At 38.9% G+C, this 71,719-nt stretch overlaps 2 protein-coding genes across 2 annotated transcripts; both read left to right on the top strand.

Annotated features, from left to right (window-relative positions):
* Positions 1 to 541: 541 nt before the first annotated feature.
* Positions 542 to 21,089, top strand: RAB21 (RAB21, member RAS oncogene family). Its single transcript, XM_050915038.1, has 7 exons — positions 542 to 901; positions 8,159 to 8,218; positions 8,402 to 8,509; positions 10,056 to 10,119; positions 10,944 to 10,998; positions 11,434 to 11,522; positions 12,376 to 21,089. The coding sequence occupies exons 1-7, from the start codon at positions 755 to 757 to the stop codon at positions 12,513 to 12,515; spliced, it is 663 nt and encodes a 220-aa protein (XP_050770995.1). The 5' UTR covers positions 542 to 754; the 3' UTR covers positions 12,516 to 21,089.
* An 8,574-nt stretch (positions 21,090 to 29,663) lies between these two features.
* On the top strand, positions 29,664 to 68,400 carry TBC1D15 (TBC1 domain family member 15). Its single transcript, XM_050894417.1, has 17 exons — positions 29,664 to 29,723; positions 40,760 to 40,858; positions 41,103 to 41,177; positions 41,923 to 42,061; positions 44,425 to 44,635; positions 49,892 to 49,994; positions 50,978 to 51,175; positions 52,713 to 52,841; positions 54,584 to 54,687; positions 54,994 to 55,088; positions 56,510 to 56,626; positions 59,459 to 59,559; positions 60,272 to 60,371; positions 60,731 to 60,828; positions 65,605 to 65,721; positions 66,296 to 66,382; positions 67,041 to 68,400. The coding sequence occupies exons 1-17, from the start codon at positions 29,700 to 29,702 to the stop codon at positions 67,245 to 67,247; spliced, it is 2,004 nt and encodes a 667-aa protein (XP_050750374.1). The 5' UTR covers positions 29,664 to 29,699; the 3' UTR covers positions 67,248 to 68,400.
* Positions 68,401 to 71,719: the final 3,319 nt, after the last annotated feature.

The following is a 71,719-nucleotide window of genomic DNA, read 5'->3' as shown; positions in this document are numbered from 1 at the left end:
CACCCCACGGCGGACCTCTGCAAGCAGCTGCCATCGCCCCAGCCGCCGCTCCGGCTGCCCTTTACGGGCAATGGAAAAATCCAGCCGCTGTCGGGAGGCGATTCACCCGCCCTCCCCCGGCCGCGCAGGCCAGCCTGCCCCTGAGTGAAGAGGCCACCGCCCGCAGGGCCGGGCCCGGGCCGCCGGCGCTCGCAGAGCCGCCGGCTGGCACGTCGTCAGGCACGTCCGCTTACACCGCTGCTCCCGCGCCCGTGCAGGCACTCACGCAGGAGCGAACCGGACCCAGCCCGCCGCTCCCCCCCACCCCGGCGGAGCGGCCTGACGAAGAGCTCGGGGAGCCGCCGCCGCCACCCGCCCCAACGCCGGCAGACTCCGCCCCCCTCCCCTCCACGGCTCTTGGGCGGAGCCTCTCGCCGCCGTCGCGTCCACCCCTCCCATTGGCGGCGGGGGGGTGCGCGTGACCGAGCGGCGCGTGACGTAGGAGGAAGAAGACGCCATTAGGGGGAGTGGGGCCGTCGACCGCGGGGGAAGGGTTGTGGCTCTCGGCGTCCCTCCCCCGTCTCCATCCCTCGGGGCCTCGGCGGCACCTTCCCGTCTCCTCCTCGCTCCCGCCCCGCGAGTCCCCCTTCCGCTCCCCTGCGGGTCCCCGTCCCGGTGGGCGGCGGCGAGGGTGGCGGCGGCGGCGGCCGTCCGCGGCCGCGGCGTGGACTGTTGATGTGAGGCGGCAGCGGCCCGGCTCGGCGGCGGGGCGCGGATGGCGGCGGGGGCCGGCGCGGCGGCCGGGGGCCGCAGCTTCTCGTTCAAGGTGGTGCTGCTCGGGGAGGGCTGCGTGGGGAAAACCTCCCTGGTGCTGCGCTACTGCGAGAACAAGTTCAACGACAAGCACATCACCACCCTGCAGGTGCGGGCCGGGCCGGGGGCGGGCGGGGAGCCCCTGCCCGGAGCCACCGGGCCAGGGCGAGGGGGGGGGGTGGTGGGGGGGGGTGTCCGCTGCTCTTCTCCCCTTGCGCATCTTCTAGGATTGCTGGTCGGTGCCAGCCCGCCCCTCCGTCGCCCTGTGGCGCTTACCGGCCTGCCCCTTCCGCCCTGGTGCTCGTGGAATGTTGCTGCGTAAACCCGTAGTAGGGTTTTGGTGCTTGCCGTCTTGTTTACCGCTTGACGGTGGCCGGAGTGACCGCTGCCGCTCTCTAAATGGTGGCTGTCCCCTGCTGAGTTTGCTGGAAGCTAATTCTCTGGTTCTTTTTACGCCTCAGACTTAAGCTTTCAGTACTTAAAGGCCTCGTTTCTATTCTGAATACTAACTGCTCGGTTTTTTCCAGTTACGTATATGAATGTCTTCATTTGAATCTTGGGAAGTATGATTTGAAAGAAATGTTGTTGTTCTAATCATTGGTAGTGGACTGATGACTAAGTGTTTCATATGTGATGCGTTTCTGTTAATTATAGTCTTCCTCATGTTCTCAAATCCTAACACTTGAACTACCTAAATACTACTGTTTAAAGAGAACAGCTTTCACAAAATGGTCTATGAAATCAAGGCTTATGATTTAATAACAGAAAAGATTCTTAATGGTTACTTGCTTGTCACGTTATCTCCCTGAATTTTGGCCTGATTCTCGGTAGTACTGTCCGCTAATTTATAAAGAACTAAAAAGTGATGTTCCACTTATGAAATGTGACAGGGTGTCTGCTTGAAAGTAATATTTTTTTCAATATCTACTAGTGCTGAATAGTATATATGCCATGGTACAAAATAAAACGCTTATATTGTACATGATCTCAGAAAACATGTTTTAAACTCTGTGTTGTGGGTTGTATGTTAAGTCTTTCGGGATGTCTCTGCTTGCTTAACCTTTTTATTTGCAGTTACACCAGTTGTACAGCATCTTTCTTAGTAGTTGTGAGCATGTGTATTAAAGTGTGGTTTTAGCACTGTAATGTATACTGCTCTTAATATGCTATTTTTTTTGTAAATAAAGAAACAAACCCTGCCACCATGTGGGCCCCTAGTGGGTTTTGAATTACTTTTGAAGTTCTGTGAAGTACAGAATAAATAGTAGGTGATGCCAAAAAAGAGCCTTAGGGTAGTTGTGTATTAATGCACTATTCCTGCGTATTTAGGGGAAAGTTATTGTGGGCTGGGTGTCTTGGAAGTATTTAATAGTGAAACTTTCCCTTAAAACTAAAGAAACATTAGAGATGCACTAGAAACAGTACAGTGAATGTTTCATAAACAGATACGGTTGCTTCATTTTTGCTATAAAGACCTGAAAAGAACATGTTTTAAACTTCATTACCCTATGTTCATACTCTGCTGTTGGCTGGATCTATTGGTAGGTTTACTAGGCATGGTGTGGTATTTGTGGCAAGCTGATTGTAGCTCTGATTGCCATAGACATAATAAATATTTGCTATGCTACAGAAATAACTAGTAGCTTGTAGGTGTCAGAGCTGCAGTTGTAATTTTCACCTGAAGTGTAGCATTGAGCAAACAATCATTTAAAGTGCATCAAAATGATTGTGTATAGCTGAATTCTGATATCCCATGTAGAAAGAGTAGAGCTGAGTAGTTTGACATGTGATACAGCTCAGTGGTTTTTTTGTTAATCATGTTCTTTAAATCTGTAGTGGAAAACCTAAAATTAGAAGCAAAAAGTGAATTAGAATACAGACTCGGGTAACAAATGTCGTAAAATCCACCTTTAAGTGGCTCCAAAATGTTGACAGGAAAATGACTCTAGATACTATGGCTTGAGAGCTTTTGGTTTTGACTGTCTGGAGGGGTGTGTGTGCTTGTAGAGGAGTGGAAGCACATACTCACACTTGGTACTGAGATTTCATTGCTCAACTATGATTAGGTTTCTGGTTGCTACCTGTATCTCTTAACTGACTGCACTGTGTTTCTCAACTCGTTTGCTTTTCTGCTCTGAGCTTCCTTAGCCACATATGCAGCTTATTGATTGTAAAATACAATGTCAGTTGCTGTTGAATCTTACTGTACGTCATGTGCACTTGTGAAGTATTATCATTATTATTCTTGTTTTCGTACATCTTACGGTTCTAGAAGAAAGTTTTAGTAAGTTCTTCCACTAGCAAATTAAAATATCCCTTAAAAAATAAGGAGAAACTAGGATATCTGATTAAGCAATGAAGTGACACTTTTGCAAAAAACTTCCTTTTTTTTTGAAGATTAAAGGCTTAATCTGATAAGGTGGCTTTGTTTCATGGCATCAGTTCAGTATTGCACCAAATTACTTTTGTTCCAATCAAACCAAAATTAGATAAATACTTAGCTCCTGATTCACCAAAGGAGCCACAGTGATGAATCATACCAAAAGATCACTGGATACTGAGACAAGAGGCTCTCCATCAACAGTGATCTCTGACTTAGAAAAAAGAAAGTACTGCGTGGTGCTTTATTCTGATATGATTGCAACAAAAAGGGTGCTGAGACTGTAGCCTTCTGGAAACTTTATTTAATGATGATGGCTGGTGCTTCCTGCAGTGTGAGCCCAGTGACGGGGGAGAGCACAGGAAGTCTTTAAATTGGTCAGTGTGAATCTTGTATCTAATGTATATCTGTATTTTCCTATCTGAATTCTAACACTTAAGTATTATTCTGTTGTGAAGTTTACTTGTGTATGCCCAAATAGGAGAGTTTCTTTTGTGCTAGTAACAGAAGGCTTTTAGCGAAAGGGAGCGGTTTCTCTTCTCTTTTTTGTTCTCTCCACGCCCCCCTTCCATAAATGCTAGCTAGAGGGAAATGGTGAACTGGAACTTCCTTTGAGGTTAGGAAGTTGCTGGGATGTGTTGCTGTGGTTATGTTAGCTTCAAGTCACATACTTAAGATACTGATGACCTGCAAATTGAAATTAAGGTAGCTACTGATTCACAGAAGAAAACACTTATCTAGAATAATGTGAAAAAAGCTGACACAGGAAAGGTAGGGTTTTTTTGCAAGCAATGGTTAGAATTGGTTCCCATTGATTGAAATATTGAGGTCAGTGCTCCTGTCTTGATAAAATAGTTCTAAGCTATAAACTGATATCAAGTGAACTGTGCTGGAATTACTCCAATAATAAACCTATTGTCAGAATATTTTTTAAAAAAATCTGGGTAGACGCTTTTAGTTAACTATTCAAGATAAATACAACTTTTGTGTAGTAATCTCTCAAATGTTTGGAGGACTGCAAAATATCCAACCCAGGAGAGCCACTGATGTCATGCTAATCATACTCTACAGATCCTGATTGCTTTGCTGGACTTGCATAACCTGGAAAAGCTGTCTTGGCTGTCTTGGCTGTCTAAGATAGCTGGGGGGGTGGGAAAGACAATATAAGGAGGTTCGGTGCTGTATGCAGTGTTCGTATGCCTGGCTTGCCTCTGTTGAAGATGAAGCAGTCAAGGGGCAGGTGACATACATCTGCTTTTATTCAGTGACTTTCAAGAGAATCTTTTCCAGCTGTGTCTTCCTTGTGTTCTACTCAGGCCCGTTTATCAGCTCCTAACAGGGCCTGATGGACATGTGAAACTGAGCTCTTAGAAGAAAGAATTAACAGAAAGAAAAGATTTTCTACAGGCCAATAAAGAGAATGGAATTTTAGCTCTTAATTGCATTATCCTTTTAAGTGTATAAGTATTCTTCAGACTAGTCATAAGACAGAGTCAAAATACCGAAATTAGTAGCTTACTTCAAAGAGCTGTTTGAGATTACTTATCTTTGAATTAACTGTGGTCCTATATATTTGTGGGTTTTTGAAAGTCCTAGCAAAAATGAATTGTCATAGTAATGAAAATAATATGGAAAGGAGTTACTGATTGTAAGTCGAGTCACAACTTAGACTGAAATCTGTAGTACTTAATTTGGTAAATTCTTGGGAGATTAGAAAAAATGTTGAATGCTCTTCTATGTGTAATTACCTAATGCTGTCTAGACTGTACTGATTTCAAAGGCTTTGACAGTCTTGGCAGCTGACTTTTTTCCTAAACGAGGCTCCTGAACTATCTCAAAACAGTAGTTAAGGCTCTTTCTTCCATGTTGGGTTCCCCTCGATTTCTAAAAACTGCATAGTCTTGCTGTTCACCTGATTATTTTTTTGGTCTCTAACCTCAGAATGAGTGAAGAGTAGAACCTTGCTCTTCCACAAGACAAATGAAACTTCAAGGGGGGTGGGAGTGTCTGTGCGTGTTAAAAGGTAGATACTAGGTGGCTTGTCTTTGGCATGTTTGCCACCGTGGCTGTAAAATGCACTTTACTGATGGTAAATGTGCCAAACTTAACAATACCTATTAATTCAGTTAATTATGGAGCCTGCTAACAGTATTCAAGTATATGAACACAATGAAGAAGAATGAAGCATTTAATCTGTAATATAGTATTGACTGTTTCTTGCAGCATGTTCACAAAGCCTTCTGCTCATTACTAACTGTGACTACTTCAAATGTCAGGTTCCAATCTTGTTATTGGGCAAGCTTTTTAGACAGACTTGCTTGTAATCAGGATATAAGGTATAGGATATTGTCCCCCCTTTTTTGATTAGGGGTCTAAGACTTTAGGTAGACTAAAACTTAATTAGTACAAATTCATCAAGTTTTGATACAGAGAGCGAGTACAATAGCCCAATGCTAAATACCCTTGCCACAGTCTCCTGTGAGATTTTTTTGCAGGAGATACTAAAAAGCCTTACTTGAATGTATGGGTCTTCTAATAATTGGGTATATAGGAAAGGAAGTACTGTACTCTTAGTGCTAAAAGACAGTATTGCTATCAAAAGCTGTAGTGACCTGAAGGACTGGTGATACTTAAGCAAAACTTATCTATGGGGATAAGCCTACTTTAATATTTGCTCTGTCAGATAGTAAAGATATCTGTACTATTAATTGGGCCAATGTCTAAAGCCATGATGATATAACTTTATGGATACCGAGTTCTGTGTTTTTTAAATACAAATCCTGTTTCTGTGAAGGATTTTTCTCCCTTTTGGTCCAGAAATGTGATTCTCAAACATTTATGTGAAATTCATATCAAGTGAGCAGATCTGATTGTCAGTGTTGTGACAAAAGCAAACAGTGCTCAGAATAGCTTTTCCTTTGAGATTTACAATAGAATATCAAGTACTGTAGTACAGCAGATCAATAAAATTTTGTCAGGTAAGCTTGATTCATTGTGCCTAGCCATACCTTCTTTTAATATGGCCCAAGTGTTGGTGAATTAAAACTTCTGAAGTCACCTCTAAGCTCTTGGCTTTTAAACTCTGGTGTAGTAGAACAAATTATCATATGAAGAGTAGACGCTGATCAGATGATCCTTAGGGACAGCTAGCTGAAAGCCATAAACTACTTTTTGCAGAGTTTTTGATTAAAGAATTAAGGCTTTCCTGATGTTTAAGATTTGCTACTCTGCTGTTAAGCTGTTTGTTACAAGTTGGCTAGAGTGTTAAATAATTTTAACATGCTGTCTGGAACTTTTTTTGAAGTTGACTTATGCCACCTCACTGTAGACTGAAGGGGTAGCATGAATGCTTTAGTTATGTTGAATACAATGGTCATAATGATTAGTTCTTTGCTATCTGCTCTTGGAAAGTTTCTGAGTGTTTTTCTTTCAGAGGAAAGAAAAGGTGGTCTGTCTTCTCTGTTTTGTTTATCAGACTTCGTGGAAAGCTTTGGGGGAAGGTACAATTTACTTCAAAAAAAGAATAAAAGTTTCTTGAGTCATCTCACCTTAGGTCATACAGATGCCAGAGCTGATATTAGGGAAGTAGCTGAAGAACAGGAGCTGCTCTAGCAGCTGAGTGTTGGATACATTTAACTGTAATACAGGCAGCACTCCAGAGAAGCACTTTCACAGCAGTTTAGGCTGGTGTAAACTAAACTACTATGGTCTTCTGTGCGTGTACTGGTTGCTTGTGTAGTTAAGCAGCAAGCTGGTTGAAGCAGCTGATCTGGCCCATGACACCTTCCATATACACATGACTTTAGTTCAGTGCTTGGTTAGTGCTCATACAGGGAGCTCATGTTGAGCTGCTACAGTCCAGCCTAAAAATAATCTGGGATGAATGTATCATAAAATACCACTGAGTACTTGTTTGTATCCAAATGCAAGTTGAGGTGAAGCTGAAAGGAAAACTGAGTATAATTTAAGACAAAAGACAAAAGTTAACCCTTGTCAACTGAATTGTCTGATGTTAACTGGTTACTGCTAGTCTTCAGAACGGTGGGAGCAGGTTCCTAATGTATCAAATCTTTCAGACCATGTTCTAGCCTATTAAATTATACCCCTTTTTAGCCACCGAATTATACACTTGGTAACAGAGGTGGTGTTTGAAAATGTGGATCGTGCAGGCTTGGAGAAGAACAGACACACTCTTGAGTTACTGAGATTAGTCTAACCTTGCAATACGTTCTGGTCCTGTAAAACATTTTTGGAAGATAATGTAGTGGAATTCTTAGAGCAGCTTGTATGCTTATTCTGAGGCTTTTCTTAGCCTGCCACTTGCTTCCCTTTTGTGTGTTAGCTGAGAAGCATATCACTGAGCTTTCAGGAACAGTGTCTGGGGAAAAAAAACCCCAAACAAACCACACCACTGCCCCCCCAAAAAGCCCCCCCCCCCCCCCCAACAGATGGGGAGAGTTGTGGGCTCACTTCAGCAAAAAAAAGGTAAAAGATACAGACAAGGAAACTTGCAGAATACTAGTGTTCGGAGACTTTTAGTGATAAACTCAAACTATTTTATTTTGTTCTAGTAGCTCACTAATAGTGAACTACTTGGCCTAATTCCTGCAAATTAGAAATCCTGTTAGGCTGGTTCCTACCCAAACTTCATGTACTCTTGTGAAATGGTTTGAGTTCAGCTCAGACTTAATCAGTGTTGTGAATTCAGACTCTTTCCACACAACTCTCTTATCCTTCCCAGATCATTCAAAACAACAGCAAAAAGATGTAGTAAATGATTGGCTTAAGCCAAATTTATTTAGAATAGACTCCTGGCAAACTGTAGTGAAATGACTAACTGGCTTAGTATTGACTCAGCCTTCTGGCTTAAAGAGTATTTTGATGCAGAAATCTGTCTTTTATTGATTCAGATGTTTTTATTAGTAAATTAATCTGAAGTGAGACATTTGTGTGTAAAACTTAACTCTAATCTGTTTTGCTTTCCAGGCATCTTTTCTTACAAAGAAGCTAAATATTGGTGGGAAAAGAGTAAACCTTGCAATATGGGTATGTTTACTTTCCTATTTTCCTTCCCCTAGCTAAATAGAATATTTTCCTGAAAAATTACTTAGGTTTACTAGAACTTAGATGTTAGGCACTTCTTAATAAAGTAAAACTTCAAAGTATTGGGAGTTTCTTGAAGTATTGTTTGCTTTGTCTTAAATGCTAACAAGTGTATTTTAAATGCAGGATACAGCTGGTCAAGAAAGATTTCATGCATTGGGGCCAATCTACTACAGGGATTCTAATGGCGCTATTCTAGTGTATGATATAACAGATGAAGACTCTTTTCAAAAGGTACTGGACAGATTTTTACCTCTATGCAAGATGTAAACTGATTGAAAGGTACTCTGATATGAGTGTGTAAATGAGAATCTTCTGTTTTCAGCAATAGCAAAATATATTACATCTGCAAATTTAAATCATATAATGGAAGTATACACCTTATTAGTATTCTTTTGAAGGCTGACTTTTTCAGTCTACTAAAGTTCTAGCAGGGTTATTCAAAGAACACCAGAGAACTAGATGTGTGAGTTACCTGTGACAGGCTATAAACATAAACCAGTACTGTTATGATAGTATGCGATACTGATCTCTACTGTATAAACCAAATTACTAAAAGATATTAAGTGACATGACCTTTTACAGATCTGAGAACTCTGAAATTGCAATACATGATAGTGGAAACAGTACTTTCTCGGTGATATTAGATATTTGGACTTCAAATCCTCATCAAAACCTGAAATTTGATAATTAATTATTTTATAGCAGTATTAGTTGATCAGTCTGAGCAGGTGAGTTTTCCAACCCTGTGTCAAATCAGTGGTATCACTCTATAGGATGTTCCAGCTGAAAACTGGTGCCACTCTTTCCTAAGTCAGTTTGTCTCTGATTAGCTTGTGGCAAAACCAGTAGGACTTCTGTGTAGAGGAGTAAGAAATTGTGGTTGTATGGGCAAGGCTTGGATTAGCAGTGATAGAAGTAGTATAAGGGTATAATTCCACAACAGCTTAAGTAATTAAAGTAGTCTGATGTAGGGCAAATAAAGCACTTGTGCTAGCAGTTAAACTCTTGCCCCCCATCTGCAGAACTGTGATGACTTGTGAGTACTACTTCAACTTGTGCCTTTTCATGCTGAGCCCTACTTAGTAAAATTCTGTGATATCAAAGCACTTAAATTCTCAGAAAAAAGATGGAAAGTTAATTTGCAGAAGTTATTGCATAACTACCTCTGTATCATGTATCCTAACTATTTTTAGGTTCTTGAAGTGATTGCCTCTCTTTACGACTTAAATTCCCTTAAAATAGCAGTCCCTAAGTCAATGCAGTGATCATACAACTTCAAAGCATGACAACAGAATTGATAACAGATACCTTACCATCAGCTGACTTGACACTCTTGTCCCATCTGTTCTCTCAGGAAACAAACATCTGTTATAATCTAACCTGAACAACTCAGTTCAGGTACCTCTACCTTTAAAGTACCATTTGTGATCTGTCAGTAAGTGACTGTTGATAAAAGATCTCATGCCTGACCTAAAGTGGCCAATGCAGTGAACTTGTTCTTTGGAGTGGGGCTAACACGAGTGTGGTGAGTTATATTTCTGGAGTAATTGAACAATTTTATCCAAGTCGTTTGCTCTTAATTTCAACTGTGAACTAAAACCTGCCGAACAAGAGCCATGCGTAGCTATCTAAAGAATATTTTGTCCATCTATGTTGCTCTAAATGTGTTTGTTTCAAGTTTAGAGTAAACAGTTAATGAAGGAAATGGGTCAGTTCTGCAATGCCTAAGCTAGTAGTATATCAAGTGAAAATAAACTTACCTCTGTTCTTTTTGCAGGTAAAAAACTGGGTTAAGGAATTAAGAAAAATGTTGGGAAATGAAATCTGTTTATGTATAGTAGGTAAGTCTTTTTAACATGTGATTCTAATGACTGAATCAGAAATGTTTCTTTGGTGAATAGCATCTTCCAAACACTGCTTTGACAGCTTGTACATGTGAAGGAGTAAAGCTTATGTTAATCTGATATTTAAAGTTCAGTTGGAGCTAGAAGTTTCAGTAGATCACATTGAGGAAAACAAGAGTTAGTTTTGAAAAACAAGCTGTTTAATGACACACCATGTGAGAAGTGCATGGTACAGACACCTGCAGACTGTAGTTTAACAAAGAGAAACATAAACCTCAAATGTGTATTATTCTTCCTGCAAGTACTCAGACATCATGTTTTTTACTGTTCTCAGTGGCATAGACTGGATGCTTGTCTGTTTTCATGATCAAGTGCTTGGAGGGTGGAATGAGTCTTAAAGCTTGGATATTTCAATGCAAACAGAATGCAACAGAAATACTGGGTTTAGATTTAAAATCGGATCTAGTGATTAAAACACTTTCAAGAGGATAGATGTATGGATATTCTACAAAAACTACCTCTGCAGCACAGATAAGCTGCTAATAGATTACAAAAGAAAAGCAGAAGGCTGGATCAGTGGCTTATATGGAGGTATTTAGCTATCCTGATCTCTCTACAGAAGTAGAACTTTATTGCCTGTAAATGCTTGAGTGAAAGAGGATTCTTAAATCATATTGTTGTGCTCCAGATTAAGACCTGTGTAAGAGTTGGTCTTTACTGGGACAGCTTGTAAGAAAATGATGGGGTACAATGATTACATGAGTGCTTTCTTTTGGGTAATTTTGGAGTACAAAGACTAAAGAGTAACTTGTTTCCAACAGGTAACAAAATAGACTTGGAAAAAGAGAGACATGTTTCAGTGCAAGAAGCAGAAACGTAAGTCACACCAATTATTAATAGAAACAGTCACTGTAGAATTATGCTGGAGTAATAAACTTGTGATGCTGTTAACAACTGGCAGGCATAAACCAGTAGTGCCTAGCTGGCTGCTGTGTTAAGTGTTTTGTTAGTATCTGAGTCCTGGAATGTCCTTACTGACCAAAGTGTAACTTGAGAGTTGTACATGATTAAAGTCAACATTTGCAGTTTAAATGCATTTCTAGACATGAAATTTTCTTTATTTCATCTAGTGTTTTTCATCAATCATGGCAGTTTTAACCATATAATTCCCTTTTTACATTACATCAGCATGTGTAGATTAACTCTGAACTTGGAATAAAACCTCTTGTGATCATCTTTTTGCTTCATGTAAAGTGGCTTAGAAAGATTGAGTCCTTAGTACAATGTAGTTCTGTATCTGCGTTCCTACAGGTATGCTGAATCTGTTGGAGCAAAACATTATCATACTTCAGCTAAACAGAACAAAGGAATTGAAGAACTGTTTCTTGACCTTTGTAAAAGTAGGTATTATCTAGTTTGTTGGTAAAGAGCTCATTCACGAAAAGTTCCAGGCTTCAGAATGCTTAAAACCATATAGAAAAGCCTTAATGTAAACTATTACTAAGAACTGACTTCATCTGAGTCTACTTCAAGTCGCCTGTGTACTGAAACAGCTATGAAAGCTTGATGTATGGATGCTTACAATATTGCAAATTCATGCTGTACTCCAAAAATGTCTTTTTGTCATTTGTCGGAGCACCAACTGCTGTTTTACTCGGCATGTGTAAATAGTAACCTCAAAAATCTTCTCAAATGATGTCAATTGCAATTCATAAGCTTGAAGTTGTAATGATGCAAATTTTACACAGCAGTCTAAGCAAACGGGAAAGATCACGGAATGTAGGATAAAAACCTTGTAACACAGGGAAGTTGTCCTATTCATTGTGTTCTTATGATACAAGAATTTAAGCAAAACTTCACCTGCATGTCTGAAGAGTAGGTTGGGGGTTTTTTGGGGGGGGAGGGGCGGTATATGTGTGATGTGTGGGGTTTCCTGTTTTCTTTTTTAACAGAATGTTCTTGATATGGGTGGGTAAATCTAGCTTTTGAAATCACTAACTCCAGAACATCTGAGCATCTAAGGTCTCCCATAGTCAATGGGAGCTGCTGGATGTTTGGTGCTTTAGGAAGAAGATTTACGTATCTTCTTGCAGCTGTGCCATGTGATACCCAAGTACTTACTTCTGCATAATAAATAGGAGAACCAGTCTTGCTGAACTTTGTCTCTTTGTGCATGTAACTCAAATAGATTAAGATCTCAGTCTTGTGTAAAAATGCAGTGAAATGTCATCTAATACATTTCTTCCTTTACAGGAATGATAGAAACTGCTCAAGTGGATGAAAGAGCAAGAGGCAATGGTTCCAGTCAGTCAGGAATAGCAAGGCGAGGTGTACAGATCATTGATGATGAGCCACAAGTACAGAGCAGTGGAGGGTGCTGTTCTTCTGGATAACTATAAAACTGTGCATCACTGCCCTCTCAATATGAAGACTGCCATATTCCAAGTCACGCATTCTTTACCAATGGAGTAATAGAATTAACAGTATTTAAAAATAATCACATGTAACACTGCAGAGACCTTAAGTGCTAAACTAGTGGCGTCTGTGACCAGAGAATTGGCATTTTCTACAGTGGTTAACAAAGCAATTACCAATGGCCTTTTTACATATTTTTCTTTAATGAGGAATAATATGCATGTAGAAAAGACCTACTTAAAGGCTTCATTTATATTCTTTTAAATTGGATCATTATTTAATAACTTATATACATTGTTGTTGGAATGGTATACGTTTTTGCAGCTCTTTGTATTTTGTGGTAGATTGAATTGTATCACTTCTAAAATGCAAATTGATTTTTTTTTTTTAAATTAGCAGATATCTGAAGTAATATTTTTGCAGGGCCTCCACAAGCCTATAACTGTCAACTACTTTGGTATATTCTGTTCATCCTGTATGCCAAGCTGGTAAAATACATTGTAAATTACATATTAAATATTTTATCTGCTTTTACAATTGCAGGTGCAGAAATATGTACATCAGTCTTGTCAGTGATTGTGAAGTGAATAAGTCAGTGAAAGATGCAAGCTTTTCATGTGTACTGTTGAATTGCTCATTTCTATTCCCCCTACCTGAAAACAGCTTTTTTTTGGTACATTCATAGCTACAGCATTTTTTTAAGCCTTTTCTGGCAAGCAGCAGTATTTAGAGTATCCCCTTAGTGGGAAGAGAATGCTTCCTTAGATTGACTGCTGTTTAACATTGAGGTGTTTGACTCCCAGCTAAAACAGTTGGCGCATGCATATATCTTGCCTCTGCAGTTACTTTGGCCTCTCAGAATATCCCCAGAAAGTCAAAGCAACTTTAGTCCTCATCTATCTGGTAGCCAGTAAACCAGATGCATGGGAAACTCTTAAGCTGCATTAATACATTTGTCTATGAAGACAGCATTATAAACTATTAATGAGCATATTTTTTTCCCCCTGTATTACAGAGCTTGAATGAACAAATGAATTGGCATTAACTAGAACTGCTTCTGATTTGGAGTCATTAAATGGAAGATATGAAACTTGCCAGATGTAGTTGTAACTTTTGGGATACTAGACAGAACTGAACTTGCTCCTGACTTGCTCTTTCTCTTGTAAAGCTTTTTGAAGCCCACTTAACTTTTGGGAGGAAGGTTTTCAGAAAAAGTGTATAAACTACTATCACAAAGGAACACAAATGGTGGTAGCTGAAACTTCAAAATGTTTTGTGCTCTGACTTTTTTTTTTACTTAAGTTGTCATGCTTGGAAAAACAGTAAAGGTGATGTCTCTGACAAAATAGAATAGTCCTTGGCCTTCCTTTTTCTGAAGGGTAGAATTAGTATTGCATATGACTGCATTGAATGGTGTGGGTATGTTCCAGTGCACAAAAGGAGTGGTAGTAACTAATCGGTCTGACGTGCAAGAGAAGTGTGCTGTCTTCAATCTGATTTTTATTTTCTCTGAAGTAATAGATGGCTTTGATACAGACTGGTACTGGTGCATTTTTTCCTTTTCTGCCTAAACTGTGGTGTAGATACTTTCTCTTAAGCTACCACTGCTGTGCTGCTCTTCTGACATGATTGTATGCATGATGGACAAAGGTGATCTGTTCGTGCTAGTGAAGATAAAGTTTCTTGATGGCACAGAGCTTTGGTGTGAATCTAAAATTCATGATTATATGTGTGTATATGTAGCAACACCATTAAATTAACATTCTCATATTGTATCTTTTTTAACAGTGAGCCTTGCCAAAGTTGAAAAACAGGTCAGTTTGATCTAAAACCAGTACCTTCAAATCCATACAGTTAGATGAAAGTCAGTCTTGTAAGTGATACAATATTGATAGGAGGATTGAAATTGGCAAGACTCTATGTTCAAGACTGGAATCTCCTCATAATAGGAGTTCCAGATTTTTTGATTCAAATATCATTTTTTGCAGAGATGGAAAAAAACAACCGAACAACCCAACCTCAACTAGACTTGATAAGCAGATGAGTCATGAGGGCTTACCTACACCAGAGCATATGAGTTTTCTCCAGAGCACAGCTTTTTTGTCCACTTCGTTGAAGTGGACAGATGCAGTTCTGGTCTGGAAACTAATACTAGGTGTTTACCCAAGAGAATGAATGTTATGTTTGACTACTTTGAAGTAGAAGCAATGTGTAGAATACATCTTTCCACCTGCAGCTAAAGAGTTTTTCTTTAGTGTATTCTGTGGTAGGGGCATTCTGTGTGACTTCTGTCAATTACAAAACTAACGAAGCCATGTTGATACTAACTCTTAAGTCTCTTACAAAACTGCAACTATTACTACTGAAAACTTCGGTGGGGGTAAGGAAGCTTACAATCTTTTATGATTAAAAAGGTTCTGGTTGCTATTGGCAAAATATTTTTTAAAATAAATTCTCAGAAGTTACTTTTACTTAAGCTACAGCATGAAAAATACTCTCTGGAAACCTTCCTGTCTAAGCTGCAGTTTGGTTGGACTTTATTTATGGAACTTAAAACCTGTGCTTAGCAGGGTATCATTATATTACCTTACAAAAGAAGTTATAGCTTCATGAAGTCAGGGAAGTTGGCTTCCAAGACACAAGTAAAAACATTATGGATTGTTTAGACTGATTAGCATAAGACTTCAGCTGTTCATTGTTAGCAGACAAAATACAACAGTTCCAGGAAAAAGCATCTTTATTGAAGATATCTAGTGTTCTTTGCATTAAATATATAGGAAAGCACAGATAGTTTGGTTTTCTATATTTGAGCAGGATCTTACTCAAGTAACCTGGTATTACTACTGTGTGGCTTGGTTTTCAAGAGAGATTCCAGCAAATGGAAGAATCTAGATTGCCTGGTTTGTATGTCTTAAGGAAAACTGTTTTCTTCTTGCTGAAAAGAAGTAAGCCATTTCTCGTTCTGAGAAGAGTGCAAGGGAACAATTGCATCTGTCTTTAGAAAGTACCTCTATTGTGGGATAGATAGAACCAGCCAGACACCTGCTACAGCACGTAAGTCAACATTGAGCATGCTTCCTCAGAGTAAATCTTGACAAAGATTACTCATATACTATAATAAAAAGGTCTAAGTTACTACAAATACCTTTCCAAAACAACTTCAAGTACTTGCTTGCAGTCTTGATGCTGTTGCTATGAATACTTGAGCTACCGATGAAACTTTATCACTTGTTGAAATAAAATCTAACAAACCAAAGTCCAAACACTTTAATGCAGCAGTATGTATCTCTATTAGGAGTTATTTATGGACACTGTCTTATTGCACTTAGACTATAGCGCAGAAGTTATAAAAGAGCAGATAGGCTGATTCAGATAAGGACACTAATAAATTCAGATGTGTAGTACTTAGAGATGAGTGTAACTAGCTGTAAAGATTGGGGGTGATGAGTTCATCTGGTTTGCAGGGATTTCACATACGGTTCCAAGATGGTGACATCCAATGTCCAGATGAACTGTATTGGCTGGTCTCTTGAAGCAGTCAATTGAGTATTGCCTTGATTACATGCTTTTCTTCACTGTTCACACATTGTGGACAGGCATTCTTGCTTACTACCACATTAAAAAGTATCCCTTAGCCCTTTTTATCCTGCCACTTCTGTTGTTCTCGGTGTTTAACTTGTATCTCTGCCTACAGCTCTTGAAGAACCTAGTAATTAAATTTCTACTTTAGATTCCAAGCCAGATGAAAAAAGCTTTGCAAAAAGGTATGAGGTCATGGAAGGTGGTTGGAGCTCAAATGGAGTTCTCTGAAAATGTTGGAAGCTGTCAGAAAAAACAGTTTAAAGAAGGTAAGAGGAATGGGAGTCCTGCTTGAGGACAAATGGAGGTTGGGAATCTCCACAAGCTGAAAGCAGTTAAGCGGTATGAATGATAGAGTATGGGAATAAGAGAGTTGGAGCCAGCCACCTCTCTGTTATTTTTCTACTTTTTGTGGAAGGAAAAGGAGAAATAGAAAGAAAAAGGCAAGTAGGAAAAACTGAAGGTGCTGGTAGAACTGAAGGTGCTGATAGTGGGCTGCTGAGTGAGGTGCTGAGTTAACCATTTCTTGGTGGAGTTGCTGGCATGTCTTCTCAGCAGTGGTAGTTGCCTAATTCAAGACTCTTCTAAAATTACTTCCTAGGTTGTTTTTCCGTCTGTGAAATACCATTTTTGCTTCACTAAAGAGAATACAGCTAACTTTGAACAGGCTTTCAGGCATACTAACCTACTTAAAACTTGATCAGAATATGCTAATTTGAGCTATTTATAGTTAACTGACTTTGTTAATCTTAGTTGCATCAAAGCTTAGGATTTTTTTCCCTGACAAGTCAGGAAATATATCTTGCAGTGAGGATAACTTTTACTATAGTTGTGAAGGAGTTGCAGACGAAGACCAAGATCCTTGGCATTAGTTGCTGCACAAGATCAACAAAGACAGCCCCAAAACTAGCGCTCTCTTAACTGTGAGACACTGTTGCTCATGCTACTCTTTGGGGGATTCTGCTCAACACCAGGGTTTTTTTCTCTACTTAGGACAAACCTGTGCATATCAGTGATGTAGCAGTCTACTGAACTTAGGCTTTTTCTATCAAATAATAAAAATGTATACTCTTCCCTCTTGCATTTTTGGAGCTGACATTGGCCACTGTGTTGAGCAGAGTGAGATGGAGAAACAGTTTTGAAAGTTGTGGAGAATCTGGAATGTTTCTTGTCTTGGGGTGGCTTGAAAAGTGAGAATCTATGAAGCTGTCGCCATTATGACAAAGGTATTATTCTGTCCAAGGTAACAAAAAATATTTGGGGTTGGAGAAAGTTTTACTGTAATATGATTAAAATGATAAATTGTTCTACTTCCAAAATGAAAACTTATTTCAAGCTGATCTCTTTTGTTTCTTAATTTTTTTTCTAAGACTTAAGTTTACCAAGCTTGGCCAAAACCTTCAATTGGTTGACATGTTCTACAGCCCTAAAATAATGTCTGTGCAGGGAGGAGCTGTTGTACTCATTTGTATTCCACTGGACAGTTTGGAGCTTTGATTGTATTTATTCAATACCAGGATGTTGAAAGATAGACTGCAAAAATAATTGTTTCCATCTATTTCCACTGCTTTGTGCACTCGGGCAAGCAGCATGACCTGATGCAGCTGCAGAGTGAATGTGAAAAGAGGGCTTCTGTCCCTCTCTTCCTGCTTGTTGGCCGCACTGATCCTCGCTGTTAATGAATTACTGCTACAGGAAACTTTCTGTGCTGGAGATCCCCCTGTACAAGAAAGGAAACATACATGTTCTCTGCTTGGTTCTCTAGCTCTTCTAGACAGTAATAGGTACTACAGCAGTAACACCCAGTTCCTCTCAGTTTCAGAACATTGTTTTTTCTCAAGAGGAGCTTTTCTTATTTCTTGACAAGTCATTTTTTTTTCAGTGTGTCTAGTCTCACTGATCTCTTGCAAGGGGTTTTAATACTTCATTGTAGGTCAGCTAGAAGCAGTGCAATTTGAAAGTATGACAACAAAGGATGATGAGTAGCAGTATTGCAAGAGTCTTCCCCAGCAATTGGTCATATCCTGCCTCCAAACCAGTGAAGACAGAATATTGGAAGTTTAATGGTGAGTCCTGGCTACCTCTGGTACCTGACTCCTCATTCTTGGATATTGGAAGTGACTTAAAAGAAATCCAAGTAGAGGGGATTGGAGAGAGCAAGGACGGCTTTCTCATCTGTTGCCAAGTAGTTGATATCCTGTGACAGGTCCAAACGCATGTAACAGATCTCTTCTGAGCTGTTGAAACTGTTAAATTGCAGACCCCTCTTCAAGTTAACTGTCACTCCATTGTGAAAGGTCAACAAATTTGGGACTCACAGTGGAAGAGAACAAGTAGTTTCTCTCTCTCAGAACAGGAAACTTAAACTGCCTAATCAGGCTTTTCTTAGTGGAAAGATAAGAGGAAAGCACTTGATACCTAAAGATTTAAGTGCTCTCAGTGCTATTTGATCATACAGGCATTACAATGGTTGTCTTACTGGATTTTTCTCATCAGATAAGCTCATTGAGCTTATCAGGCTCAATCAAATAGAATACTTTTCTTTGAACCCAGAGAAAATGTTAGGGCAAAAGCCAACACTGAAAAGGACACAGCATTTTTAATATGAGGTAACTTGACATTGTCAAATATTGTAGGAATATTCTATTTGGCATTTGTGGATAAAAGAAATTTTGAAAAAATGTTAAAAAATAGTATCTAGCAGAGACTTCACAAACCTTAACTTTCCCAGTGCATTGCTGCAGCTGGAGTTCTTAAATACATCTTAGAGTATTTTATATACCAGTGCATTTACATGAAGATAGTTCTGTGATAAATTGTTTCCCTAGTTGATTGATCATTTGGAATTAAGAACTTCTTTAGCATGGCTGCTACTCTATCAATGTCTAATATTAAAAGTGAAAATGCATGTAAGTGGAAATGGATCAATAGAAAGGGGAAAAAATGTGTACTGAAAATCAATACAAGAAACAGAGCTTGGAAATTCTTGTTAGTCATATCTGAAAATTATCTCTTACATTTTAGTAAGTCACAGAATTTGAAACTTGATGAACAGTCTGTAATAAAGTAGCCCTGAAAATTACTGGAGGTTGGGGGCAGTGACCTGGCTTACAAAGAGATTTGGTAAAAACTTAGACCGCAGGTTTTTTATGTTACAAATACCATAACAGATTTCTGAACCCATCTGAGTATGATGTGATGAAAGATGGCTTTAAGATGCCAAACCAAGCTCAGTGAGGCTGCTAGCATATATGCCAGAGACTGTAGTGCGAGCAGCGACCCATCAAAATGCAGCTTTGATTCTCAAAACTGGTCTTTGGCAGCCCAGAACAGTTCATGAGGAAGAAGCAGTTGCTGTTGAACCACATTTGCCAGTTTAATGATGGCCCCAGGCACACTGCCTGTATGCTAAGGGAGCAGCAAAACCAAGTCAAACAAGGCACCAAGGCTCAAGACTGGGAATCTTCCACCAATTATGTGTTTGTGTCTTACTGATGTCCTGCCTCCACGATGAATGTTTGTGCACACTTCCCTAGTGAAAATTGCTGTTCAGCTGGTGCTGTGGATTTGAACTGTACAGACCTTGCGAGTGAAAACACAAGCAACAGGAAAAGCAGGGCAAGATAAAAGGCGTTTGCACAGTTCCTGCTTTGGCTGTTCTTAGTCCTTTCCTGTGTACTTTTTAAAATTCAGTAGCTATATCCTACTAGCTTTGTGTCAGAAAGCATATTTTCTATTTGGTGAGAATTTTTTGGTCAAGAAACTAAAATCTTAAGAGCTTTTTAAAGTAAATGTAGTTCCTTCACAGATTTAGTCTTTCCAAAGTCTGTCAGCATCTCATTAAAGGGGCTATATTAAATGGTGAAGAGGAAGTGTGCTGCCTGTAGTTACACCCTGCAATCAGAGTCCTATGGTGAATGTTTCGAATAGCAACAGGTAGCAGAGTGTCCAATGCACCTCTGATTGCCAGTCTACTCTCCCATTGTTTTGTGACATAGAGTAATTGCAAAACAATCCTCAACCATAAGATGTGCCTATACTGGTTAGAGAAGTTGGTTTGAGGCTTAAAATGACACTAAATTGTACTTTGATTGGAGCCTTCAAGGAATCTTGACCATCCTTTCAGTATGTGAATACTGTAGTGCTTGGCACCATGGGACACCAATTCTTTTTCAGGGACTTGGGGATTTCAGCTTGTATGGGAAATGGAGCCATCTCTGAAGTGGATTGTGATGGCACGTTAAGAGAAAGAAGGAAGTATCGAGTTAGTAACACAGACCCATCCTTAGCATTGCTTTTTGAATGGCTGGGATGAAATAGAGCATTGAATACCCCCACCCTAAAACAATTGTTCCGTTAGTTTCCTGCTCTTTCCAGGAAATGTTCCCTGTTGGTGGTGGTGTAATGCATATGTAGAAGCAATGGGGTTATTACTATTTGTCTTTGCTTTCTGCATTCCTAGCTCTGGCAATACTAGTCTGTGCCAATCGGCAAACAACAGATCAGTTTCTGTGTAGTCATCACTCTCGGATAGCTTCCAGCTAGTCTCTGTGGAGGCTGATGCAATCATGAATCTCTCCTTGCATGACAAATGCAGAGCATTTCATGTTGGTATCTGCTCTGTTTCTTTTATACTTAAAAAAAAGAAGTTTCTTGTCCCACTGAGAGAGCAAAGCTATTGTAAACTTGTGATCAGTTGTACCAACCGTAATGTTTTCTTATGACAAATCTTGTATGTTTTGTGTTTCATATTCTGGAATTCTATTAATACTTGATATGCATAGATAAAAAAATCAGGTTCACGAACAGGAACTCACAGCTGTGGTTGTGGATATACAAAATGTGACATAGTGCAAATACTTGAAGAAAGCTCATCATCCAGTGTACTGCCTTCGTGTCTTGTTACATCTCCATGCCTTTACACTCTAAATACAAATAAATGCTGCTGGGGAATGGGATTTCCTTCCTTTTAATTTCAGTCTGTGTGTACTTAATTTCTTTGTCCCTATCCTTGTCTAACCTTGCGGCAGAAGTGTGGAACATCACTATACCTGCATGCTCTACTTGTGCAGGTGAGGGGTTTTTTATGTTTTCTTAGAGGGACAGGTTAGAAAGGCTATCATATTTTCATTTCTCAGTTTCTGCATTGAGGTAGAGACAATTAGTGAGTACAGAAGATCCTAATTGGTCCCACAGGCTACGTTTTTTACTGGCAAATAAATTAGGCCAGGGTGTGTAAGTAGCTCTGGCCTCGAGAGCAAATGGCACAGTACAGCTTTCATCCAGGTGGTTAAGTCCTCTTCTGCCCTTTAAATCATATTTACATGCTGCCTGCTTGGAGTGGGTGTGCTGTTCCCCATGCTGTGTCTAGGTATTAGTCTGAGAAACCTTAAATGGTATGGGCGATAGTTATATAAAAGAGCATGCTAATGATTAAACAGCAAGGCTGACTGTAGGTCAGTACCCCAGGCTTACTTGGTTGACTTGAATAGATGTAGCCAGAGCCTGATCTCCCTCCTGCTCTCCTAATTGTGGAGTAGGATGGGAAGATTCTTTTTTCACCTTTTCCTCTTGTATGTGGAAAACAAGAGCATATGACAGCTAAATCATGGGATATCTCCTTCATTGTCTATAATATAATTCACGCTGAGGACTGGTACCTCTTAGAATAGGAGGAACTTGAGAGAAGCCTGGTCTGCAGCTTCCTCCTGGGTGTCCCGCTGCACCCAGAGTCCAGGACAGCACCCCATTTACTGTCTGCTTGTGATCTGTGACAAACTGGGTTGCATCTGTCAAAGCAAGGATTGGAATATATCCATTTCCTGTGAGCAGAAAAAAAGGTCAAAGGGAAAGATATTCTTGGCACTGTTTATCTTTGTTTCTCTGCTGTGGGGTTTTTCTTTGTACAAATTAAGCCTGTGATGGAAGGACCTGACAGAATCTGCACTTGTCTTGTGGGGGCCAGGTTTTCATGTGGTTGAGCATGTGGGCAGCTGACACTTCTGAATACAGGAATGGATCTTGGAACTCTGCTGAAATAGCTGCATGAACAACAACAGTAGCAGCTGCTGCAGCTCTTGGCATAGCAATAATAGCTATGCTTGCAGCTGTGACAGCAACAGAAACCACAGGAAAGCCAGGAACACTTTCGGGCTGTGCACTCGGTGCTGGCTGGAGTGCTCTGACTACATTTATGTGGCAGAAGATTCCTTATTAGAGCAGCTGGCTACTTAAAATCCAATGAAGAGTGAGCCACTGAGCTGAAGATACCGTCCTGAGATTCCCATCTGTGCAGTGTGCGAAGGGTTGGACTTAGCATGGAGCTACAGACTGCCCCGTTGTTTTCTTAACGGGCTTATGAGAAGGGAGAGGAACCTGCTAGCACTGTGTCAGCCTATGGAACTTGGTGGTGTGTATCATTCAGGTTTGTAAACTGAAATAATGTAATGCTCCGTTACAGACTGGGGACCAACTGGCTGGAAAGCAGCTTTGCACAGAAGGATCTGAGTGTCGTGGTGCACAACTGGGTGATGAGCCAGCAAAGAAGGCCAATGGCATCCTGGGCTGCATCAGGAAGAGCATTGCCAGCAGGCTGAGGGAGATGATCCTTCCCCTCAGCCCTGGTGAGAGACTTCTGGAGTGCTGGGTCTAGCGCTGGGCTCCCCAGTACAACAGAGAGACATTGACACCCTGGAGCGAGGCCTGTGAAGGGCTATCAAAGATGATGAGGAGACTGGACCATCTGTCATACAAAGAGAAGCTGACAGAGCTGGGACTGTTCAGTCTTGAAAAGGCTCAGAGGATCTTGTCAACATTTAAAAATACATTATGAGAGGGAGTAAAGAAGGTGGAGCTGGTCTCTTTAGTGGTGTCCAGTAAAAGGACGAGATGAAATGGACACAAATTGAAATACAAGAAATTCCATTTAAGCATAAGAAAAATCCTTTTCACTCCAAAGGTGGCCAAACACTGGAAGGGCTTGACTGAGGAGGTTGTGGTGTCTCTATCCTTGGAGTTACTCAAAACTCAAACTGGACAAGGCCCTGAGCAATCTGATCTGCGATCTGCTCTGGGTAGGAGGGTTGGACTAGATGATCGCTAAAGGTTCCTGCCAACCTCAACCTTTCTGTGATCCTGTGATTGCAACCTGATAGCAAAGAGTCATTTTGCTCTCCATCTTGAATAACGATATACTCATTGTTATGCAATGATAGTTTGCAAACTATCAAGGGAGAAGGGCCCAAGAGGGATGTCTAGTAGATTGAGCAACTAGCTAGAAGGTGGTCATGTATCTCATGGAGTAAATTGGTCTGTGGGACTGGGAGCTCTCTGAAACACTCCTGTCGTCTTGACAGTGAGGCAAGTGGGGACTGGCATGCTAAGAGCAGCGCGGTAGGATGGGAGACCCAGGAAGAGTCCTGTGGACCTGTTGATCATTCACCAAAGAAACTTAGAGCAGAAACTCCTTTTCTGTGTCTGGTGGAAGGAGAAGGGAGCTGCAGTGAGCACATCTCCCTCGAAGGAAAGTAAAGTCTCAACACTAAGCCTGAGAAGTCTCAAGCCTGACAAGGCACCTCTGAGATAAGACTTATCTGGGAAACAAAAAGAACAAGCCTGGCTGTTGTGTGAGAACTACCACTTAGTGAGGATTAATTTCAAACTCAGGGGTGCAATTCAGTGGGACTGATACCTGTGTTTGGGACTAATGGATGATTCCCAAGGATTGGGGTGGTCCTAAGGTGTTGTGGTTTAACCCCAGTCAGCAACTAAGCACCACGCAGCCGTTTCCCCCTCCCCCTCCCAGTGGGGTGAGGAGGAGGAAAGGAAAGAAAAAAAAAGTAAAACTCGTGGGTTGAGATAAGAACAGTTTAATAACTAAAGTAAAATATAATACTAACAATAGTAATAATGAAATATAATAATAATAGTAATGAAAAGGAATATAACAAAAAAAGGAAGGGGGGGGAAAGGAGAAAAAAAACCAGTGATGCACCATGCAATTGCTCACCACCCGCTGACCAATGCCCAGTTAGTTCCTGAGCCGCGATCCGCGCCTCCTGGCCAACTCCCCCGTTTATATACTGGGCATAATGTTCCATGGTATGGAATACCCCTTTGGCTAGTTCAGGTCAGCTGCCCCAGCTCTGCTCCCTCCCAGCTTCTTGCACACCTGCTTGCTGGCAGAGCATGGGAAACTGAAAAGTCCTTGGCTTGAGATAAGCGCTACTTAGCAACAACTAAAACATCAGGGTGTTATCAACATCATTCTCACACTAAATCCAAAACACAGCACTGTACCAGCTACTAAAAAGAAAGTTAACTCTGTCCCAGCCGAAACCAGGACATAAGGCCAGATAAGAAACAAAGGTATTGAATTTTAATACTTTAAATAGATGACAAGTTGAAGACTTTACACATGAACTCTGGTCCTGCATATTCCAGTGATTTTTTTCCAAAAAAATTTTATTAACTTTGGAAATGTAAGCATTAAATGATGTCCAGCAGTAATGCAAATGGGATTTATCTTTTAATTCTTTACTTAGTTGACAGGTCCTTCAGGTAATGCTGTGCTGCCCCCCATTCTGGTTGCACAACAGGAGTGCAAGCTTTTCATCTCAGGCTTGTTTCACAGCCTTTGAAGGCTAGCTTTTTCCTCTGTTACGGTGCTTCTTGGGAAATTCTTGGGAATCAAAGCTTTAAAATATCTTTAAATAAACATAAATATGTTATGTTTCTAACCATTCTTCCATGGGCATACAATGTTTCTCTGTAAAGCTATTTTTCAGAATTACTTATATGTTGCTTTTGCAGTGTACCTGTATATTTGCAAAATGATGGGCCCATCTGCATGTACTTTTTAAAGTCTGTGTTTGAAGGCTGGAGGAGCTTCTCTTCCTCATTCTAATATCTTCCTTTTGAACTGCATGTTGAGTAGGGCTGGGCATAACTCTAGATCCAAAGATCAGGAATGTTTTAAACATAGGGTTTTAGTCAGGTCATTGTTTTTCCATGTGTTTTGCTCAAGGCTTATCCAGAACTCCATGATGCTTCTATAAGCATTCAGGCTCCACTGAGCTTCAGGAATGTTCAAGTATTTGCTGGTCAATGATTTTTTTTTTTTAAATTGTACCTTTCTTATACCTCTTGTTTTCTCCAAGTCTAGTCTCCAAAGCCCTAGCTACTGCTTTTCTTAGGGAATAATGGAAAAGAGTTTTGTCTCTTTGGTCAGGTTTTGAGCTGCAACTCAATTAGTACATGTGATTACCTTAGCACAGGTCTGGCAACAATAACCAGTCCTAACAAATTAAATAATCTTTATCGAGATTAAAATGTTTAAGAAAATCAGTCTAGAAATAATTCACCATTTCCTGGATATTTTCACAGCTCCATCTCTTTCAAAAATTTATTCTGGGTTTCTCTGTGTTAGCCTGTCCCCTGCTAAGTGATCCTTTTCTCCCATCCTTCTTCTGAAGAGCACTTTTGCCATTATTTTGAGTCGTAGTTCCATGTTTGGCAAAGGAACTCTGATTTTGTGTATAGATACATAAATCCATTGTGTTAAACCCCTTCTCCCCTCACAAAGGGTGTACAGTAGCTGTTCCTCACTGCTCACACCTTATGGGGAGTCTGCATCTTAGTATTCTCCAGTTCCCACTCAGTGTTTCTATTCTCATTGAGTGACCGTACAAATGAATACGGGAATGCTGGAAGCTTAAGGGAAAATGCGTAGAGGAGCACGGGTTAGCATCCAGTAAGCCTACAGAGACACTGTAATTAACTGTTAATTAGCATGTTTTTAGCGATGAAAACACTGAAAGAAGAAACTTTTACTAGTAGTAGTATTACCATAGTACCTTAAAAATCTCATAAAGGAACAAGTTCCTGCTGCGCTAGATTCTTTAGCTTGGTCTAACTCAGGTAAATAAGCAAGTTTGAATGGCAGTCTCTCGAACTGGCTTTCCCTTAAATGACCAGATTTGTTGAAAAGCAGCCATTAACCCTCATTCGAGTCAGGAATAAACAAGATTTTTCAACCATCCTCAGTGGAGAAAATGGAAAACGCTTGTCTTGCTCAGAGCAGGATCTTCTGTAAGCATGTCACACTGAGCATGTCTCTAACCCGCAATGTAATGGTTTTGGTCCCTCTTTCAGTCCTTCGGCTGAGGACCGTGCTTCTCAGCTGATTGCAGGGTGCCTCTGAGTCTTGGCGGTCTGCCAAGAGGTCGTACATTCTGTCACAAAGCAAAAGTGACCCTGAGCAATCTGACCCAACTACTAAATTTGTCCTGCTTTGAGTAGCGAGGTGGACCAGACAACGTACAAAAGCTCCTTCCAACCTAAATCATTTTATGATCATATGAAAAATAAGGACTCCATCCAGTCCCACTGACAATCAAAGAATAGGTAAGAAACAACACACGGATGCACGCAGACAGAATAGACAAGGAAACAATGAGACAATGTAGTGGTCAGCACCATCAGCGGTGGTTTTAGTTTGTCAACCATCTACTTGATACCAATTTTTAGGGTACCTTTCTAGCAAAAGAGGACAGGATTTAAAGAAGAATAATGAGACAGCTTGGTGCACTTCTAAGGGAGTTTTTACCCTCCAGGAAGGTCAGCTTGAGGAAAAAGCCTTCCACACAACTTCTTGTGTGAAAATTTTACAAATAATAGGCAGAGTCTAGCACTGAGTTGACTTGATGTGGAAGCTGGACCTTTGGCAGCGAGTGAGAGTGGAAGGTAATTGTCCTCAATATGAGGAAGGGCGTTTTACGTTGGGCCCTAGAGAAGGGTGAGAGTTGGTAGATGGACAGGAGGAGCTAGATGAGAGGGTTAAAGTGATATGGGCTAGATGAATGACCTTTGCAAAAGCATTCTGCAGGAGTCCAAACAGATCAAAATGGTGTCAGTCACTGTCAGCAAACAATGTTACAAGAAAAAAAGTGTTTAGCTGTGTGGATAGACAGGAAAAGCTATGCTTTGGTGCTGTTCTACAAGAAAAAGTCTGCAAGGGAGCTAGCTATAATGTGAAAGAGAGAATCCAGAGAGACATCTAAGACTGAGGCATCAAACAAGCTGTAGGCCTTGGACACAGATGGATATTGATATTGAAGAGAGAGAGATGGGTGCCAAGAGAGTCTGGAGGAAGATAAAACCATCTTGTCCGTTAGCTGCCTGCAGATGATAAAAAAAGATTTCAATTTGGATCAGGATTAATGGCTGTAGTAGAAATAAAGCACTGAGTCATGAGATAAATATATATTTATTGACATAATTATCTACAAAGAGAGGGAGGCTTTGATTGAATATGCTAATGATCAAGTCCAAGAGACAGGAGAACTAGAAGATGGCAGTAATGCTAGTGAAGAGAATAGACTTCAAGGAGTCCGTTGCAGACTGTGATATAGGCTAATGAAGCTGAGATGGGAATCTTAATTCTGAGCTTCTCCTAGGAAAGGAACTTTGAAAGAAACCTTAACAAAGCAGTTTCAGTGGAGGTCCAGAATGAGAGTATGCAACGGAGCTAAGCAAAGGAAGTCCCCAGCGTTCATTGCAGACTTCAGGGAGCTGAGAGATGAAAAGCAATGGAGAGAGGAATGGGATTACAGATGGGTGTGTAACTAATGTATGATTATATTGCAAGGAGAAAGAAATAAAGGAAAATGATAAGAAAGGGAAAGGATGAAAATGAACACATGGGAGACCAAATGAGATGAAGCCAGTGTGGGTGTGGAAGATGGCAATGATAATTTCACCTCTCAAAGCAATTAATTTATGGTGATGCATTTTTAATGTGTAGCCTTCTTCCTTGTATTCACCATAACACTCAGTTGTGCTCTTACTAAATTCAAAGAAAGGGATCACCAAAGCTATGATGTCCATTTTTACTACGCCCATACAGCTTTCCAGACCTAGATATTACTACAAGGACTTGTGCTCTGACTGTGGTTTTATTTTATTTTCTCATCTTTATGCATGTTTACATACAGAGAGTCACAACGGGCTCTCACAACTTTGAAGCAAATCAGTATTTGTCTTGAGAACTGCAAATCTGGTTTTCCATGGTAAAAAGTACAGTATGGGTGTTATTCTAGCCAAATGAGTTTTTAATTTGAGAAGTCAGAAGCAAATTATAATGCCATTTTATGACAGACAAAAAAATGCACAAATTACCTTTGCTCCTTCAGAGTAGCAAATCACTTCCCTGCGAGCAACTCATTCATCTGTTTCAAATAAACAATATTTGGGGATGATACACTGTTTGCTCAAAATATGTTATGATAAAGTGTTGGAATATAACAGATGTCTTAAAAACCATCTTTATTTATGGCTCTCAGCAGGATCAAATGTTGCAGACATGAAGTGAAAGCTAATTTTTTAAAAGTACTACCATGCATTATATGCTCTTCCAGGTAATGAAGACCAATCAAAACCTGTTGACATCTGCAGGAGAATTCTTTCAGACTTTATAAATCTGTACATGTATGAATGCTGAATATTTACTAACATTGATGATTGTAATTTAAGATTTAGCTTTATCCTGTGATGAATATGAATGCGTTATGTGTTGAAAGCCATCATCTTGAAAGTGGTGTATTTTTTACTAACAGTAAAAATCCAGTCCATGAGTATCAGGGCACCTTAATGGTGCCTATGGGCCAGTATTTCCTTGATATTTACCTTGTGCAACAGCAGGAAGAGAAAGAAAACAACTAGAGAGAATATGACGTGTGTTTTATATCAAATTTTTAACAGTCCTCAAATTGTAATTACAATCTCCGGTGGCTCAGAAAAAGCTTTAAGGGTGAGGAAAAAAATATCCCCTTTTCTCCTCACTGCCATACTTGCACGATCTAGCTGGGTCACTACCGCCCTCGCCGCTGTGGAGGCTCCAAGCCGGCACGTCCCCGGCGCACGGGCAGGCGCGTTGGCTGTTCTGTACTGCCCCTGCTGTACAAACGCTTCACTGCTGCCTTGTCCTTCACCGTCTCCTCAACCCCGCAACTCCCTTTTAAACCTATGCGGGGGGGGGGGGGGGGGGGGGATAACGGGCAGCGCGACGCCCTGCCAGGGACGGGCCGCGGGGCCTGCCCGCCCGGCCCACGGGCAAGCCGCTTCCCCGCGGCTAGGCACCGGCCAGTCTCGCAGGGAGCTGCGTGCGAGGGATTCAAAATGAGCGAAAAGACCGAGGGGAAAAAAGCGCAGCCTTTGGAAAAAAGAAATAAAACTGCCATTTTCTCCTCTTTCCTGCCGGCGCCCTGTCAGGCAGACAGGCCGCCTCCGCCCGCCCTCCCCTCCCCTCCCCTCCCCTCCCCTCCCCTCCCCTCCCCTCCCCGCGGCGGGGGCGGGGCTCTCCCGCCCCGCCCCCCGTGGCCGGAGCCCCGCCCCTCCTCCCGCTGGGCCCGGCCGTTCGGCGCGTGGCCGTCGCGCCTTTCCGTGCCCCGACGGGTGGCGGGGGCGTCTCCGCCCGAGTGCGCCTGCGCCGCCTACCCGGCCGCGGAGGGGCTGACGGGGGTTGTTGTGAGGCGGGGGCGAAGCACGTGAAGAGCGCAACGTCATCATAAACACTCGTAGGCAACATGGCGGCGCCTCCGAGCGGCAAGGTAACGGGGGCGGGATGGGCCCGGGTCCCGCGCGGGCGACGATGGCTGCCGTCCTCTCCTCTCGGGGGCCCCGCTGTGTCCGGCGCTGGCGTCGCCCCGGTTGGCGGGAGCCGCGGGAAGGGGCGGCCGGGCCCCTGCGTGGCCAGGCGGGGGCCTTTCCTCCCCGCGGTGCGCGGGTGCGGAGTCTCCTCACGGGGCCGCGGGGCCCGGGCCCGCCCCTCTGGACACGGGCCGTCCCGGCCTCGGGCGGGCCTGGCGGTGGTAGGAGGCCGTGAGCTCTCTGCGGCGCCCTGCGCGGGGCGCGGGCGGGGGTCGCGGCCGGCGGGTGGGACTTGGGCCCTGTCCGGGGCGGGTGCGGCGGCATGTTGCAGCGCCTGCCGCCCGGCCCGGCTTGGGCCGCGTCCCACACCGCCCCAGCTCGCCTTCGGGCTGCGCGGAGAGCCGGCCCCGGTGTAGGAAGAGGCCGCTCTCCGCCGGAGGCGGGCAGCCACGGGGCCGGCGGTTGGCCTCCGCAGAGCAGGCTCTGAGGCTGAGGTGGAGGAACGAGACTTGTCCCGTCTGCGTGGCCGCGTGTCCCAGACGTTACTGGCCTTTCTCCTGGCCTCCGCGCTGGTAGTGTGCGGGTGCCTGCCCCGGGGTGGATACAAAGCCTTGTCGGTCGGATACTTCAGTAATGTAAAGATTTTTACGTGCCGCTAATCGTTGCCGAGTGTTCTTAAATGAAACAGTAGAGCTTGACGAGGATTCAAATGTCTGTCCTGGTTTGAGGTCACAGGAGGGAAGGTATTGGCAGCCCTCTCTGCCTCCCTCTTCCCCCACCAACAGATCTGAGTTGTGTCTGTATGGTTTTATTGTAGAAATATTTTTATTCTATGACTGTCTTCTAAAAGTGTTCCTTTGCAATGCCAGGCTCCCGAGCACGTGGATCCTTTATTTAGGATTTAAAATCTCAGTGTAGTGTCTGACTGTATGTAGCCAGGGCTAGAGTGTGATAGTCTTCAGTTTCACTTTTCCAGCATATCGCAGCAGATGATTATTTCAGCTCATGCTGATCTTGGAATAAGAGAACATATGTAATTAGCCATGTCTGTGCTTCTCGGAGGGTACTGAGGAGTGCATTTAGCTAGCAGGAAAACTCAGTAGAGGTCTTGATTGTGCCAGTTTACCATATCCATTTCAACCAGAACTGGTGGAGCAGGCAATTTGTTTAGCTGGAGTTGTTACAGCTTTATTTTTAAGTTCTTTGCTGCTGTTAGGTGCTGTAAATGTAAAGATAGCCATACTGTCCTCCCAGCTGTTTCTAGCCATGCACATCCAGTTTTTATGTATACAGAGAAAAGTTATTCTTATGGTTTTGTCCATTTTAAGCTCAGTCCAGCAGTTTATTGGATGATGGTAAATATTTTCATTTTGCAGCTTTTTTTTTTTCCACATAGGTTTTTATCAGGATCTTCTTCAGGAAGTTTCTCCTGAAAGCAGCTCTACTGTCATAGTTTATATGAGAGGCTAAAACTATTGTGGATTAGTTGTTTGTAAATTTGGTATGTATTCGTTGTCCCTTTAAAGAAAAGTCTGTTTGCCTGAGACTGAATCTCTAAGATGTTGCAAAACTCCGTTTCAGTTATTCCACATCCACAATACTAATGCAACTTGTTAATGCAACTTCTAATTCAGTAACATTGTTTGCCATGTCTCTTTTGATACAGAGAAAAAAATGACAGTTGTGTTTCCTTGAACTTCATGAAGTGGCTGGGCTGGTTTGAAGTTTCACTGCTCTCAGCAAGAGCAGTTCCATCCTTCTCTAGATCTCCCCACCTGTGTGTTGCACTTCTGCTTGCTTGGATACCATACTCATTTGATCTCTCAGTGATTTGATTTAGCAAGCTGAAATAATACATAAAACTGTGTGTGCTTATTTTTGGCTGGGTTAGTCTTCTGTTAGTCTAGGGAGAACATTGGATCACAAATTGTTCCTTTGGATGGCAGCAGGATTTTAGAAGGGCTCACAAACTGGTGAAATGTCACTCCGGGTGGAATAAACACAGTGTAAGTTGGTAGAGACCCAGCATTCTCACTTAAGGCATTTTGCACTTTGGTGTGTTTCCAAGCTATGGGTGTCCTAAATTAATTACACTTTTCTTTCTGGCTGTGCAGTGTTGTAATGAGGTGTTTCAGGTGGTAGATTTCTGAAAGAGTAGTAGGCATTACTTGTGGGCTGCTTTAGTCTCATTTGGCAGATCTTATCACATGAAAGTAATGTATCTTAATGTATATGTTCTTTTCTGCAAAATATTACACAAAGTAATTTCCATGGAATGCACATGGCAATATATTAAGCAGCTAGGATAGCCTGCATTGTCTCAGCTTTCATGAAATCTTGCTTCAGCAAACCGTATAAGGTTGTGGTTTCTATTATATTTTTACCTTGTTTGCTTTCCCCTTCTCTATGACATTTTTTTAATTTCCCTGACATCATTAATATCAGTAGATTCACAACTCTGCTGTTTCATATTGACTCTGGTTTCTGCTCCATATGTTAATGGGATATGAATTATAAATTTCATTACCTCATGTAACAGTATGTAGTAGTTTACTTGGATTTTTGTCTTATTTGTTTTTTCTTACTGTTTCATATCTCAGAAGGTTCCTTTCAGTGTTTTTCTCTATATGGTTAACTTGGTTCCGGAAAACTTGAGTTAATGCTGTTGAGTTCTGGAGTCGTGACTCATTCTTTATTAATGACCATCTGCACTAGAACAGTGTGAGCTTCAGTTTTTTGCCCTTTCTTAGAGTTGCCGTTTTTTTCTGCAAGTAACTTGGCAGTAAGGTCTTTCCTTTTCAGTGCTTTTGACTTTATGCATGAAAGCAGGTATATTTTCTCTCTTTTTGTTGCTTAGCAAATGGCAGTCTGTTTTCCTTATTTCAGAAAACCAACTCTGGACTCACCCTTATAACAGAAAACCATGTTAGAAAATGAGGTAAAAAGTTGTGTATGGGGAGAAGTACAAACTTCAATTTTAGTTTGTTGGTGTATAGGCTATTATTACAGCTGATCTAAAGACAGTAACGATTTTTGTTTTATGCTCTTGGAGTTCAGAGTATCGTCAGCACATGGGCTGTTAGATCTTTCTCAAATTACCAATTGACACATGGGCTGTCGGAGAAGTTATTTTTCACTTGCCTGTGCCCTTGCTCTTGAAGTTAAAGCTTCAGAGCTTGAACAGGCCAAACAGCTGAGCTTCAGGTCTAAGCTCAGATGTTTGGCCAGTTCAGCAACTAGAAGTGTTTGAATAGCACTGTAACTACTACTGAACAATAATGTTGTAAATGTTGTAGTGTTGGGGGGTGGGGTGTGTGTTTGCTGTTGAGGGCTTTTTTTTTTTGTAGCCAGGACCAGCAAAGAGATTTAAAATACAGTCTGTTAAAATTAGCTTTGCATCCTTCAGGTAGTTTGTTGATACAGATATGGCAGATTATTTTAGATGTGTATATATATATTCTGTGATGTAGGCAGTGTCTTGCTGCACCTTCTACTAGTTAAATTTGGGGGCACAGACTCCTGTACTATGCATTGCTGTGCCATTTTAATAAGCACTTGATTTAAAATCTTCATGATAACTTTTTCAGCCTTTATCGTTTACTACGTACAGAATCATAATCGTTTCTGAATATATTGTACTTCCTAGGTTTTCTTTGTGAAAAGAAGTCTTTACCTGCCTTTGCCTCTTTTGCATTTAGTTAAGGTTTCATTATGCTTGAATGTAAAGCAGTTCACTGATAATTCTGAAATTTCTGTATATTCTTTCTGTTTTCTGTTCATTAAGGATTTCTTTTGCAGAAGTGTTCACAGTAGAAATAGTGTGTTACCACCTCAAGCTTTTACTCTCAGTACCCTGAATGGACTTGTATTTTCACTGATATCCCACTATTGTTGCATAAGTAGCAGAAATACTTTGTGGTTCAAGAAATCTTCAGTGCACCTAAGGCAGAACTTGAAAAACTTACTGTTGTCAAGCAGGAAACCTTTCTTATATGTGGTTCCTCGTGTTGCGAGCTTTCTCATATTTGTCACAACATGAACAATATTTGTGGAATTTTTTTTCTCCCGCTTAGAAACTTAGTGTTTGTAAGACTCTTCCTCTTTTAAGACTAGCATGGTGTGAAATTTTACTGTCTTAGGAAAAAGATTGAGCCATAGGCTCAGCAAACAAAAGACATAGAAGGTTATGGCTTTACGTTTTTTCTTAAAATTCAAATGCTGGAAGTTGTAGCATGTCTTCTGTGGAGCAGAAGATCATGTTGGTCAAGTAATGTTAGCTTGATGCTTTGCAGAGCACTCAAATGTGCTGGTACCTGGTCATTGAAAGCAGACTATTGATGTAGTAGGTACTTTGATGTGCCCAGTGACAGTTTAGCAGTGGATGTGTGAATAAGCTCTGGGGAAACCTCAGCTATTCCAAAGAGGGAGATGGAAATAAAAGCAGCATAATGCAGATTTTTAAATTGAGTTATATTTCTTCTAACTTAAAGCACAGCTCTAAACTAAGATACTTTATTTTGTGGATGTAAGATCTCTCAGGACAACCATTGCCTAAATCGAATTTATTTTATTGGCGTGTAGTTGTTTCCTTACTGTGTTGCATCTTTTGTTCTGTTTACCTTCTGTCAGAATCAGAAAATAAGATGCTGCACAGCTGCTATATCTATTGTTAATGTTTGCAGACAGACCCATTTTTCCTTAATTTGTAGTCTGTGGAGCATTCAGACTTTCTTAGTCACTTTCTTATGAGCATGCCTGCTTGTGGCTTCAACTGTGGAATCCACAGTGAGGTCCTTTACCTGATTCTCTAATATGAGGCAAAAATGAAGTAACTGCTATTGAAAAGTTGTTAGAATCAGGATTTGCACAGTGCCGTAATTAATGACTCCAGAGCAGTGGCTGATTCACAGTGTAAGTGCTGCAAGCTGCATCTGTCATGAGAAACTGGATGGCATCTTGGCAGAGCAGTGCTGGCCCCGAGCTGTACTCTCTGTCAGAAAAGGAGAGTGAGTTGGATAGGAACACAGGGAGAGAGTATGAAGTGTCTGAAAGATGGGACTAACTAACTAGCTGGGAGAGTTGCAATGCTTCTCTATTCTCTCAAATGTCCTGCATTTGGCAGGTGGTTGGTGTGTGACAGAGGTAAGAGCAAAGAGTATAAGGTATGAATGATGAGTGCGCGTGATATCAGCTAGTACTTAGGTGTCCAGCACAGGCAGGGTAGGAAGTACATGGGTGAAGAGGGCAGGACCACCCTGTTGTGTGGTAGCCCCGGATCCTAGCTCTCCTTTTTTGTTGCCTACACCCCATTGTCTTTGGGTGCAGTGTTGTCGTCTTTCACTAGCTGGTAGCACAGGCCCATAAATTGCCATCAAATGGCAATCCCATTTATTCCCAAAATTTTGCTTGTGTTCTGGCATATTTTGTAATTGTTGGTGTGGTATGCTGAAGGCCTTCTGCTCATGTATGTCCCTGGCAATAAAAAGGTACAAACATTGCCTGTTGACTGCTCATTGTAAGCAGTACAATGAGCTGGAGATATGAATTGTCCTTACGATATTAAGAATGATACAATTTATTTCTCAGAAAATGTTACTGGGACAACAGTGGGACTTCAGAAAGTTATTTTCTGCTGGACATGGAATATAAATACTTGAACAGTTTTCCAGAACCTTGACTAGCATATGCCATGACATGTAAACTGAGCCTACATCCTGCCACTTCCCTCTGTTTTTTATAGTAGGTGGGTAGACAACTATTGCTTTGTGCAGCTTTCCTGAATTTTGTGCTGTGGTTCCCTGTTTTTACAGACCCTCTGTCAGTATCTGAGATGGAATAGCTGAGGTCTCTCCGCGGCACAGCGCTTTCAGTGACTGGTTAGAAAGAATTGTGAATTTGCCTTTGACTTCCGTAGCACCTATGGAAAAAAAAAAAAAGGTCAAGGTGGCTTAGCAGCGTTTGGAAACTCTTGCATCAATTTTTAGCTTTTGGTAGAATTCTGAATCAAATAGGCAATAGGTCTAGTTTTCATTCTATAGAATTGGAAAAATAAATGTGGTGTAAGTCATGCTTGCACTCTGCAAGCATGGACTTGCTTGACAAGCAGGAAAGACCTATGAACATAAGCTTCTCAGGTACATATTATTTCAAACTTGAAATTTTAAGATTATTAAGAAGTAATACTTAAATCATACAGATGTCTTTTTTTTTTTATACTTTCTCCATCATTTATTTATAGAAACAAGTTGCCAACTGAGTGCTTTTACAGTGATAAGTTTCCTTAGGTAGTCATGCTTATGATTTGAAGCATTTGAGGAACTTAAGGATACTGTAGATGGATAAATGTGGAAACTGTTTTGCAAAGAACTAGCTTTAAGCTAGTAAGATGTCTGAAAACCTTTGAGTAATTCTGATACATGTACAGCTACGAGACAGAACTAAAATTTGTTTGAAATCAAGTAATTTTCAAAGTTGTTTAGCTCCTGTCACATTACATCTTCATTTGCCTTGGTTGTGTTGGTGTGTGCTTTTGACAAACACTCTTCTGTTCTTTTTTTCGTTTGTGTTGTGGGGCCAGTAGGGTCTGGCTTTCGTGTATGTAATAACCTGAGGAACATGCATCTCTGGACAGTTCAACAGGTGTTTGCAAATAGGTATAGAAGAAAACAAAACAACCGTTGTTTAAATCTGTAGTTAGGCCTTTCATGGTTGGACAACTTTTTTGGCCTCAAGCATCTAAGCAACATGGACTGCTTTTCTTCCCTGGAGTTCTGTTTCCATGACCAGTGGGTTGACTGTGCAGACCACAGGTTTTTTACTCGGTGGATAGGTGGAAGGACTGTAATATTGGGGTGAGGAATACCTTTGGGTTTTGAGTAAAAACCTGGGGACATACCGACTTATCTAGTAACCTGTGGTGTGCAGTTATTAACATTAACTTGTCTTTTTTTCATTATGGGCTTATTGATGTTGTGTAGACTTAGAGGAAGAGTGATGGCTCTAATCATATGAAAAGAAAATGAAAGATTGAGCTTGACTCTACCTACTTCTCACCATTGAAAAAGAGACCATGATGAAATATGTAAAATAATGAATAGTACAAAACCAAAGTAAGCCAGTAGCGTGTTTTCCTGTCTCATAATACAAGAAGCATAATCGACTAACTGAACAGATGATGTTCTTTGAAACTCTTGAATTATTTCACACAGTGGATAATGAGGCCTTTAGATCACAGACGTCTGTCACTGAAGGCAAAAAGTTATCAGGATTTAAAGGAGATTGGGGTGCTTTCCTCTGCAGGGGGTGTTGACAGGTAGTATTGATGCAGGTTTTGGTTGGGTTTGGGGGGTTATAGTTACGTTAACTGCTAATAAGGGGGCAACGGTGTCATTATCCTGCCCTGCTCATACCTAGTTCCTTCTACTGTCTCCGTACGTACCAGGGTCTCACTACACAGATTTTGCGTGTGCACCTTACACAAGTCCTTAGTATTTTAATGATGCTTCTGATTGTCCTCCAACATTTGCTGTCTGTTCTCCCACATCTTATTTCAAGGTACTCATCTTACATGTTCTGCAGTAATCTACTGTTTAGGCAAGTGGCAGCGTAGGCTGCTATTGCCTGGTTTTGAAATGTCTGTTTTCCTGGCTGCTTAAGAGGTCCGTGTGTGCTAATTGACCAGGCATTTGCCTGATTGTTGGGCTGTGGAGGTACTGAGCAAATACTTTTGTGGGCCACATGGTGTGTGGGGTTGAGCTACACAGTGTTATAGCAGTTGTCTACTGATGGATGTTTTTTTATTCAAATCTAACTATTGGTATGCTGTCTTTCAATTTGATACTTTCCTTAGTACTTATTACTTGTATGTGAAATTTAACGTTGCTTTCCCTATTTGACTTGACTAATAGCTTGCCAGTGCTGTAATACCAGAAGATAAAAATCTATCACAAACTACATTTTACTGTAAGGTGCTATAAGAATACTTAGTAGCATTTTTGAATTTTCAGCTTGCTAAGATAATTGTGTGAAATACAGCCACCCAGTGTAGCTGATCTTCAGGTGCTACCACTATAAAATCATAGTCTCAAAATCAGTTTATTCAAATTCAGTTATTATCCTGGTTTCAGCTGGGATAGAGTTAATTTTCTTCCTAGTAGCTGGTATAGTGTTATGTTTTGGATTTAGTAGGAGAATAATGTTGATAACACACTGATGTTTTAGTTGTTGCTAAGTAGTGTTTATACTAAGTCAAGGATTTTTCAGCTTCTCATGCCCAGCCAGCAAGAAGGCTGGAGGGGCACAAGAAGCTGGGAGGGGACACAGCCAGGACAGCTGACCCAAACTGGCCAAAGGGATCTTCCGTACCATATGACATCATGCCCAGTATATAAACTGGGGGAAGTTGGCTGGGAGGGGCAGATTGCTGCTCGGGAACTGACTGGGCATCAGTCAGCGAGTGGTGAGCAACTGCATTGTGCATCACTTGTTTTGTATATTCTAATTCTTTTAGTATTATTATTGTAATTTTATTATTATTGTTGTTGTTATTATTATTTCCCTTCCTTTCTGTCCTATTAAACTGTCTTTATCTCAACCCACGAGGTTCTGTTTTGTTTTGATTTTTTTTTTCCAATTCTCTCCCCCATCCCACTGGGTGTGGGGAGTGAGCGAGCGGCTGCATGGCGCTTAGTTCCTGGCTGGGGTTAAACCACAACAGTTATGGAGTTATCTACAAAGTACTGCTGAACAAAGCAGCTCAATATTTCAGATAATTCAAAATGGTAACTTCCAAAATGTTTTGCAGTGGGATAAGCTGTTAAAGCACTTCCTAGATAATCTTTTGTAAGATAAATGCCATATCTGTCTTCAAATTAGTTACATGATTGCATCTTCTAGACTCCCATCTATGTATGACTCAATGTTTTTCTTCAATGATATAAAAAAATTGCACTTTTAAAGCTCAGTTATATGAAATACTTGATAACAGTTGGAAAAAGTAAATACAAGATTGCACCTGTTCTTGGATAAGAATAAATCCCAACAACTTGGCCTTCTGGCCTTTCAAACTTGGGGAAGTTTTTCTCTTGAGTAATAGAAGGAGGGAAATAAGCTGCATTGTGAGAAGTCCTCTGTGTTACAGATACCCTCCAAACTTCTGAACATGTTCTCTCTTCTTTGGTTTTATTGTCTGTTTTGGTGGAGCATGGGGCAGGGAGCTGGATCTGTTACGAAGAGCAATGTAGAATTTTTCAGTTGCATGACAACTGTGGCATTGGGAACACGTTTTCTTTTCTCGTGAAAGGAAAGGTTTGTCCTTCTGAGAAATTAATGGATGGAAAATAATAAAAACAATTATTAGATTGCATACCTTCTAGACTGAGAAGGTATACTTCGTGATACTTACTAACATTATTGGCAGAAATGCACTTCTACCAGTGTAACTCTGATACAAATAGTTTTTTCTGGAACAGCTGTCCCAGTGATTGATCACTTTGGTTCATACTTCTGACTAGTTGTGGTGATAGATCAGGTCCAAATAGCTAGAAGGTAAATTTTAAATAAATTCTGAAGTTGCCTTGTTTAAACAGGGACTGAATTTAAAAACATGTATTTGGTAGAAATAGAAGGAGGATCTTTTTTGATAGAAAAGAGAAGAAAGCTGTAATAGAGAAGAGGAAAGAAGGCTCCCAATATTTGAAAGGTAACTTGATTTTAATAATCCTTCAAGAGGGAGATTGTACTAAGTGACCTCTAGAGGTTTCTTCCAAGTGATATTTCTGTGATTAAACAGGACACTTCAGAAATTTCTTGCTTGTGTGAAGTGAAGAGAAATTTAAAAAGTAAATCTGTAACAGAAAGGACGAGTTAACTGAATTTTATAGCTCTTTTTAAGCTCTGTATTCCTGTCTGGCTAGTTAAGCTTACACACCTAAACTTTTAGTTTACTGGCCTGACTGCAAATGTGATGATTTTAAAAACCTGACAAATGAATAAGTTGAGAAAAAGAGATACTGATATTTTAGTACCAAAGAAATAGAATACCTGTCTCTGATTAGTTAAGAATTATTAGGTTTTGCCTTTAAAAATATGTATTTCTTAAGGCAGTGTTCGCAGCTTGGTTTGAAAATTAACATGGTTATAAAAAAATTACTGTTGCTATTTGAAGTATTTCACTTCCACAAAATCTAAGTGTGGTATATTAGGACTTTTCAGTCTTCTTTTAGAGAGTTGTTTAAAACAGAAGCCGTTCACATTGTTTATAGACCTTTTAAGAGTATATATAGCATGTAGCTTTGAAGACCCTGCTGAATTTTGACAGACAAGAATTCTTTGATATTCTTTTTTTTTTAAGAGCACGATCAGAATACTGTGAAGAGTTTTGTAAATGCTTAAATGCAAAAGTTACGTGGGCAGTGTGTACTCCTACAAGCCTCTCATATCTGACTGTCACATATTCTACCTTTGAAATGGAACCTTTGCCATTCACCTTGAATGTAGAATTGGGCCATTATTTAATAATTTTTTTTTATTTCTGTGGTGTTCGTCTTTTGTACACTAGACTGTTCTTTGTTAACTTAAATTCAGGTTATCATTTCAACATGCTTAAATGGCAAGTGAGGGAAAGGCAGACTATGTAAGAAAGCCTTTTAATGTTTTAAAAGCTGTGTAGTATTTCCATATGAACCTCTGCCTGCTGATTTAAAAAATACTAGGTATTGAATGCATTTTTTGTGATTTACTGGCGAAGTAATAATAGTCAGTATGTTGCTTAGAGAGTAAGTTTAACAAGTTCCATTTTCTATTGTTTCTTGACTTAAGTAAGGGAAAGACTCAGATCTTGAGGGTGGGGAGAAAGGAAAGGTAACAAAACCCCCGAACAAGGTAGAGGCGTTCACTTCAACTTATGTAGGTGAGTCAAAATGATAATGAGTACCACAGGAGAGAGAAACAATTTTAAAATCTTGGTTTTTTTATTTCATTACCCACTTCATTATAGGTTGTATATGAGCAGGAAGGAGTTTTCATTCATTCATCCTGCGGAAAAAATGATGACCAGGACAGCTTAATATCAGGAGTACTACGTGTCATAGAAAAGGTATTTGCATAATACAGTTATAGAAACTTCGTATATTTGTTGGCAAAGCACATAAAGTGTTTGGCAAATCTTTAAATGTCTTTTTAAGTATAGGATTTTATAAATGAACAAATAGCATATAATGTTTGACATCATCTGCATCATTTATATATATGCAGGTTGTACCATAATCATACCATGCGTAAATAGGGAGATGTGTACTTTGTTGTGTAGTATTGAATTTTTTTGATTGTTTGTATTGTAGGAAAATGAAGTAATAGTAGACTGGAGACCACTGGATGATACTTTGGATACTTCTAATATCCTCTGTGCTGGAAAGGTATGTTTGTTAGTTATCAGTGTTTTTCATTCTGTTTCTGAAGAGATTTTATTTTGTGTTAACTTATGCATAGATGATCTCATAACTGGAAGCAAAATCTATTTATGTGATTATCATTGCTATTAATAGCTACGTGTAGGAATCATATTTGTGAACTGCAGCCCAGTTCAAGTTATTGGGGTACGTGTGTAGGTGACTGTATTTAGTTTTTACTTGGTTGATATATAAAATAGAAGGGGACTATCTGTATTAGTAGTAAAGACCAAATGAGTGTAAGTGTATCACGGTCACCAGTCCCCCTGCATTTACTATGTTGTAGTCTGGTGATTCACTCTTCATAATTAGACTCAAAATGGAGAGGTACTGTTCTAATGCAAAATAAAAATAGAAGTCTATGGGGGTTCCAAGATGCAGTGATATGTGGTATTTAAGCAGTATTAAGAGAATGTGACTAAAGAAGAAAGATTTAAGTTTTACATTTAAATAAAATGTTATGTTGGTAGAGTCTGCAAGAGAGGCTAGGCTATTTTAGTACCATGTTGAATTTATTAAGTAAAAACTCTTTGTAGTCTTAGTCGTAAGTCCAAATTTCCTGTGTTGAACTGTATCATGTTTCTTAGGATTTTAGTACTACAGATTCTTTTAATCTGTGAAAATGAAGATGCTTATCTACTTGTTGAATCTGAGAAACTAGCTCAATTTTCATGCCTTGTGTTTTTTGATAGTCACTTTTTTTTTTCCTCAGGATTCCAGTTCTGTTGTGGAGTGGACTCAAACTCCTAAAGAAAAATGTTCCCGAGGAGCAGACCGTCCAAGTAGTTATGAAGCAGAATGGGACATGGTCACCACAGTCTCTTTTAAAAAGAAACCTCATTCAAATGGAGGTACTTTAAAAAAAAAAAAAGTGTGGGTTTTTTGTTTTGTTTTTTCTTTATGGTAGATTGTAACTGAAGAATTGCCTCTTAGATACAGTAAAATGGATTTTATTAGGAATTGAAAAGCTGGGAGTCATTTGTGGTAAGAGGTGAATCTCTGGGTGTGGAAAAAATTCACAATGGAATAGCTGCTGTCTGCCTCCAATCTATTTTTTTTCTTTAAATTGCTAGAGAATTGTATTGAAAATAAATGTTAGATCTAACTTCTTGCTGTGATGATCATTAGATGATGTAGCGGTTTTATCTGCATTGGGCTCTTGCATTTTTTCAAACAAATGGAATTTGAATGAGATGTCATGTCAGAAGGGAAAATGAAAAAATAAGTGGTTTACTACTCAAATGCCTTTCCATACTGCAACAGCAGGAGGAGATGGAATGTACAGTTATGTGGTACATGGGTCTTTTTTATATGGTCTTTTTTACTTCAGCAAAATAATTTTTTAGGTGCATCATTTTTGTTGTAGTGTTTCAGTAGACATGCACATGGGTCGGGGCAATCCCAAGCACAAATACAGGCTGGGCAGAGAATGGATTGAGAGCTGCCCTGAGGAGAAGGACTTGGGAGTGTTGGTTGATGAGAAGCTCAACATGACCCAGCAATGTGCGCTTGCAGCCTAGAAAGATAACCGTATCCTGGGCTGCATCAACAGAAGTGTGACTAGCAGGTCAAGGGAGGTGATTCTCCCCCTCTACTCCGCTCTCATGAGACCCCACCTGGAGTACTGCATTCAGCTCCGGGGCCCCCAACATAAGAAGGACATGGACCTGTTGGAGTGAGTCCAGAGGAGGGCCACGAAGATGATCAGGGGGCTGGAGCACCTCCCCTATGAGGATGGGCTGAGAGAGTTGGGGTTGTTTAGCCTGGAGAAGAGAAGGCTCTGGGGACACCTTATAGCAGCCTTCAGTACCTAAAGGAGGCCTACAAGAAAGCCAGAGAGGGACTTTTTACAAGGGCATGTAGTGATAGGACAAGGGGTAATGGTTTTAAACTGAAAGAGGGTAGATTTAGATAAGATGTAAGGAAGAAGTTGTTCACTGTGAGGGTGGTGAGGCACTGGAACAGGTTGCCCAGAGAGGCTGTGGATGCCCCCTCCCTGGCAGTGTTCAAGGCCAGGCTGGATGGGGCTTCGAGCAACCTGGTCTAGTGGAAGGTGTCCCTGCCCATGGCAGGGGGGTTGGAACTAGATAATCTTTAAGGTTCCTTCCAACCCAAACTATTCTGTGAATCTATGTTGTGTTTTTAAAAAAAAAAAAAAAAATGGGGGAGAAAGGACAGTGATTCTCAAGTAATCTTTTTTCTCTGATGTTCCCGTAGTATTTTTCTTTATAATACTTGTTTTCCCTGTATTATTTCTGAGCCTGTAACTGGGGACCATTGTGATTGTTTCACCATATCTGTGATGGTTTTAAATATCATCTGTCATGTATGAGTGCAGGGTTTGGATTTAAGATTATGAATGTTTTTGGGTAAAGCACAGTCGTTGCTCCTAGAATACTGTGTTTGAGATGAGCTTTTAGTGCTAGCACTGTATAAAGCTAAAACCAGCATCTCTGTCAGGTGGTTTATTATGTCACTGGTTTGTATTGATTTTTCATCTTCAGGCGTCAGAGTACGTCTTCATCCAAAGTGAGTGTCAGTGAGCACTACTGACTTGGATTATGCTCTTTGCCACTTCTTGCTTATTTCCAGTTGCTGTAATTTGATGGGAGCAGGCCAGGGGCTGTGCCAGATTCCTTCCAGGCATGCTGGCAATTTTGTGTCCTCTGGTAAAGTAAAATTTAACCCCTTCTCTTCGAATGTATACAGTCTTGCGCAGAGTGTATACATGCTTGCACAGTATGGGAGGGAGTGGTGGGTGGGGAGATTTTCAATTCCTTCTCCCTTACTTTGGTAGCAGTCTTACAACACATGGGTAATAGTGTGTGCAATGTATAGCATACAGTATTGTAATGTATATCACGTTTAGTTTGAGTAAGTAGTACTACCTGGTGGAGATGCTGGTGGGATTCAGCTTGCTGCTGGAATTTGATACAGCAGTTGTACATTTAACTGCTGGGTCACTTTTATAAACTGTAGGCACAGCTCTAGGGGAGCAGTCTAGTGGACTTGCTCATTATTTTAGAAGTCTGTAGAAGATGAGGAGGCACAAAGAGAAATCCAGAAATAGCAGTTGCAGTAGTTACGGTACACATTTTATTATTGGAGCCAATGCTGGGTTTTGTTTTGGGTTTGTTTTTTAGGAACAGTGACAGAGACGATGCATTTGTAATTGGAAGTCAAACTAAAATCATGTGGTAATTTTGTTTTTAAGATGCTACAACTCATGCAAATGGAGAAAGCAAGTGGTCGTTCCTGTTCAGTTTGACAGATCTGAAATCAATCAAACAAAACAAAGAAGGCATGGGATGGTCTTATTTGGTGTTCTGTCTGAAGGATGATGTGAAGCTTCCAGCTCTTCACTTTCATCATGGAGATAGCAAACTATTGATTAAATGCCTTGAAAAGCATGTTGTGCTGAATGAGTAAGTATCAAACAACTCTTAGTTCTGATTTAAAATATGGATTATTGGTTTACTTTTTAAATTCTGTAATGAATTTCAGATTAATGCTTCCTGATGTATTTTCTCTTCCTTTTTTTATTAGTAGAATCAATTTTCAAGGTGACTGAAACTGTAATTTCACATGTGCATTTTGAATGTAGGCTGAAGTTTTAAAATTGTTGGATCAATTTATGAAATAGTTTAGAATCTGTTGAAGTGTTATTAGCTCCGCAATACCTCAGTAGCTCCCTCTAGTGGGTATAGAAGCTGCTCATGAACACTCAGTGTACTCTTTTTCGTGAACCACTTCTGTTAAATGGGATAATTTGTGTTAAAACTTGAGATCTTCTACTTTGTATGAAATATCTGAGTATTGACATCAGTGTGTGAGATAACTTACAGTACTGTCAACTAAATCAATTTGTATATAAATGTTTTTCCCCAGAATTCTGTTCCCCTCTAATTTCTTGCTGTGGGGAATGCTTCACACTTGATATTTACTCTTCAAATCAGCTTTCTGAATGTAAACATAGTTAGACCATATCACGGTGTTAATTACTTGGGTTTTGTTGTGTGTTTATATTGTGTTACCTCCAAGTTTTTCACTTGGATAAAAGCCTTTTTGATCGGCATAGCATCAATGCAGAATAAAATAAAATGTTCTGCTCTCACCATGTAGGCATAAGTATAATTTAAGAAGGCAACAGGTTAAATAAGAGTAGGTAGAGCATGAAGAAACAATGAGGTATAACAGGTACACCTGTAACAGGTGTAACATCAGTGTAACAGGTATTCTGTTTTCAAAAGTGTTTTGTTATCATCACTTGCAACATAATATTCTGATGACAGATTTGAAGGTAGATAGTGAAATGGCTGTGGGAATCCTTAGAGGGCTCTTCTCACAGTGGTAGCATCAACGAGGTCAGAGTTGCCATTGACAAGTAGGGAAGGCTGTCGCCAAGTAATACTGTTAGGCTGGAGAGCGAGCCAATAGGACATGAGGGTTGTCTATTCATTGAACTGATTTGTGAAAGGCTTTGACAGTGTCAAGACGTGGTGTTGGAGTCAGTGATAATCAGAAGTTGTCAACTGCTTGGAGAAGGTAGCATGGTCAGTGTGACCAGTTGGTGAAATGGTACTGGCTGTAACATTGTATGCGAGCTTTTAAAGGGGAAAATTCAAGAAGACCAAAGGAGAGGCTATTAGGGGGACAAGATAAAGGTGTTAGTAAGAATATTCTCTCTACAACTGTAGCTTAGGAAATCCTGGATGACAACTTCATCTTAAATCCTGAGTGTTTTTCTCTAGGTTTCATTTGAGTTCTTCCTTAAACCTCCTTTCATTTAGTTTCCTTATTTCACAACTTCTGCAGGCACGGGAATATTGTTGTCCTGCCATCCCCCCGCCTCCCTCCCCTTCCCGCCAAGAAAATTGTTCCTTTTTGAGCATACTGCTTTGTTTACTTATTCGTGGGTATCTTCCGACTAGTTGCTGGTAGGCTAGGGCAGGTTTTTGAGGCAACCTATGTAGCAAACACTGGAAAAACACCTGTGTTGTATGGTGAGTCGCTGAAACCTTTATACTCTTGTGTGATCTGTTGCCTGTGTACTGCAGCAATATATTTAAAACTTTCTAACTAAATCCCATAATATGTATTTAATGAACAGGACCAAGTTTTAAGTAGGCCTAGTGAGTGCATTTGACAATGTGGCAGACTGGTTTACATTGACTTAATCAAAACTTTGTTCTTGTGATTAACTATCAACTAGAAACTGTAAAATTTTAGATGAAGATTTTTCCCTTATGCCTTCTTTCCGGTTAGTCCATTTGAGACTTTAACAAAAGCAATTTAAAACTAATGAGTTCATGCTGCTTTTTTTTTTTAATTGCCGCTATTTAAAGAGCTTATTATTTGAAAATATAGATGTGTGTATATACACTGATATATGTGCATTAACAGCAATAAGCAACAAGAAAGTTGATAACTAAAATGCAGTACTGCAACTACAGACCTGTAGTTATACTTGCATTAATTTTGGTGGAGTTCCATGTATTTAATATTGAGACACCTGGACTAAGCTTACTTTATATTTCATATTTTTTGCTCAAAGGCATAAAATATTTACAACAAGATACTGCTCTGTTATGTAACAAGTTATTTTATCTTTTCATATTCAGAAAGTTTTTTGTATCTTTTGACTTCATGGTTGAAAGTTTTAAAAAAAAAAAAACAAAACAAAACAAAAAAAAAACAGGAATCTAAACTAACATACCGGAATACCTTAAGCCACTTTATGAAGTTGGGCACCTAAGCTCCTATAATTCAGACATCTAGGTTCTGTCCAGCATTTGGTTGTCAGTTTGTTACTGCGCATAATGCTAGACAGTTTGTGTTACTAACAGGCATCACTTCCAGTTTTATTGAGTCATGTGCTGCAAATAATTATACTTCACATTGCTATGTAAAACTAATGCTTATTGGTGAGTCACTGAATGAAAATGAAATAGGTAGTGATTTTGGTTCCTGTTTCAAACACTGTCTCTTTCAGATAATCTGCGGTGAGTGAGTGGGCACTTACCGTTCTTCCTTTATTTGACCCAGTGGATTCTTAGTTCTTGTCCTTTGTAGCCTTTTGCCAGGTAATGTGGACATTCCTCTTCGACAGTGCAAAACAGTAGCTGTCGGGGGGGCAAGAAACTGTGCGAAGAGAGGCAGTCATGTCCTCATGTGTGTCTCTTTAAAAGAAGGCAGTGGTGTAGGGTTTGTGCAGTCTGACCCAGCAGCTGTGCGCTGGCGTGTCCAGGAATGCTTACCAGATGGAGTTCCCTGCTAAGGTTAGACAGGGAAACTTGAGGTGATGTTCAAGCATTCAGGATGTGCTGAGCTGCTTAGTATTGCCACCTCGAACAGTTCTAAGCGTTGATGAATGCAACAGCAGATACTTTGGGAACTTTAAAGCAAAAAGCTGGGGCAGCTGTGGAAATTAAATCTGAATGAAGTTAAGCATTAAGCTGAGCAGGAACTTCCAGTTTTAGTTTTCTTAGATTCCTCTCTTCCAGTTAAGGTCTGCTTCTGGCACCAAATTCTTTTCTGTGCTCTAGTCATGAATTATGATGATTATTTTTTTTAAGGAAAGAGAAAAGAACAAATATGCCACATAAGTTGTGGAAATGGCAGACTTCAGTCTCTGTACGTTTCTGTTGTTTCCTAATGGTTATTTATGCTTTAGTACATGATGTATCTAAGCTCACAACATCTTTTAGGAAAAGATGTTTACTCAGCTTTCTGGATACCACAAGCAAATACTTGGCAGCATAATTACTTGTTATCCCAACCTCTAGTTTATAATACATGGAGTATTGATGTTAAGGCAGAAAGTTTAGCTTTTCTCTAAAATATCTTTCTGTCATAGGTATTTTCTTCCTCTCTTCCTATTATCTCAAAAGTTTTTGCCCTCCTTTAACACCATTCTTTATAAAATGTCACGTCATTGCTGAAATCAGTGTGTGTGAAGTGGCTAAACTTGAACAAAATATTTGTAATTTGTTGCTTTAAAGATTAGGTGCTTCCTAGTTTGGTGGCACCAGTCTAATATTGAGAAAATATTGTGTGTACGGATGACACTTTCTAACTCGCAAGGTTATGAGTGTTTAATAAAGTGTCTAGCTCACAAATTTGTTTTGAACATTACCCAAGCAGCTGTTGATACCCAACCGGCTGTCCAGAGAGAATGTTTAATTAAAATGGAGATGTGGTACAAAGTTTTTGTTCTTTTAGTTAAGGAGAACATAATACATGACTCAGCCTTTGCCCCTGTGCTGCTTTTTAGCAAAAGCCAGTTGAGCTTCATTAACCGTTGCTGCCTCAGAACTATGACTGTGGTGTCTGGCTGTCTCAAAATGAGATCTCTTGTTGCATTTCATATCCGTCAGTGTTAACAGTGTCCTGTCCTGTTGGAATGGGAGAGAGATAAGACTTATTAAAGTTCTTATCTTTGACTTTAATAACATGGTGGATGATGCAGGTACTAATAAAAATAAAAGTAACTTTTCTTTCAAAGACTAGAAATAGTGGATTTAAACTTTGGGAGAGAGCAATAGAGAGGTATTTTATAAATGTAAGTCTGTGCGATGGATTAGAGTCAGATGGCAAAGTGCTTGGCTTTCCCCTGCCTGGCTACCAACTCCGAGGCTTGAATGTCAGCCTGGCTTCTGGGCTGTTCTCTCTTCTGTCACATATTGAGCTGTAAATTGGTGATTCAGGAGCTGGTTAATGAATTGATGGGGTATCTGTGCCGGAGGAGGGGAGAAAATGGGATGTTGGGGGAGGGGGCTAGTAAGAGCAAAAGAACAGATTAAATACGAGGAGCAGCATGGTTCCACTGTCTTTGTTGTTATTGTTTTCATCTGCCTGTGCAAGCCTGTCAGAAGCAAATGTTGTATTGAAGAACAAGAGTGTACAAATACAGTGAGTTAGGCCAAATCGGGTTTGTGTTCGTTTAGCTTTTGGAGTCTACACAGAAATACATTTGCAGGGCTGTACTGAGATGGTTCTGTTTCACAATACAATGACTGTGGTGTTTTTTAAGCTCCTATCAGTATGAATCTTAGAATTATTCTGACAGTAGCTGTTGTAATACTCTTGGTTAGAAATTTGATGTGCTTTCATACATTGAAAAGCAGTTTGTATTCCTTTATGTAATGTTTTACAGGATGCATTAATGTAAGATTTACTAATTGGTAGAAAGAATTCCTTAACTGTATATGGTGACATGGGCTCTTTTCTCTTCCTCTGTTACTGAAAGGAGTTTCAGCGTATATTGTGTTGAGGCTGACCATGTCTCACTAAATTTCCTTTCCTGTGTTACCTCTTTTTTTTGTCCATTGTCAAATATAGAAAACTATAGTTGAAGAAAACTTTATTTACATGTGGGTGACAAAAGTTATCTTCCAGACTAATTTATCAAAAATTTCTCAAAAGCATCATGATCTTTCAGAGAATGAAAGAGTACAATTCAGAATGAATATGATGATGACTAATCTTTTGAAAAACGAAAGTCCTGTTTTGTAATGTGTTAGCTTGTGAACTTGTGCCAAGAACTAAGAGTGATCTTGTATCAAACCTCCTTTCTTTGCACAAAACCTGAAATGTGACTTCAAAAACCAGTAAATATTCTAAAAACATTTTCAGGAAAAACTGGTGGTACTTATAGAAACCCATTTTTAATTTTATTGCAGATCTCCACAGGATAAACGGGTTCTTCTTGTGAATTCTCAGAACAAGTCTTTGTCTCAGTCTTTTGAAAATCTCTTTGATGAACCATCATATGGCTTATTACAAGTATGTATTATCTTTGACTTTTTTATTCTGAAGACATTTATTAAGAAAACCCCACTCTACCATGTCACACAAATATTCCCCGAGTCATTACCATTGTAGAAGCATTGATTGTATCCTAAAACAAATGCTTACTGTAGAAAGTATGCTTCCTTATAAGTTGTTTTCTGTGTTCTAATGACTTCTTAAATTCCCTGTGGTACTATTTTGAACCTATTAAAGGTAATGTGTTCTGTGATTCTATGCATCTGGGTACAGATAGTTTTAGAAAGGGGAAGAAGGAAAAATTTTAGGAGTTACCAAAACATATTAATTAGAATTTTCTAAATTTTCCTTGAGTAAATATTCTTTTCCTTGATATTTTCTGACAGTCTTGAATGGATGCTGAAAATACAGCAGTGAAGAGCACAATATTGCCTAAAAGAGTTGTTTTTTATGCTAGAACTGCTTATCATTTGCATGGGGTTTGTGGACTCATGAAAGTTGGCAGCAAAATTTCCAGTGACTTGAATGAGGGCAGAGTTTTGACCCACTGATTTGTTTAAAGAAAATCTTCATGAGTGAATTACATTAGTTTCTGGACTTAGTTGTCAAATCAAGTTTTGTGTGAGATTCCTAGCAGAGTACATGATGATTCAAGATGTGTTTTCTCTATGAAGGTAGAGAAGCTTGGCAGAAGGAAGACGTTTTGTGGCATTAATCACTGGAAAGTAAACAGTAGTTCTGACCCACTTTTATACGTAGGTCAGGCTTACTGAGCACACTGTTATCCAATCTTTCAAATCAATCAGTAGTATTATCTTAATATTGAAGATATCTGTTTTTAATCATGTAATGAATGTACTGTATGAAACTACTGAGACATGAAACTTCAATAACTTCGAGACCTACAGTACTCTTCTTGTTGTTCTGCTTTCTTTGAGTACAAGAATTCCAAATAATCTGAGGCTTTTTGTATTTTACTTGTTTTCCTTGTTATAACACAGAAATTGAAGAAAGATCCATACACAGTAACAATGGGAAGATTTTCCAAAGTCACAAACTATATTTTTGACAGTTTCCGTTTAAGTGACCCTTCAAGTCAAAGGCGACCACCATCAGAAATGGCAGACTTTCTCAATGATGCTATTCCAGGGCTGAAGATAAATCAGCAGGAAGAACCAGGATTTGAAGTCATTACACGAGTGAGTGTGTAAATGAATGATACAGATGCATTGATTCTTTTTACGCACACCTTTAAAGGAATGGTAGGACTTGAAGCTTGGTGAGTTATACTGTTTATGCTTGGCGATTGTGGCATATGCTGCCGTACCATTTATTCACAAGAGTAAGCTACTTCTAGAATATGTCATTTTTATGCTGGCAAATATGAGTTTTGCTTTGAAAGAAAGTTTGTCATTACTGAAATGGAGATTATCGTTACCTTAGAGTCACTGCCCTGAAAAGTGACCCATTTCATGCTTAGTGTTTCCTCTGTGGTCAGACAGAGCTATGTTAGGTAAAAATGGGGTATGCAGGTTAATAACCAACTTTCTTGGCTAATCACTTCAACATTTCACTTTGTTTTAAGAGGGCTAAGAAGATTAAAACAAAGTATTTAATTGGATGTTGTCTAGGGTGTATAAATGTACAGATTTATGTATGACTTGAACCAAAGCTAGAATGAACTTGTAATTGGATCATGAATCACTTTGGACTCCTATTGGTGTCTTTTACAGATAGATGGAAAAGGTTTATTTTTAAATGCTTGTGATTACTATTTAAGCAGCTTACATGTTTTTAGAGTGTTAAACTGTTTTGAATGTTACTTTTTTTCTTGAGTTCAAAATAGTGTTAATATCTTAGCAGTAGTTGTATGAACTATGTAATTCTAAGAACTTGCTGCCTAGCATTTAATCAGTTAATTTATCAATGAGAAAAAGTATAACAAATGCTACATACTGAAAATAACACTGACCTGTATGTCTTAATCAAAAAGAGTCTAAGGCAAAATGCCTTAGACTTCTAAAGAGTTGAAACACAAATTGACTTGGTGGTTGCCATCATCAAAATATTTTTAGAAAGTAAGGAAGTACTGTCTGCTGAATTCTGCTGTGCTTAAACATGCAATTTGGGAACTGAGAGAGACGAACCACAAACTGTGAAACTTTGGTGGATGTTAGGAGTTCTGAAACCACATACAGGGGCGGTGTACTTAAATTGATCTTTCAGTCACACTGTGCAGTCTGTGTGGGCGTAGCGTCTCTGAACTCAAGTTGTTTTTCAGTTCTCTCTTAAGATGTGCTAGTGTGTATCAGGAATGTGCTTTTGAAGTGAAGCTCCCGATTGTCCTTGTTTGCTGTGTTGCACATACCTAATACATTTCCAGTTGCATAGAGGCTTTTAGTCCATGGGAAGCTAGCTCAGAGGTGTTCGTGGGGGTAGAAGGTTATTTAAAACACACACATACATCCTCCTCCAAAATCTGAAATACTAACATGTATACCCAGGTCCTCGGCACAGAGTGTCTTGCTCTAAACATCTGCTTGTGTTGGTCCACACTACTTGCTAATGTGGACACAGCCTTAGATCCTTAGAGTTGCTAACTCTGAGGTATGCACATGTGAAAATGTAGTTGCAATGAATATAAGAAATTGGCAAGCTTAGTACTATTTGTGCAGTTGTTCAAAACTACTGAAGCATTTCAGTGGGATTCATATAACGTATTTGGGTGTGTTTCAGATCGATCTAGGACAACAGCCTGAAGTTACTAGAAGAGAGCCTGTGTCGGCTGAAGAATGGGCTAAGAATATGGATTCTGAAGGAAGAATTTTAAATGTCGACTACATAAAGCGATTGATATTCAAAGGGGTAACTTTTTTTTCTGAAGTCAGCAAGACCTATGGCTTGATTCTAGCCCCTTTTTCTTTCCTTCCCAAACCATGGTTATGCTGTTTTCATTATACTTAAAATGCTTCGTGCAGGACTTTGAGCATGAGCCAGTCAGTATTGTTGGAGAGATTTCATAAAGCATGATTTCATGCTAATCAAATACCTCAGCAGTCTTGCAACCATACAAAGTGCTCTACAAGGAGAGAGATCTTGTGGTGGCTGGCTAAAGTGAATGAGTTGAAAACACAAAGGCTTAAGTGATAAAGAGGAGAAATCGAAGTGCCTTTCAGGAAAACATCAATGCTTCAGTGTTAGGATATTGGGGTTATTCTTTTCTTTTTGAGGGTTTTTTCTTATCCTTCTCCAACAAAAGCTTCTCTTCTTTGCCCAGCAGTTTGCCTGGATTTGGCCCTCATCAGAGCAGTCCTAAACACTTTTGCTGATATTTTTTTATTGAACTGAGGGTTCTTGCAATATGAATATGAATTTAGTCTCAGTGATGGAAATTTTGAAAACTTTAGTTATGTCCTGTAGCTATTCTACCTAATGTTACTTTATTATTTCTCTTTTTTTGGTGGGAATCCATCTGCCTTAATGCATTCTTTGTGCACCTGTTGATGCATGTTTGCAAGCATGCAGTCTTGGATTCTTGGAGTTTGAGCAGAAGTAGAGAATGATAACATTGATATTACAGGTTTTTTAAAGACCTATACGTATTAAGTAATGTACTGTGAATGGGGTAGAGTGAAACTGAGGCCCTTTTCAGTTTCTGTGACTGTTCTTTAATATACCTGTGCCTGAGGTGGCCAATTAAGGACCCTTCTGCAATCATGAGAATTACTACAAAACTTTTCTTCCAGTAGCCCATTTCCCTGTCATCTCTGTTGTCTGTTGCCAGAGGAGTGAGTGCTGGATTTTATTTATGACTTAAGATCCCAATAACTTCCAGTACATTAAGTGCAGGTCCTCATTAAAGAAAAAAGTTAAAATGCCTCTCTTGAACTGTTTGCATGTTACTGGAAAAGTTCCAGTTGCTACTTGTTTTTGCAGTGGTTGATGCTATCTGCTGCACCATCTTTCTTGCCTTAATCTAATGGTAAATGAAGAAATATAGTGAGGAATCAAGCTGGCCTTGGACTAGTAAACTGGGGAGTCTGATAGCAAAAGTGCCTCATTCTCATGACTATACTTCAGGAGTTGAAAGAAACTCTTTTGATGAGAGTGGGATATGATTCAGCTAGTACATTTTTGTCATCTACAAATGATGAGCATTACTTGGAAAGATTTCTGACAAATAGTGTCCTTGAGTGGACACTAGTATTTTTGATTGCTTGGATGATTCATCTGCATGTTGGCCATGTCATGTTAGAAATTTTAAAGGTATTGTTTTTGCTTCTTAAAGTTTGTGATGCCCGTAAGGTTTTTATTTCCAGCAGTGAAGCAAAAATATAGGAAGGAAAATATTTTTGAAAGTTTCTTTTTTATCTTCTAAGGATGAATCCAGTGCTTCTACAGTTTTCTGCTTAATCATAGTCTCTTCCTCTCGCTTCCAAGTGTGATACCTAGTTAGCAGATAAGATTTGACTACAATGTAAAAAGAAGCTTACTTATAAAAGTTCTCTTTTAAGTTGTTACTTTAAGAAGTGTTGTATCACTATAGGAACATTTCCTCACAAAATTGAAACAGTCTTTGTTAATGTTTCATATCTATTTTTCCATAGGGTCTCTGCCATACTTTAAGAAAAGAGGCATGGAAATTTCTTTTGGGGTATTTTCCTTGGAATAGCACTAAAGAAGAGAGAGCAAATCTGCAAAAAAGTAAAACGTGAGTACAGTGGTGTTTTTGTTACAAAATAAATTAAAAAGCTGCTTTTTTCTTAAGGCATATAGTGATCTAGAAAGCTTTTCGGAAAGTTGAAACACAGCTGCTAAAGATTGTTGAATGCAAAGTAGCGCGTGAGACTTTCTTAAAAACGATTGTTATACTAAAGTAAAAATATTATATAAACAGGGTGTTTTTGTTATCCCGTTTATGCCAAAGAACAAATGGAGTGAATGAATGCTTAAATAAAAAAGAAAGAAATGTTATAATTGAGCATGTTTTGGTTTCAAAATTATCTATCTTCTTCAGGGATGAATATTTCAGGATGAAACTGCAGTGGAAATCTGTCAGTGAGGAACAGGAAAAACGAAATTCAAGATTAAGAGATTACCGGAGTCTTATAGGTAAATTTAGATTTAGAAACATACCTAACTGTACAAATTCACACACTTTGACAATTCAGTGTGAAGTTGAAAAAATGTAACCCTTTGAGTAACCTGTATGAAGAGGCACTAAAACCTAACATGTTGCTGTTTTCAGAGGTGTCTAAACTTTGTTACATACTTAATACTAAAACTTCCTTAACTAGAGTAATTCAGAGCTTTACACATTAGTGTTACAGAATGGCTGGATTTGTTAGCTTCCTTTACCTAATAACAAAAGGCTCTTTATTTCATGTTATTTCACGATGTAATTTTACTGGGAATGTCATTAAAATAATGACATACAATGAGAAAAATGTGTCTGTGTATTTTAAAATTTCTTACAGGGATTTGTATATGTGCATTCTGACTTGTGGGGTTTTATACCTACTTTTAAAAATTTCATCAAGTTCTGCTGACAATTAGCAGTTTGTATCCTCAGTTCTCTTTGGTAGTGAGGTTTGGGCACCAACGTTTAGGATTACTAAATAGTTATTTCAGGAGACAGGGTAAGATTTTTTGTGTTATTCTGAGACATGGACTAAACTTATTTCAGCCAGTTATTCAACAGGCAAGCTGAAAGGGTTGAGAAAGTCTAGTCTTAGTAGATTAGTAAACTACCTTTTTAAAGAGTGTGTATGTAACAGAAAAAAAAAACATTCAGAGTTCAAAAAAGGCTGAAGTTTTGTTTCTGTTAAAGTTCTGTTCCTTTTTAAGTGTTTGAAATGTAAATGACAATATTAGGCTTATGTTGTAAAATAGATCCAAAACTACAAAATACTGCTTTTATTAAGTGCACTCAAAATTTTGCTTATTTCAATACATCAGTCTTGAATTTCCCATTATTAAAGAGTATGCTGTGTGCTTGGTATGTTTGAGGCATGAAAACTGCCTCATGAAACAGGCGGTTTCAGCTCACTATGAGTTATAAGAACTTGTTAAACAGAATTTATAAACATGCTGTCGTGAACTATCACTGTGTCTTTGAGCTGATCATGTGGTAACTTTCCTACTATGGCTTATGCTGCATCGCATAAATATTCATAAATGGCATTGCATAGCTAACTCACATAAAATTGTTCTTAATCCCTGTAAGTGTAAAACATTTTCACGGAATTATAGTCAGGAATTTTTCCATAAAAAGTATTAACAAAAAAAGGCAAAAAGCTTTAAAATATGTTTATAAGCAAATCCTTTTATTGCAGACAGGAAGGATTTTCTTTCTTTTAAAATATTCTTTATTTTGAAATGACATTCAGTTATGCAGTTGTCTTAAACACTTCAAAGCTTTGCAACAGTGTTTGAGGAAAAAAGCAGGAGCTTAAAAACATTCTGAATTCATTTGATGCTGGCTTTGTAGAACTTGTTTTGAAAATGTTTTTGAATCTGGACTGTTTTCTTAGAGAAAGATGTAAACAGGACAGATCGAACAAATAAATTCTACGAAGGCGAAGATAATCCAGGATTGATTTTACTTCATGATATTTTGATGACCTATTGCATGTATGACTTTGACTTAGGTAAGTTGTGTTCCTCTGAATGTAAAAGCCTTTTTAGTTTCTGATATGCAGATTTGCTTATGTTAAGGCTTGTTAATACAATTGAACTTGTATTGATTACAATGCTTTTTGTAAATGTCAAGATTTGTATTTTAAGAATGTAGATGACTGTTCAGTTTCTCATCCTGTTTCTTCCTCTCTCCTATCTGATGTTTATCATAGGCATCTGAGTCATCAGCTGAGGTGGGATTGGGAATTAAGTGGCAGTTTGTCTTCACTATAGCCCTACTGTTGTGTTGTGGTGGTTTTTTTGTTGGTGTTTTTTTTTTGTGTTAAGAATTGAAGCAAGTTTGCTTTTCAGAGTTTTAAATGGGTTTGGTTCTTTGGAGCTTGAGTGTTATATCCATTTTTAAGACTGATATATCAATAAAAATGATAAACCGGCTGCCACTGCTGTAATTAAAGCTCAGTATGCTGAACCAGCTGTTTGTAAACACAAATGTTCTTATGAATACTTTAAAAGCTGGTTCTTGAGGAGTACACTTAACAGTCTGTCAAAAATTACGCTTTAGTGTACGCATCTGTTGCAGAAGGAACAGCATATAACATCTTGCTTTAATCACAGTGTATATGAGATGTCTAAGTCTTGGCTTCTGTTAATTGACTTGGAAGGGAGGGAGGGAAAACATACTTCTAGCTGGTTCCCCCCTCCACCCCTGGCATGACATTTGGCTGTTGTGTACTTGGGGGTTTTTTTGGCGTTCTGTCCCAGAAGAGTGTTGGGATTCTAAAAGCCCACTTTGTGTTAGATTTTGAAGGCAAAAAGTAGGAACAAATCTTTAATCGCTAGTAAACTTGCTGCAGAGCCATAGGACTTGTCAGCTTTTGTCCTTTCTGTCAAGTGTGTAGAGAGACTTGATCTTTGGCTTGAAAAAGGAGGGAAAAACTAAAACTGATTGAGCCTGTTGTTTACACATGTAGCTCTGTTCCTCATGTCTTTCCACATTTCAACCTGCATTAATGCACAGTGACATATAAATGAAATTAAAGGACATTTACCACCCACTCTATTAAAAACATTGTTTAGATGGCTCAAATGTATGCAGTGGATAAGACTTCTGTTTTATAAACAAGCAAGAATAATGGAAATCTAGTACATTTGACATTGTATCTGTCCAAGGCTTCTAAGCTACTCAAGCATTGGTACAGTGCTGCTCTTAATCCTTCGACAGCAGCTGTAGAGAGGTCTGAATAATGCCACAAAGTGCCAGATAGGGGAGGGGACAGAACAGCTGTTAATACAACATTTTTCTGAATGAATTCCTCAAGTCTGCGTTAATGCAACTGGTTTTATTCTTTAAGAGACTTTTAAACTGTCTTGAACAGAATTTTCTCTGCATTTATTTTTAATTGGCTATAGTATTAAAATGTGTAGGGAATAAAACATTTTTTTCTTTTGACCTTTTAATTATTTACCTGTTTTCTGTTCCTTGTTCTGTTTTTCTTCTCACACCTGCTCCATATTTTCACAGTCATTGGCTCCAGTCCTCTTTTCAGTTATTCAGTTATAATTACATTGTTAAGAAATTGAATCAGCCAAGCTTGAGTCTGAGAAATGTCATGTCATGTTGAACCAACCACTGACGATAGATATACACATAAATTATGTTCTCCCTTACTTGGGGAGGTCAGCAGCAATAGGGCAGTAGATAAGCTGACTTGAGCATCAGTGGTAAGGTAGTTGGAAGAGTCAGGAAGAAGGAGAAAAATGAGCTGTAAAAATCCTTGTCCTCTACTCTTCTTAATTGGGCTGTTAATTACAAGTAAGGAAGCTGGAAGAAGTATTAAAAAGCTATAAAACTTCGAAACTGTTTGGTATACAACTGAAATTTTTTAGCTATTTGTAAAAATGATATGCTCTAAAAATGGGCATTTTATTCTCCAGTTAAATGTAAGCTTTTCTTACAAGGCATGTGAATGCTTTTTAGGGCACATGAACTTGATTCACCATTTCTAGGCACAGAAACCTAAAGGCACTTTCTTGAATCAGGTCTGGATATGTGTTTCTTTCATGCTTCTCACAAGCAATACTTTGCTGTTAATCCTCTTCCGCAGTTTGATAGGTAGTAATCTTTGTTGTTGGCTGCTTGGTTACATAGCTGGTCTTAGGCTTTAGTGTATTTAAAATACCGTCCAAGCAGAACAGTCCTTACTTCCCTAAATACAGGAATCCTTAAAGCATATTCAGTGCCAGAAAAAAGAAATGTTAAGTGCGAAATTTTCTTCGTAAAAGCTATTGCGCCGTATGTTTTCTTGGGATTGAAACTCAGCATCTCTTCTTCAAATCTATTTGAAAAGAAAATCTTCAGTTGGGGGAAAAAAAAGTGGGAAGACATTAAAAGATTTTAAATGTATGGAAGAAAGCAACCAATTACAGATGGAGAGGAGAATAAATATGAGTCTGTATTTGTGATGGTGCAAGGTATATATTTAATCTTCTTAAAAATAGCACTATATGCTTCTGAGCTCTAAATGGGAACTTTTTTTACTAAAAATCTATTCTGGTGTCAGCTCAGTTTGTACCTATTTTAACAACTACAAAAGCAATGCATGTGTTTTATGCCCTCTTTAGATTGGCAGAAACTGCTGGTAAATCTTGTTAGATCTACTGGATGTTGGTGGTTATTAACACAAAAATGTCTTTATTGGTGGTTGAGTTGGAAAATTACAGTATCTGTACAAACGTGGAATGCAAACATTTGTTCAGTCATTCAACACACTTGAAAAATTACTGTTTAACTGCTGAGTTCAACTAAATTCCTATTTGCCTTTTTTCCCTTTTTCTCCATCAAGGTTATGTCCAGGGGATGAGTGACTTGCTTTCACCTCTCTTGTATGTTATGGAGAATGAAGTAGATGCCTTTTGGTGCTTTGTATCATACATGGATCAAATGGTAAAATAAGGCTTTTTTAGCCCGCATAAACAGATAAGCTATGGATAGCATTTGGGGTTAATTTTATTTTATAAATTTCATTGGGTTTTTTGAATTCTTTTAAAGCAATCATCTTATGTTTGAAGTAAATACATTTTTTTTCTGATTGACACAGGTTATGGTGGGTTTGTGATACTATTACTGTGCAATACAGACAAATTTGACTCCTTGGAAATTCTGAAGTAACTCAGAGCCATCACAGACAAATTTGTATTAATCAGGAGTCCTCTAGCAGGATTTTGTTCAAGATGATGGTTCCCTGTCATACTTACCTTTTGCATTTGTTAAATGCAATTTAGACTTTTCACAAGCTGAAGCTTTTATGAATTGTGCATGTGGTGAAACAATATGTGACTGGTATGAGATGTCTTTTTGGTTTGAGAGCAGTGGTGCTGCTTGGAGGTACAGAGCATAGGCTGATTTAAAATATAATTTATTACATACAAAAGTGTTATCAAAGAAAAACAGTTCACTGCTTTAGTTAAACCTTTCAGTAAAAGGCAGACATTTCATTAGATAGAAGTACAGTTAAATATCCGTATGTTAAATACCTAAAGGATGAGAACCACTGTTGCAATAACAAACTTTTTTTTAAAAATTAAAAATAGCTGTAAATCTCAGAATTATCATTGAGTTAATAAAAATGACAGTGCTGATATTTTATTCCATCCAGCATCAGAATTTTGAAGAACAGATGCAGGGTATGAAGACACAACTAATTCAACTGAGTACTTTGCTTCGTTTACTAGACAGTGGATTTTGCAGTTATTTAGGTAGGTGTATTATTCATGCACAATAACTAAAAGAACTTGCTGCATTCTATGTGCATTGATATCCTTACCAGTCTTTAAACATAATTCCAATAGTAATATTATATGAATACAGGACTTGTAAATTAATAACGCCTAAAAGATTTCAGTAATTGCTCCATAACTGTTGAAAAACAGGGTCATCTTGCTACTGATTTTAAAAATATGCTGTCCTCTGGCAAGTATCTTTCATTCTGGAAAGGGGCCACCGTCTTAAAAATCAGTGGTATGATTGTGTACCTGTAAAGTGTGTTGGGGTTTTTTTCCCCCCTGTTGTCTTAACCAAATTTGGTGTTTATGAAATGTAACACTCTTATTCCTAGAATCTCAAGACTCAGGCTACCTTTATTTTTGCTTCCGATGGCTTCTTATCAGATTTAAAAGGGAATTTAGCTTTCAAGATATTCTTCGACTCTGGGAGGTAAGAAGATATTTCATCACACAAACTCCAGCAGTCTTTGGACTTCAGAACAAAAAGCATGAATCATTCTGCAAAGTGATTAATACTCTAATAAATTTTTTAAACTGATTCAGTGCAATGAGGTGAGGACATTTTAGCATATGTTATGTCTTTTTAGCCAAAACAACAACTTGGGAAGTTAATGAAAAAATACGTATGAGAGGTGGTGGAGATAAATTGGCTTTTTCAAAAAGGTTTGGACAGGATCCTTCAGATGAGGCTCTTACGTGGAAGTAGTAAGTGGAGAGTATCAGTTAACTTTTAAAGGAAAAGAGCTTATGCTAGAAGAAAAAGCATTTGTGTGTGTGTCTGATTAATTCCTTGATATTGGTAGTACTTTATAGATTAAGTGGAATGAAGCACTGGCAGGGTAGTTTTTGTTTTAGCCAAAACCATAAAGAGGATGATGTCAGAAGATCCATTTAATCTTGATGATAAGGCCTCATGATGCCAAATAACATAATTAAAACATCAAAATGTGGAAGTTCTGATAATTCCAGGTTAATGAGATCTTTTTTCATTTCGGTGATCTTGGGATCATATGGAGTAATTAAGGTGAACTAACATTTTTGTTGAACGCACTTCAATTCTTTGTTCCAAGAAAATTGAGAATTGTGTCAACAGTACAGGTTTATTGTCTAAGATGCGTTTAACAAGAGCACAATATCCACTGAAAACTCACAAACTAGAGAATAAATGTTCAGATGAATGGAAGGAGTATTTTCTAGGATATAACATCACATAGAGTTGTGCTGGAGAACAGAAGGGTAATGAAAAGAACAGGACTGAGATGCATAAAATTTGTACTATAATGAAAAATAATGTTGTTTCTGGTATAATGAAAAATAATGGTGATGCTTTTATTCACTTTTTCCACTAATGAAAAAGGAGTCACATAAAGAGGAGGACCAGTATTTAAAACTGTCTAAAGTAAATCTTTTTTAGCTTTTTATCATCAGTTGGTGGAATTTACTATCATAGAGTAGTGAGGTGATCTTTTAACTGAAAAGGACTAAAAAGTTTATGAATAACATTCATAAATAAGGGAACCAAAATGTACAAAACCAAAAGAATTCTCGTATTCCAAGGTATAAATGATAATGATTTTGGGGGAAAAAAATTTCACCCATCTCGTTTTTCCCCCTCGGTGTTATGTTGTCTTCTCAGTATTTTTTAAAGACTAATTTTTCTTTTTAAATTGATGACAGCAGTATTCTTATTTATAGTATTGACATATATAGTAATAAGAATACTGACAACAGTATTCTTATAGTCCCAGGCTAGCATGTTTTTATCACCTCTGCTTTAATGCGTGTATGCATGTGCATACAGAAAAGAAACACACTATATTTCTAACTCTTAAGTATATTTTTCCTGTCTTAGGAAGATGATGGAAACCTAGTCTTGTAGGTTCCTTCTAGCACATCATAATGTATGTTTACTACAAGTATTCAATTTCTTTGCTAGGAGATATGGAATGGGAAAGGGGGTATCTTGTTTTCCTTTTTAAAACAAACTAAGGCATTATGTTGATGTTTTTATGTGAAAGGTAGTGTCACCTTTGTCACAGTTGAAGTCCAGCTTACAACGTCTGTGTGTCGTTGTGTGTCGTCCCCCCCGTTCATAGCTGTGCAGCTTCATTGGTATCAGTGGAGTGTATATGTGGGATTTACAAAGGCAAGCTAGAGAGACCATTTTCCCCTTTGTAATCAATAGAGAGAAATGAACTGCTTTTAGGGTAGTTCAGTCTGAGCAAAATTCATGTGCTGTTTTGTAATAGCACATGAATTGAGGCAACCCATTTGAAGGCGATGCTACCCTGTGACGTATTCACTTGCAGAGGGTGGAATGGGAGGAAGGGGAGGTACGATCTGAGATTCCAGTACCAAGTTCCAGGACTTCTGGGGCTTTTTCTGTCTAATCTATGAATTTCAGGGTGTTCTTTTGGATCTGCATTTCTGTCCTCTGAGTTGCCTGAACCACTAAGGTAGCATCGGATACTTTTTCCCTGTTCCCACTGAATTCATGACTTCCAGTGTTTTATCTCGAAAAAAGGAATGAGGAAGATTCTTCACTAGACCGGTTATTAGACATTCACCTTACAGATGGGAGATACCAGTCCCCATCAGCTGGAGTAGAGGCTAAAACCAAGCCCTCCCACTTACTGAGCAAGAGCCATAATAATCAGATTGTGGTAGAAAATGTGGGTGGTTATGGTACAACAGGGTGTGCTAGGCAGTGCACGTGCTAGAGGTGGCATTCCACCTTGTGGATAAGTTGAGACACATTATGTGATTGCAGTTTTTTGCAATGCTATATGCAACACCTTTTTACAGAAATATGAATGCAGGTTAAACTGCTCTGCCTGTGGGTGGGATTACTTGCAGTACATCTTAGCAGTGTCTCTCAAACTCAGCCCAGATAGACAGCATACTGAGCCCCTGCTTAGATATCCCAAAATTGAGAGCAGCCCAGTCCCTCCTTCACACTGGAGGGACAGACAATATTACCTGGTAATTCCAGCCAGCTCTTAATCTTTCCTTTGCACAGTGAGCTGCTTCACTCTCAAGATGGTGCAGGAAGACTGGGTAGAAGAAGAAGAATCCCGGAAGAAAAATTCTGTAACAAAATTACACAGCTAGCTCACACTTAACTCCAGTGTTATGCTAGTACAGCTCACATAGTATAAAACCAGAATGACCCAGTGATAAATTACTTATATGCTAGCATTGCTTACAAATATTCATGGATACTGAGGCAGTGCGAGAATAAATGGATCCTTACTTGCGCAGCTTTATCAGAAAGAAATAGGAGAAAGTTATCGCACTTAAGTGGTATATTTTATATTCTTAACTTAAATGCTATTTTTCTTTCATCCTTTTCCAAGCACTTTGTGATGCTGCTGTTACACATTTACATACAGATGCTTAAGTGCATGCTCTGTTCCAGACTTTGAAAGGTGTATCAAAAATGGTAGCAAAAAGTACGGAATTTTTTGCAGCTGGTATTAGCAGCTGGTGACAGCTGCTAATTTTCCTCGGAGAGGAGAGAATGTCTGTAAACATCCTTGTTAGTATTTTTGGGTTTTTTCCACTCTTGAAGCCAGATCCAGCTTCCACGGAAGTTACAGCTTGAAGCAAATACTTCTTAAAGTAGATATTCCAGTAAGATAGCATTAAGTTGTAGATACAAAAATTAAATATTTTGTTAATGTCTATAAAAAGGTAGCTGTTATACAGATCTATATTTTGGTTCCATTTCCCCCATAGCCTGCGTTGTCATGCTTCCATCATCTATGTTCTGGTTTAGATTTAATGCCAAGAGGCAGCCTGTTGTCTGATGTGCTTCATTAGTGATTGTTGCAGAGGATTTGTGGTATGCATACCATAAGAATTTGAGTGTACTGGAAACGTGTAGGCAGTAGTTTGCGCCCTTTATGTGCAAACTTGAACCAAATCCATGTACAGCTGTCAATATTTCCTCCTTATGAAGTGGGAGTGAAAAAAAAGGTGTGTAGACAGACTGTATTTGGTAGACTATAGGCATTTTCATATGATTGTTGTTGTTTATCAGCCTATTTACATTCCAGCCCTTTTCCTGGAGTGAGAGAGTGCTTTAACAGAATATTGGATACCTGGAAAAGATAGAAAATTTAATTCTGGACTGAGTGAATTGAATCTTAATTGAAACATTCAAAATTAATTGCACTTTATTTTGGGTGAACTTGGTTTGGATATCTTTCAGATTTATGCAATTCTGCTTACGGGCTACGTGTACTAGTGATAAAAGTTCAAGTATAAGTAAGCTCTTGTTGAGCTTAAAGGCTGTGTTCTGTCAACAATGAAGCAAGAAAATTTTTACTAATGAAGTAAGACTGAATCTTCATGAGCCTGCTTTTTTTACCTGCCTGTTTTGAGAGTAAATCCGTTGACTCAAATCCCTTTATCGGTTTGCCAGAGTAATTTATGCAAACATTTTTTTTCTTCTTCCTTTTTTCGTTATCAAAACTGTTCTCCAGCTTTCTGCCCACCACACACATTCTCTTCAAATACTTTTTTTTTTTAAGATTTGACTCTCATGAACATGCTAAAATAGGGTATTAATACTGAGGTTGCACATTTCAGTCCCAGTGAGCTTGAGAATGTTTATCTGTAGCCTACATGGGACCAAAAGCCAGTGTGTCTGCAGTCAGAAAGTAACACCCACCCACCCCCAAAACCTGCGTGTATATGTATTTGGGTTCTTGCAGTGGGGGGATTGCGAGCAACTGTAGCACCTTATTTATAACCATTAGAACCTTTTAGAGGGATTGCTGAGCATGACGTACTTCTGCCAATTCACACTTAATGCAGACACACTAAGCCACACAAATAATTTGTTAGTTTTAATCACTTCTGTGTAGTTAGTAATTTTGAGTAGGAGAATTTCACATGAGCTGAGGCAGAACACACACATTCACAAGACCGCAAGCTCAGGCAGCTTAATAGCATTATAGTGGACAACCTGGTAGACACAGAAGTCTTAACCAGATAAGCATTTGGTGACTCATACTTGCAGTTGTCACTAATTGGCTAAAAGAAAAATTTCAAATAATTGTACAAATACTTAGTTGCCTTCAAAAATAGCTTATTGTTAGTTAAGCCACTCGGCTTGAGGGCTTCCTTATTTTCCAAGAACTGCCTTTCTTTTCAGAGGAAAAGCATGAGCATTTCAAAAGTGGTTTTCATATTTTAACAGGTCATGTGGACGGAATTGCCTTGCCAGAATTTTCATCTTCTCCTTTGTTGTGCTATCTTAGAATCTGAAAAACAGCAAATAATGGACAAGCACTATGGCTTTAATGAAATATTAAAGGTACTGAATTCTTATGCATTATTTAAATATTAATTGACTTTTTGGAGTTAATGCAATATGTTTGTATTTCACGTTGGGGGGGAGGAAAAGGTGTGTACTATCTTGTGAAGGGTTAAATGTGAACTGAACGTCTGTCCTCTTGTGCTTTCAAAATGGTTTATTTGATGTCTGTGTTTAGTGATAAGATCATTAACAAATGGAAAACTGTTCTCCCTCTTAGACTACTGCTTAATATGTTTAATCTTAATTTTTGCTTTTTCTTCTGTAATCTTATTTGGTATCTCTTTGAAAATGTGAGTTGGGGGTACCTAGGAGGGCTAGGTAGTTTGTCACATTTAGAAATACAATGGATTCCTCTTGCAGATCTTGGATACTGGTGAAAGCCAGCTGTTACATACTACATCTTTCAGTACCCATTTGTCAAAGCAAATAGAGTATGTTTAGCACTTCATAGCTTAAGGGGCAAGCTTGTAAGGTGATACTTATTAGCAGTGCAGTACAGTATTAGTGTATTTTACAATAAAGCATATTTACCATTTATCACACTTACTATTCTTTGTGAATATGTTTTTAGCATATCAATGAACTGTCTATGAAAATTGATGTGGAATATATACTCTGCAAGGCAGAAGCAATTTCTATGCAGATGATGAATTGCAAGGTAAAGCTATTTTGAATATATCTACTGTGAGCATTTATAGGCAGTAAAAGTATGTAGTTGGCTGTAATTGTACATGTATGACTTGCGAACTAACTAAATGCCTGGGTATGATAAAGGATGTGCTGTATCTATACGGCACCTATATTCTAAAAGTCTGTAAGCAAGTGATTAATTTTATAGGGTAATATTGTTCACTGGGGGAAAGCTGGATTGTGCCTTTTGGTCGTGATTTCTTAACTCTTACTAGATAACCTCAGTACAAGTAATTTGATGTTCAGCGTGCTTGAGAAAGATGAGGCAAAAGGTGCATTGCACTGAAAGCATACCAGACTTATTAGGCAGAAACTAATGGTTCACTCAATAGAACTAATTTCAATAACCTGAAGTGTAATTATAATAGTTGTTTAGACTTTTATTTTTGCAATGAAGATTATATTGTTAACCAGGAATTGATTCCTGAGCTTGTCCTCTTTGTCTTTTTGAAAAGCAGATACAGAAAATGGTAACTTTAATGGAACTAATGCTGAGAGAGATGCTTTCAGTACAGCCAAATTCAAACGAAAAATTACTTACTGGGGGAGGGATCCTTATTGTAAACTTTTTTCATTTAATTACAGTGATTTTTAATGTTTATATTTTTTCCCCTCCTCGTTTCTAGGAATTGCCTCAAGCAGTTAGTGAGATCCTGGGGATAGAAAGCAGTTCTGTGACACCAGATTCAGATACTGGAGAGGATGAAAGTGGAGCTGTGTTGAGTTGTCCTACGTCATTGTACCAGAGTATCTCAACACCTGTAATTGCTGCCAATGGAACAAGAGACAGCACTCAACAGATGTCCGAGACGCAGAGCTTGACACCTGCGTAATTACAGTTGGCTAAATTGAAGAAAGACTTTTACTGAGCACGTTTTTTTCAAGCACTTGAGAGATGGATATTTAAATTTGGTGTTGATTAAGCTTTAAGGTTGGAAAGAAAATCTGTACTGTAATGCTCTTGCATTAAAGCTTTACAACATGACTCAACTATTTTTGTAGTTTCTTCTACCAAAATAGCCTTTTGTTTTCAATAACATTCCTTAATATTTTTGTAGCCAAGTGCATTTTCTTTTTGCTGGTGAACTGGAAATGGATGGTGATTAAGAATGAATTTGAAAATTATGCATTTGCTGAGCTTTCACACATTGATCTAAGATAATGTGAGCTCTTTGATTTGAGCAGATTCACAATAGGCCAGCTGAAGCTGCTGTACAAAATTTTCAAGCTGAAGAGATGCTGATGTGTTAAAGAAGGATCGTTTTGTAAATGAATGGGTTTTCCCTATCTCAAATGTTTACAAAAATACTTCTAAGTATTTGTTGCTGGTTGAATGTAGATTTGAAATGGACATTTATACTTACATAGTTTAATGTCCAAATACTGAATTTTGTGTAACTGGGAGTGGATGAACAGTATATTTTTACATTAACATATCTTCACTTTATATATGCGTATATATTTACACACATACACACACTATATACACAGATGTTTGTGAATACTAAATGGATAGTCATATTTTCAATATCTGAATAAACTTGAGTGTTCATTCATATGAATCAGTTTGACCAAATTAATGCACAGCTCCAACTTGGGCTCTTTTTCAAAACTTTTCTAACTGAAGTTAACTTTCATGTGAATACATTCAGTCCTACACTTGAGGTAATTTTGCAATTGATTTCTTGCAAACTTTACTAATGTTTATCTTTGCTAATATATTAACTGATCAATTAACTACTTACACTGTTTTTATGCCAAGATTATTTGGAGGATTAATAAGCAGGTTATTAAAAAACCAAACACAAACCAAAATAGTAATCACAATTAACATTAATGCATTTTTTTGTATATGCAAAAGGCAGTGTGAGTTTATTCCATGCCATGCTGATGTCCTTTGACGTTATGTGAAATTTAACATAACTGATTCAGTGTATTCATTATTTGGTAACTATTGTACATATATAAAATAAAGATCAAAGCTGATTTAGTGTTTTTAATTAAATCATATTTAGAGAAAAAATATAGTTGTCTGGTGGTTGATATAAGAACATGAGATGGAGGGGATAGCTAACAATGGTTAGTCCATTGATACTATATATTTTGTGAGTAATGAAGAGCAGTGGGAATACTTGTTTATTACAGAGTGGAATGTGCCTTTCATCTCTAGGCTGTTGATGTGTGGGATATGGTGGAGCTTTCTTTTCTTCTGGAGCAGTTTACTTTTACAAATGTTACTTGTACCATCTAAAGCAAATACAAGTAATACAAAAAGGCTTTAATAGATAAATCAAGCTGTTACAATAATTTGAGACCCGATTAAACTTCTCTCACCAGTTGTGAACAAACACTAGAGAGCTGAATTGGTATAGATTTTGTTTTTAATATCGTCAATGTGCTATCTCTCATCAGTTAATAAGAAGAGTCTTAGGCGGTGAAAGTCAAGGATTCACAGCTCAGTGTCTCTATAGCCTTTCATTTCCTGTCCAGGAAATTACTGTAAAGCATCATGCCTTTGTTCACTGTTGGGCATTGTGCTTCTTGGCAGTTCACTTAACATGGCATAGAATACATAAAGGCATTGGAACTTATATAATCAACACTTTGGTTCAAATATACTAAGCAAGTTAGTTTCAGTATTTTTGGAGCACCTAGTTCATTTGGAAGTGTACTTGCAAAATGTTTTTGTCAAAAATTATGTTAAAATGAAACTATGGAAGGGGGGAGGGAAATGTCTGAAACTGAGAAATACAACAGGCAAGTCTGTCAATTAACTATGCATGGTTCTGAGTTATTCAGGATATGCAGCCACAAAAACTATATGCAACATATTAAGATCTTGAGGAAAATCATAATTGACTGAACATGAATATTCAAATGTTTAGGAAAAGCATATTTTAAGTGGAATTCTGTCATTTCTTAGAATTACAGCTATGGCTGCTAAGAAATACTACTAGCCCTTAAAGTAAAGTTTTTCTTTCCTTTTTGGGTATAATTGTTGATCTTTTCCCTTTGTATTAAGCACTCAGAAGTCAAGGATAAGATGTTTGCTCCTGAATTAACAGTGAGGAGCTGCTGTGGAAGGCTTGGAGTAGGTAGGCTTGCTCTGCTTCCCAACAATAAGATGAAATGCCCTTTGTGGTGTTCATTATCTGTAGTTTCCTTCCTGCTGACAGGCAGCCTTGCAAAGAGTTGCCATCCAGAGGAATCTCATCCTCCACCAAACTATTCCTGATTATTAGGGATGGATTTAGTCTAAGCTGAGACTACAAACACTGTGAGAGGCCTTAATCAGGGTCACAATGGCTGAAAAAATGCCATGGGTTGGAGGTTCTGGATGTATGATTACGTATTTATTTTGTATGTGAATGATTTAGATTGCTTAGAATTAACAAATATGAATTAACTCTGAATACATTTTTGGTCACAGTTGTCAGGCTATAAAAGAGGCAATACTGGTTTAGTTCCTGCAAAGTTGTTTTGTTTTGGGTTTTTTTTAATGCTTGACTTGAAGATAATTATCTTTTGGGGGTGAGCATTTAAAACTTCGTACTTCTCAATTGTAGCAGTATTCCAGTGTTATCTGTTCCAAGGTAAAAATTACATTTATGTAGGTCTCTCCTTGAGAGAGATTTTTCCCATTCTGCCTGTTTGGGCAATTTTATTTGTTTCGGAAGTACATTCTTGAGCGCTTTTTCTTCTGTTTGAGGGCAAGAGGATAGCTTACAAAAAGGAGAACTGGCTGAAGCTTCTTGGAAGTTTGGACCAATGTGAATGTTTATAGAATGGTTTTGATACTGGGAGGTTAAAAAAAAAAACCCTATAAAAGGATGATGCTATACTTAATTGCCCGTAGTAATCACTTAATGCTTCAGCTGTATTGAATACATTTAGCAAATGTGTGCCTGTTCTGTTCATCTATAATGACTGCGTTTGCACCCAGTGAATATTGTAGCCAGTGGCCTTCAAACCCATGTTGGATTTGGAGGTTTTGTATTCATTGTTGTGGGTAATCTTCCTGAAGAATATAAAGGCTACATACACGTTGTAACAGGTGCCGATTGCTTTAAGAACCAGATGTGGAAGTACTGTGATGTTGATTGTATTAGCAATGTTTTTGTTTTGATCTGTAGTTTAATTAAAATTAAGGTGTTAATGTTCAACAAGCCCAGTTTTGTCGCTAACAAGTTTTTTCTTAAAACCTTTGCAGTTTTCTAGTGGACAAATTTAAGATGCTGATGGTGCCTCTTCAATTATTCTCTCTAGTTTTTCTTCACGTATTACTCTATAAAATTCTTTGGCCCCAGTCAGCCAAAGCAGTGAGGAATCAGATTCCTCACTACTTTTAAATATATTCTTGAGCACCAAATCAAATCTCCATTGCTGAAACTTTTCAGAAAGCTGTAAAAGGTATTCTAGCTTTCACTTTTTGAGATATTTTAATTCAAAATAAGTGCGGCACTTTTCCCTCACTTTTCTAAATAATTTTCTGTTACAAGACTCTTGCCTAACTTGAAAAAAGATTTTATTGTAAATGATTTGGCATTCAGAATTTGGACCGTGAACAAGTTTTGTTACCGCTAGCACGACTCATGCATCCTAGTGCGATGCAAATGAAGCCTTGCCAAGTTTGGGATTAAATTTCTGTAGGTAAAATCTATGTTCTCCTTAACCTGTTCCTTGTTAGACAACAGAAATGACAATGCTGAAGAGGTTAGTGAAATTTTAAAAGTGCATCTGCGAATTGATTGATGTTACAAATGGGATTGGAAAAAAGTAATTAAGTGGGCTGTGTGCAGGAGTAGTAATTTGTCTAGGAAGTGTGTTAACTACTCGGACTCAGTTTTAGTTAATATTCTTGTGTAGATGCAACTTAAAACTGAAGTTCAGTCTGTGAGCTGTAGAAAAGTGGCTGGTAACATGATTTTTGTCTGTGGCTGGCTAAAGATCTTAAAATATATTTTTCAAATCTGTTGACTGTTTTCTTAACGTTTCTAGTCAGTTGCTGGTGCCATCTCTGTCTGTGTGAAAGAACATGGCGGAGAGGTCAGTGCTTGTTCTTATGAGAGAAATTCCATGAGCAGCTCTATGGTGGCTGGGATTAAAGAAGGAAATCCGAACCCTTGATTCTGTATGTGCAATTACATACCTATGTCTAGCTCAATAGTTGATGTGACTGTATATGAGCATTAAGAAGGTGATGGGACACAGATACATAACTGAGCACTTAACAGATTTCATATATGTGTGCTATTTGATTTAAAGATGCTTTCAAATGCTTTTTTTATGGTGTTAAAAGATGAGT

Source organism: Gymnogyps californianus, chromosome 1, assembly GCF_018139145.2.
Source record: "Gymnogyps californianus isolate 813 chromosome 1, ASM1813914v2, whole genome shotgun sequence".
Lineage (NCBI taxonomy): Eukaryota > Metazoa > Chordata > Aves > Accipitriformes > Cathartidae > Gymnogyps > Gymnogyps californianus.
The sequence above is the reverse complement of the archived record's forward strand: the minus strand, read 5'-3'. Positions and strand labels throughout refer to the sequence as shown.

Bases quoted from the DNA above. Each gene is read 5' to 3' on its own strand.
- RAB21 (XM_050915038.1), top strand. From the start codon at position 755: ATGGCGGCGGGGGCCGGCGCGGCGGCCGGGGGCCGCAGCTTCTCGTTC. The intron at 8,219-8,401 runs GTATGTTTACTT...TTTTAAATGCAG, and splicing joins GAGTAAACCTTGCAATATGG to GATACAGCTGGTCAAGAAAG. The intron at 10,999-11,433 runs GTAAGTCACACC...GCGTTCCTACAG, and splicing joins TCAGTGCAAGAAGCAGAAAC to GTATGCTGAATCTGTTGGAG.
- TBC1D15 (XM_050894417.1), top strand. From the start codon at position 29,700: ATGGCGGCGCCTCCGAGCGGCAAG. The intron at 41,178-41,922 runs GTATGTTTGTTA...TTTTTTCCTCAG, and splicing joins ATATCCTCTGTGCTGGAAAG to GATTCCAGTTCTGTTGTGGA. The intron at 65,722-66,295 runs GTACTGAATTCT...ATATGTTTTTAG, and splicing joins GCTTTAATGAAATATTAAAG to CATATCAATGAACTGTCTAT.